The sequence below is a fragment of the Capricornis sumatraensis genome, chromosome 16 (assembly GCF_032405125.1).
Source record: "Capricornis sumatraensis isolate serow.1 chromosome 16, serow.2, whole genome shotgun sequence".
Lineage (NCBI taxonomy): Eukaryota > Metazoa > Chordata > Mammalia > Artiodactyla > Bovidae > Capricornis > Capricornis sumatraensis.
Window position 1 is genome coordinate 63,709,267 of NC_091084.1, and position 71,782 is coordinate 63,781,048.

General features: G+C 45.9%; 1 protein-coding gene across 11 annotated transcripts; it reads right to left on the reverse strand.

The window, feature by feature from the left end:
* Positions 1 to 647: 647 nt before the first annotated feature.
* On the reverse strand, positions 648 to 48,896 carry WT1 (WT1 transcription factor). Of its 11 annotated transcripts, none has more exons than XM_068988436.1 (10): positions 48,437 to 48,881; positions 42,743 to 42,865; positions 42,230 to 42,332; positions 32,344 to 32,421; positions 31,268 to 31,318; positions 10,753 to 10,849; positions 8,568 to 8,718; positions 4,164 to 4,253; positions 3,479 to 3,562; positions 648 to 769 (listed from the first exon to the last, which is right to left on the reverse strand). In XM_068988436.1, the coding sequence occupies exons 1-10, from the start codon at positions 48,879 to 48,881 to the stop codon at positions 648 to 650; spliced, it is 1,344 nt and encodes a 447-aa protein (XP_068844537.1). The 11 variants fall into 11 exon arrangements, with proteins under 11 accessions (XP_068844537.1, XP_068844536.1, XP_068844542.1 ...); XM_068988435.1 differs by having other exon boundaries at positions 3,470 to 3,562; XM_068988441.1 differs by lacking the exon at positions 48,437 to 48,881 and adding an exon at positions 44,650 to 44,659.
* Between the last annotated feature and the right edge of the window lie 22,886 nt (positions 48,897 to 71,782).

Sequence of the window (71,782 nt, forward strand, 5' to 3'; positions counted from 1 at the left end):
GAATTAACTGAATGCTAAGATTCTTTCAGATATCTCTGCAGAGGTACTGGTTAGTTCTGATTCTTTTTTTTTTTCTCCAGCTGCTTGAAATGCTTGAGTTTTAAAAGTTGCCTGGTCCAGGTTAGCAGCCTGCCTAACCTCCGGAATGTCGGACAGGACTCACCCCCAGTGCCTTACTCTCTGATTTATTTCTCGCTGTTGCTGTTAGTAAATGGAAACCATGACAAAGTTTACATTAGCAGACACATCCACATGCCTGGGCCCATAAATATTCTATGATGGAAAATGGTACAATGACTCCACTCCTCGTGAAAATGAGCGTAAAGTGAGAAGGGGCAGGGGAACATCACCAGCAGTGGCTCTGCTTACAGTGGAAAATCCAGACCAAATGGCGACAGGCTTTTAGCTAACTGGACACTGAGAGCCACTTCTCCAGGGCCTCACGAGTCAACTCAAAGTTGGCTAAGCAGAGACCAACTCCTTTGGGCAAACCTGGTAGAATCCAGTAGTACAGGCATCTTGTCTCAGACGCTGGATGAAGAAAGATCAACTCTGACAGGCGAGTGAGGAGGAATCTTACAGTCAGCTTTGAAAGGAGTTCGTGCGCTGTCCTGCCTGGGGTGCAGGACAGGGGCCGCTGTGGACCCTCAGAGCGCCAGCTGAAGTTTGCTCATGTTCCTCTGGTGCATGTTGTGATGGCGGACTAACTCGTCTGACCGGGCAAACTTTTTCTGACAACTGGGCCACCGACAGCTGAAGGGCTTCTCACCTGTTGACACAATGGCCAGTCAGAGACACTTGCCGTGGAGAGACGGAGCTGCAAGTTCAACTACCAAAGGCCCGCGTTAAATCATCGCAAGGCACCCACTCCAGATTCCCTCTAGCTCTTTGCCTAAGCTCACACATCTAGTTCATCTCACAAGGTGGCCCTGACCTGGCAGCACCTCTGGGGCCTCAAGGATTAAAATGCTGTGACAATTACAAAATGTCACTAAGTCAGAAGACTTGGGAAATGGGAGAGACGGAGCGAATCTAGGTAATGGAAATGCCTGGGCACTTCGTATTTAATCAAGGGGGGAAAACACTTGGTAAAACAAAACCGCTGTCATTAGACGGTTTTGTGAATTGTGTAAACGCTTCCCGTTTGCTGTTTAAGGAGGGGACTGAGCTTAACTGGAAGGCAAGGGCCTTAGGATCATCACGTAGGATACTGTTAATGGACTGCCACCCAGTAGCATAGCTGCAACTATAGCTTTAACATCTCTGTATACATATTCTGGATGGGCTGGGCGTTTTAAATAAATCACTGACATCAGTACACATGGTATTTGCTTCTTTTACTTTAAAGGGTTATTTAGAGAGTAATACCCATTATAAAAAAGATTTGAGGTGAGCCATGGTTTCAAGATTTTTTAAAAGCCTGCCGAAAAATCGAGGCTTCTCCATCTAAGGAGGCCTCAGAAGTTTCTTCCAAGTCTCATTTTGGATGGGAAAGATAATTAGTATTTCTGAATGCCTATCTAGGTACTAAGCTCTGTGCTTGGTTATCATATTTCTATATATATATATATACACACATACATAAAATTATATATATTAATTATACATAATATATATAATTTCATGTACTCTTTCCAACAACCTGTAAGGTAAGCATTATTATCCCCATTCTACAGATGAGGCTAGAACCTCAGGTGAATGCAGACACAGGCAGGACTTCTTAAACCTAGGTCTGTCTGATTCCAAATCCAGGTCTGTCTGTAGGACACACTTTGCTGCATCACACTTCCTGGGCCTCGGCATAATGGAAATACATCTATGGCTTTATCCTAAGTAAAAACATCACAGGAGTCACTTCTTCCACCTGAGGAGGTTCTCAGGATATAGCTAGTTCTTCTCTGAGAAATACTGGATGGGACAAGCACTGAGAAATATCCCAGGGGAGGCACTGTCCCCCAGTCAGAACTGGAGGCTAATCAACTATAGCTCCCAGTTAGATATTAAACAGTCTGCTGGTGACATAGGTCATTTTGTACATGTACAGATATGCATGAGGTGGGGCGCAGGGTACCAGGGATGATAACCCTTCCCCACCAAATTATGAGCTCAGGACTAAGGCAAAGAAGCGACATTAAAGGTACTCGAGTCAGGGAATGAGCTGTCCATCCCACTGACTCTGGGGCACAGGTACTCTGACTATCTGCAAGTACAGCCTGCTGGGGCTGAGAATCCAGGACTGCATGGAGGAATCACGGCTCACACTTCCCTTGCCTCCCACTCACTGTCCCTCTGCCCTTCCTGATCTGGCTCCTGTCCCCTGCTCCCACTGCCAACCATGCTGTCAAAGGTCACCTCCTAATGGACAAATCCTAACCTCTTCTCCTGTCGGTCATCATCCTCCTCAAACTCTCAAGGGAACTCAACTCTGCTGACCACGGGGCCTGCTCCTGATTCTCTCTCCTCCCTGGGCCACAAGGTGAACACAGACTCTTTCCCCAGTAAAGAAGCAGTGGGTAGGCGGGCTGGGAAGAGACAGAACTGGGGTTGCTACTTACTAGCTTTGGGACTTTAAACAAAGTTATTTCATCATTATGTGCCTCAGTCTTCTCATCTGTAAAACGGGGATGAAATGTTACCTATCCTACTTTTCTTCCAAGGATGTTGTGAAGATAAAATGAGATAACCTAAGCATTGGTCCTCCCTCTAAAGCTAGGAAATACACATCAAAGATGGTGCTATTTCCATTATGAATCACACCAGCCTTGTGGAGAAGCAAAAACTTTCAGCAGCTGTGAATAAATGTCTTTTCTCTCTCTATTCCTTTTGTTTGTTTAATTTTTACTTTTTGGCCATGCAGCATGTGGGATCTTAGTTCCCTGACCAGGGACTGAACCTGTGCTCCCTGCATTGAAAATGCTGAGTCTTAACCACTGGGCCAGAGGGAAGGAGGGAGTCCCTCCCTCTATTCTACTATGAAGGAAATAAATCCCACACACCAATATGAGTCTGGCAGAAACCATGACTGCTCCTGGGGCATTAACTTTTAGCAGAGCAAAGATTCAGGTCTCTGAAAACAGTGTTATAAAATGCAAACTTTCAGGAGTACAAGTGGTTGGCTTGTAGAATTTCTGCTATTTTCCTCCAAGGTTGATTATCCTATCAAACTGAGCGATAAAGATTTGATGCAACAAACTGGGAACAGCAGGGACTTAGCTTATCTCTTCACTTCATTCTGGACACTGCTGAAAACAGTTCTTTTCACATCTCTTCTGATCCATACCTCCCACCCCCATTCCTTCTTAAACAATGTTATTATTTAAAGACAGCCATGCACTGTTCTCTCTCCTGAATCTAAAGCTGTTTAGAACGTTTCCACTCATCTTTTCCAATCTCTCGCATCACAAGCAACTCCATTCAACAGTAGTTTAAAAAAATAAAGAAAAATAAATGTGAAGAAAAGTTTACGCACTTGTTTTACCTGTATGAGTCCTGGTGTGGGTCTTCAGGTGGTCGGAACGGGAGAACTTTCGCTGACAAGTTTTACACTGGAATGGTTTCACACCTAAACGGACAGAGAAGGTCTAGCCGCGGCCCTAACCATGTGGGGGCATAGCAAGGCCCACAAGGCCTGCTTCCCGGTGGCCTGAGGAGTTGGGCATTTCCAGCCATACCTGCAGTGTCTGGCTCGCCCTCGGATTTCCCCAACACCCCAGGCCCAGCAGGAGCCACCTAATGCCGCACAGTAATCCTTGAAGACCTGTTGTCTTGGGAACAACTATTGCTTAACCACAAGTGTCCAGCTTCTCAAGAGAAGTTTCAGCTGTGTCTGAGACTGAAAAAGTGAATCACACACTACAGATGGGCCTTTGCTCTCCACCCACCCGTGTTCTTTACTGACACTCAGTGTATCATCAGCAAATTGCTAGTGGGAGTATCATGACTCTGTGGTTTTCAGGGGAAATGTGGGGCATTTCCTTTTCTTTTCTTTCTTTCTTTCTTTTTTTTTTTTTTAAGAGAAGGTAAATCCCCAGCAGGGAAAATTATTGGAGAAACTTAAAAAATGGCTGACCCTCTCACACCCATATTGAACAATAAAAAGAATCACAAAATCAACCATGATCCAAGGGAACATACTGCCAGCAATGAGAAGGGAGCCTACAAACCTGTGTGTCTCCTTTGGTGTCTTTTGAGCTGGTCTGAACGAGAAAACCTTCGTTCACAGTCCTTGAAGTCACACTGGTATGGTTTCTCACCTTGGGGAAGACACGTATTCCATTGGAAAATGATTTTGGAAATAAAGATCTCATTAGAGGCAATTTCTCTTACCGGGACTGAAAGGATCCCAAAATGCTGAAAGGCACTTGGGTGGAAGGTTTCAGGGATATGCTGTCAACCTTAGGGGGCTTCCCAGGTTGCTCTAGCAGTAAGGAATGCAGGAGATGTTAAGATATGCAGGTTCAATCCCTGAGTCAGGAAGATGCTCTGGAGAAGGGCATGGCAACCCACTCCAATATCTTGCCTGGAGAATTCCCAAGGACAGAGGAGCCTGACGGGCTATCATCCTTAGGGTCACAGAGTCAGACACAACTAAAGTGATTTAGCATGCAGGCATGCCAAACCACAGGGTTAGGAGGAAGTCCCACCTACATACACACATTCATGGGCAGGAGGCGCAGAATCAGGGGCTGGGTGAATAAGGCTGAGTTGGAAGCGAAGGGAATTCGGGTTCTGGAGTTTGACACAGTGGGGAATATCCAGCTCTTTCAATCTGCTGGGTGAGGTGTCGTTTCCTCAGTGTGAAACGGGGCCAATAACCTGACAGCTTCCAAGGACTTATAAACAGATTACAACAGACCATCCACAGAAAGGGCTTAAGCCTAGAGCCTAGCACAGAGGCAGTGCTCAAAAAATACTGGCAGCTAATATTTAAACAAATAATAAACCAAAGCGGTCTTAAGTCCAAGACTTGAGTTCGTGGCAGAATTCTGGGATGGATGTCCCCTGGAGCTGGCCCCGTGGAATAAGTACTTTATGTTTTACGGCCTAAGGCTCTGGTATTCTCTGCTACTGACTTCCCATCCCTGAGTTAGGTATAAACAACTCCAGGGTTGTAAGATGCTCAAATTAAACCAGGAGCCAGAGCCTTACAGTTCTGGGTATCCCTTTACTCGAGAGAAGACAGGAATGGGATTACACAACCTCCTGCCTCACAATGGAGAAGCCCTGTCCCTGTCTTTGCAGGAAAAAGTTCAGCCAAATCCCAGGAGCTGCGCCCCTTGAGTGCACTGAGCAACCCTGGACCGTCCCATCTTCTTATGAGAATTCTGAGTCACCGGCATTCTGGGATGGAGAGCAAGCCATCCCAGGATCAGCTAGCTCTTTCTGTTGTCGGGCAGTTCCTGGTTACCTTTCCAGCCGTAAGACCGCCTCTGCTTCCCTAATTCATCTATATTCCTGCTCTACAGAGCTCACCATTCCTGAACCCTGCCTTGTACTTCGCTCACACTAAACACCCTCCATCCCTATCTCCAGATCCCTAACCCATCATAAACTCTATGGCACGTCCCTCTCAAATGCTATTTCCTCTGCGATGCCTTCTTGGAAGCCTCCTGTTCACTTAGAAAACCTTTCCTTCCCTCATTACAGAATGGCTGACATGGGGCCTTGTCAGATCCACCGTCTGCCAGACTGGAAAATCCTGAGAGCAGGAAGCTTTCCTCAACTTTCTGTTGATATCCAGCCCAGTGCCTTAACTTCAGCTCTTCAAGCTGGAAAAGCAACACTTCTTTCTGTCCAGTCTCGTCTTTTTTCTGCCTTTCTGCTTCTGCTCATCCTTTACTTTCTCTGCCCGACCCTGCCTACCCTTTATTGGTTAACCCAAGCCCTTCCTTCTCCAAGAAACAAATGATGCTCACTCAAAACAATACCCTCTGAATGAATCTTCTCAGAGCCTCCAGATTCACTCAGTCATCACACATTCTCTCCTCCCTTTTCATTTTTTTTATGTCTTGCCTCCAAAACACACCATCGACTCTTTGAGCAAAGGGCTTGTGACTTGGGAGTTAAAAGGCATGAGTTTGAGTCTTCCCTATATCCTACCCACCGGATAATTGTTTTCTGTGTGAGAATAAAATGAAATAATGAATGTAGAGAATTTGGCCCATGGAAAGTATTTAATAAAAGGTTCTTAACATAATAGTCTGTACTATTATTAGGAATAGATACAAAAAGATGGCACTCTTTCAAGAAGGGGACTTCAGTGATGTTAAATACCCTTCCCTCCTCGTCTTCTGCAAGAAGAGTTTCTTAAAGGTTCCAGCAGGTCTGAGGGTCATGGCTATATTTCTTACTCCCTTCCCTTTCCCCAGACATCTAACCCTTACTGTTTTCTAAGTGCCTCTTTTCCATTATAATTTCTACAACCATACTGCCTTCAATGTATTCTCTTTTATTTGTCTAGGCAGAATTTCAAAGAAGGCAACGGCACCCCACTCCAGTACTTTTGCCTGGAAAATCCCATGGGCAGAGGAGCCTGGTAGGCTGCAGTCCATGGGGCTGCTAGAGTCGGACATGATTGAGCGACTTTACTTTCACTTTTCACTTTCATGCATTGGAGAAGGAAATGGCAACCCACTCCAGTGTTCTTGCCTGGAGAATCCCAGGGATGGGGGAGCCTGGTGGGCTGCTGTCTATGGGGTCGCTCAGAGTCGGACACGACTGAAGCGACTTAGCAGCAGCTGCAGCAGCAGGCAGAATTTTACTTTATCATTTTCCTTATAATCAGATACTTTTCAAATGATTTCATTTGGGGAAATACATAACAACACAACATGCAACTTCTCATCTTCAGCTTAAAGCAGGTGGTCGACTGAGTGTAAACTCAGGTCTATGCCAGAACTATAGCCTTCAGACACAATGGCTTAGCAAAGACCAGTGGTCTAAAGAGATCTGAACCCAGCTCATTTTCTTCTTCAGCTTCCCCAAAGAAAAGTCTGCAGTAACAATAAAACAGTGACAGTGAAAGTCACTCAGTCGTGTCTGACTCTTTTGTTACCCCATGGACTATACAGTCCACAGAATTCTCCAGGCCAGAATACTGGAGTGGGTAGCCATTATTCTTCTCCAGGGGATATTCCCAAGCCAGGGATTGAACCCAGGTCTCCCACATTGCAGGTGGATTCTTTACCAGCTGAGCCACAAGGGAAGCCCAAGAATACTGGAGTGGGTAGCCTATCCCTTCTCCACCGGATCTTCCCAAGCCAGGAATCAAACCGGTGTCTCCTGCATTGCAAGCAATTCTTTACCAACTGATCTATGAGGGAAGCAATAATAAACAATAATGGTACTTAAAACAAAGAAGTTACCTTAAATCGTGGGGAAAAAATGGTACCAGCTCCCCAGTAGGAAAGCCTGTGCTTTGCCCTGATTTCCTGTCGGGAAACTCAGTCACATTCCCATCTAGTGCCCACAAGGCCAACCAAGAACAGACATTTGTGAAACCGATATTCACATTCACTGTGGCCAACAACCAAACGTGGCCAGTGCTCTCCCAGAGGCAGACCCTGTAATCTATGGGAAAATCCAGTTTTCTTTAAAACATCTTCCAAAATCATCTTTTTTGGGGGGGTTGAAAACAAAAATTAAACCTAGAAGCCATTTTCCCATTCTTACCTAGTTGGTTATTACTAGCCCAAGCAGTTAAGCTCTTCTTTGGACCATCTCATCCTAAGTCTCCAGAATGACCTTGCATATCAAGTTCCTAGAATCATCTAACTAACCAAGCCCCCAGGCTAGTTCCTCTCCCTTAAGAGATGCTAATACTATTGTAAACCTAATAAGAGCATTTATTCAGACTTACCGACACAGGGAACTGTAAGAGATGGTTCATCTCTCTAATTCCTTTCATTCCGTTTGATTTTAGAAGTTAATCTAGTCTCAACAATTGTATAAGGGAGGCTATCATCTCCATTTTCCATGTAAGGCAGATGAAGTTTGAAGAGTGGTTAGTAACTTGCTCAAGGTAACACCACCTGGTAGTGAAACCAAGACTTCAAGCCAGGTCTCTAATTCTGTGAAATGCTTTACCTACGCTGCTGCTGCTGCTGCTGCTGCTAAGTCACTTCAGTCATGTCAGACTCTGTGCGACCCCACAGACGGCAGCCCACCAGGCTCCCCCGTCCCTGGGATTCTCCAGGCAAGGACACTGGAGTGGGTTGCCATTTCCTTCTCCAATGCATGAAAGTGAAAAGTGAAAGTGAAGTCACTGAGTCGTGTCCAACTCTCAGCGACCCCATGGACCGCAGCCCACCAGGCTCCTCTGTCCATGGGATTTTCCAGGCAAGAGGACTGGAGTGGGGTGCTATCTACCTACTCTGCTCTTCCCTTTTTTAATAAAGGATAGAACTTCAGGATACAAAATGGCCTGGCAGCCTTTTTCCATCACTTGAAAGTAGTGCCTACTTTGCATTCCAGAAATCACCTGTGTCCTGGCAGTGACAGCTGGAAGCAGGGGCTCCTAAGCCGCCCCTGAGCCACCGGAACCAAGACTGGACGGTGAATGCACTTACCGGTGTGCTTCCGGCTGTGCATCTGTAAGTGGGACAGCTTAAAATATCTCTTATTGCAGCCTGGGTAAGCACACATGAAGGGGCGTTTCTCACTGGTCTCAGATGCCGATCGGACAAGAGTCGGGGCCACTCCAGGCACACGCCGCACATCCTGCAAGCAGAGCGTAAGATAAACAGAGGCTTTAAGCCACATGTGAACATTCGCATTGATCCCAAGGAAAGTGAGCTTTGAAGTATTCCCAAAGGAGGGATAGTGGATGTGATGCCTGAAACCACTCCCCACCACACCTGAGGTGCCCAAAGCAGACATCGCTAGTGGATGACGGAGCAGCACATTCAACAGTGCATTGCCCTAAGATCATCACTGCTGATCAACCCGAACCAGGACCTGAGATGAAGTCAGTCTTAGGGCTGCTGATCCAGAGCATCGGGAAAAGAAATGCTGCACACTGGGAGAGCTCCCAATCTTTCCTGTCTCTCAGCTTCTCATCTTGAAGCAGAGGTCTGGAAGTCAAAGCCCCAGGTTCTATTCTATTCCCTTCCACTCGGACACCAGGCCATATGACCTTGGGCCCTATCTGCAATGGGTTGGGAACTCCTTATTAGAGAAAAATGAGCCCCCAACTGAGCAACCTTCCACGTGTGAGTCAATGACAAGGAAAAAGAATACATCCTGGGAGGTGAGGGCTCTGTCTGTGAAGGGAGCTGAAACCACAGGAAGCTCACAGTGTTGCCAGCATGATCCTTTACTAGAGACACCAGGAAGCACTGTGTGTCTGCCCTCTGCCCACTCTCTGTCCATCGCGGGGCATTCTGTGGATCACCTTTATCCTGGAGGAGTGTGTGTGCATGGTTGGTCCTCCATGAGAAGAAGCTAGAGGGCAACAGTGAGGCAAATGCCCCTTAGGCTCCGGGGACCAATGAGTCATAAACAAAAGCAACGCAAGGGCCTGAGGGACCACTGAAGCCTCCTCGTCCTCACACAGAGGTGCAAGTCAGGGCCCGAGAGCACATCCACAGTTTGTCTTAAGACCCGGGACCACTTCTAAGCTTACCCACACCTGCCCTGGGCACTTCCCATACCACCCGCCAGCATATGTTCAAGTTCTTATTTCACCTCTTGCTGCGCAAATCTTTTTTGAAGTAAGCATACAGTAGTACCATACGGCTCTACTACTGATGGGCCCCAGTGTCTTAAGGCAAAAGATGCGAGACGTTTAAATGAGGAGCCAGCTGTGTCTGATTGGTCCACTCTGGAAGAAAACGAACACAGACCTCGGCAGAAAGTCTGATAAACGGGGCTTGGTGAAAAGGAAGGGCAAAGGAGTTTCGTACAGTTCCTTTAATTCACCCAAGAGGCAGCGCACAGGGCAACAGGGAATAAAACAGAGTTGTCAATGTCAGCCAGTCCTGGTGGAGAAGCCTGACATTACTTGTCTGACTTCCATCAGATGTCCCATATTTCCGTCACCCCCACCTTTATTCTCACCACTGGAAGGCTTCGGATGAGGGGACATGCTGTTCTATCTTCATGATGCCTCTGGAAACATTCTTCAGAACATCTCAGAGCACTTGCTCCACACATCACGTGGGAACTTGGCCCACACACAACTTATTTCTAATGTGCTGGCTACTCTGGAGAAAGTATCTCAGCCGTTACTCATGTTGTTGCAACCACAGAGTCACATGCCAAAGACACAAACACAAACCCTTGGTAACTGTGCGTGGTTCTGAACGCACAAAAGAGGCTCTGGGAGATGGCCTTCCGTCCAGTTTCCATTTTACTTTCCTTTCCTCACTCTCGCTTAGTAAAGACAGAGTCTATCTTTTGGGCACTTGCCCGTGCAGAACAAGTCTTAGAAGTCCAGAGTCCAGGTCATTAATTCAAGCTCATTGAGCCCCAACATAAGATGTGCATAGCCTACCCTAGAGAAGGTGAATTAAGCAGTGAAGGAGGAAAGAAGGGAATTCTGCAGAAAGCACCCTGGTCTGAGTGAGGTGGCTGCATCCACACTGGCCTCTGGAAAGGAGAAGACCCCTCAGCCTGCCCCAGTGGAAGAGGGCGCATCTCTGCTGACACAGCAGCCTATGGTTAGGAACAGACTTGCCAGGGCCAAACGGCCAGCAGCGAGGACGTGAGAGGCTGTTGGGAAGGAAAGAGGCAGCCGGGGCCCCGTGTACTCGCCTGAATGCCCCTGAAGACGCCGTGGGTGTGTATCCTGTACTGGGCGCCACAGAGGATGGGCGTGGTATGGTTGTCACTCTCGTACCCCGTGCCGTGGCTGCAAACACAGAGGAGGGAGAACAGGACTCAGGCTGGTTCACAGGCACACTTCAGGGCAATGCGCCTCTGCAGTGAGACGAATGTCCTTTCAGAGCTCTCGGGACACCTCGGTTGGCTTCTGCCTCCCTCCACTGGGGCTACCCTAGAAGCAGCGCTTTGTGAAAGGCAGAGCTGCTCAATCCTCGGGTGACCCCCACGCAGTCCCGTACCCTCACACTCTCCAGGGCACACCATCTGGGTCCATGTCTCTCTCAGACAAGCCAGGGAAAAGTCACAGTGGCAGGAGTTCATTCCCAGCAAGTTGTTTACCATCAAGACAGCAGGGCTGACAGCTGTGAATATCTCAGGAATGAGCAGATGCCTCAGATTTCACGTTGAATGCAAAGGATTTTTTGTCGGCACCTCATGACTCAGTTTTTACCAGATAGCACCAAGAAAGCGATGACTCTTACAAGAATAGAGGTCGCATCCTTAGAAGCAGGGATTACACATCTGGGGCTCTGCACCACTTCAACTGCAGATCAGGTTTCCAGATCAACTTAACTCTTTGGAGCCAAGCCAGATCCTAGGTGGACACTTCCTCCAGCATTAGACTGACCAGTCCCCGAGCCAGAGCTCAGTTAGCCTTGGACTAACTAGCGAGAGCTGAGGGATGGAGAAGGCTGGAAAGAACACCTTGCAAAGGGTGGATGTTCTGCTCTAAAAATATTGTCTCCTTTGGGTAACAGCTGATCTCTGTTCTTCAGTTGTTTTACTTCCAAATGAGGCCAAGTGGACTTCCCTAGGAGTCCAGTGCTTAAGACGAAGGAGGAGTGGGTTTGATCCCTGGTTGGGGATCTAAGCTCCCGCATGGCCGCAGGGTGCAGTCAAAGATTACAAAAACTACAACCACCACCACCAAATGGGGCTGGGTGAGAACTGCAACTCACAGGGCAGCACGCTATAATCGCAGCTCGACTCACCGTGGGCAGCTTTACGAAGCCTCTGTAAACTGGTGACACTGCTTTGAACCACGTCTGGCAGTTCCTCAAAAGCTTAGATGGAAAGTTACCATGTGACCCAGAAATTCCGCGTCCAGGTGTATTCCCAGGAGAAATGAAAATATATTTCCCCACAGAAATTTGTAGCCATTAGCAGCATTACTCGTAATAGCCAAAAATGAGAATCAGCCCAAACGTCTGTCACCTGATGGTGGATAAACAAAATATGGCATATTCCTAAAGTGGAATATTATTTGAGGATAAAAGGAATGAAATACGTGATAATGAAGTACATGACAAACCTTGAAAACATTATGCTAAGAGAAAGAAGTCACAAAGGACCACCTGCTGTATCATTCCCTTTACAAGAAACGTCCAGAAGAGGCAAATTTATAGAGATAGAAAGTAGATAGGTGGTCGATTGCCAAGGACTGAGGATTTTGAGGGAAAATGGAGAGTGATTGGTAAAGTGAAACTGAAAGTCACTCGGTTGTGTCTGACTCTTATAATCCACAGAATTCTCCAGGCCACAACACTGGAGTGGGTAGCCTTTCCCCTTCTCCAGGGGATCTTCCCAAAGCCAGGGATCAAACCCAGGTCTCCCGCACTGCAGGCAGAGTCTTTACCAATTGAGCCACAAGGGAAGCCCAAGAATACTGGAATGGGTAGCCTATCCCTTTTCCAGTGGATGTCCCCGACCCAGGAATCGAACCAGAGTCTCCTGCATTGCAGGCAGGTTCTTTACCAACTAAGCTATCAGGGAAGCCCGTGATTGTTAAAAATGTCCTCCAATTGTGGTACTGGTCATACAAGTCTGTGAATATACTAAAACCCCTGAATTGTACACTGCAAATGGGTGAATGGTACACTATGGAAATACATAAAGCTCTTAAAAAATTAAGGTGGGGGAAAGGATAAACTGGGAGACAGACTGACATACACACATTACCAAATATAAAATAGACAATAAGACCTGCTAGGAACTCTATATTCCGTAATGGCCTAATGGGAAAAGAATCTAAACAGAGTAGATACATGTGCATGTATAACTGATACACGATGCTATACAGCAGAAAGTAACGTAAGATTGTAAATCAACCATACGCTTAATAAAAAAGTGACTGTGCCAAAAAAAAATTAAATCGCAAGTATTTATTTTTTTAAAAATTACCTCTGGGGACTGGGGTCCATGCATTTTTTTAAGCCTCTGGGTGAAGGTTAACTGTCAGGACTGAGAGCTCCCACCCTCTGCCTCTGTTATTCTAGAGAGTCCCAGGGGCCCGATATAGGAGGCACGTAGCCCACTCCATCCAAGGCTGGCTCAACTCTCACTCACCCAGGGGAGAGACTTCCTAGAAGGGAAGAGTGTCAGGATGACGCACACGTCCACACACTCTGCGGCCACAGCAGCTGTAGCATTTCACCTCTGGTTCTGGCTCCAGGCTTTCTAGAAAGAACTGCCTGTCTCCTTCTTACAAAGTGACGAGAGCAGCTGGGGGCAGTGGGTGGCAGTTCTGCTCCCTCTAACCTCCTACACCTCATCTCCACACCCTTCAGGTGATTTTTGACATATCTGGGGGGGAAACGTCCTAAAGAGCCAGGGTCAGATACACAAAACTAGGAGGAAAGGCCAAACTCAGGTAGTGTCTGCCTTTTGGAACTTTAGAACGTGTCTGCCAAAAGAAAAAGGTCCCGTCTGGCCTCCTTACAATTGCATTCTATCGACAGTGGGGAAGGGAGAGCTGATGAGAATGCTGATACGGCAGCAGAAAGAGGACAGACAGAACAGGAATGGTGCTACCAGAACATTCTGCCTCCCAGGCTGCCTTTGCTTGGTTCGGCCTTCTGCACGGAGCCCAGATGTGACATACATATTTTCTAGGGCTCAGGGACCCAACAATAGAAGTCTGTATTATTCTCAAGTTCCAGTGTCAAAGGGGAAGGCCTTCTCTGGTGGCTCAGTGGTGAAGAACCCACCTGCCAATGCAGAAGACCTGGGTTCGATCCCTGGGTTGGGCAGATCCCCTGGAGGAGGAAACGGCAACCCACTCCAGTGTTCTTGCCTGGGAAATCCCATGGACAGAGGAGCCTGGCAGGCTACAGTCCGAGAGGTCGCAAAAGAGTCGGATACGACTGAGCAGCTAAACAACAATAACAAATCAAATGGGAAGAACCTGGAGTCTCCGGTCTCAGCAGCTCATCTCTGGATGTTACCTGGATTCCTGGAGGTGAGAAATATGGGAAACCGGCTTTTCTCAGCCTACTTGTCCCAGGAAATGAAATGTTGCCCCACTCAAATGGGATGCCATGATCCTCACAACCAGATGCAACCAACCGACAAAGCAGCAAGACTGTACCCGCCAAGTGTGTCACTGGATTCTTCTAGCACGTCCGTGAACAAGAAAAACAGCCAGGTCCGTTCTCATTGGCTCCATAAAACAAACACACCAATGCAGTTCCACCTGGTGGAAACTATGCCACCTCACACTCTTTCTAGCCTGGTCCACCCAGAACACTGAGTTCAACTCGTGGGCATTCAGCTTAGCAATGACTCTCTCCAGGTAAGAAAACCAAAGCCGGTTGAGGGGCCTGAACCATAGATTAATAGAGGCAGAAAAGTCATCTGTTCCGACTTCCTCCAGCTCATCTTTACCAGCAGGACAACATGACTGGTGACTAGTTTTCAAGGCAGCCCACTCCACTGGGTGTTCTTCCTGAACCAGGGATGGAACCTGGGTATCATGCGTTGCGGGCTGATTCTTTACTGTCTGAGCCACCAGGGAAGTCTAACTGTTGGGAAAGGCCTTTCTAAACTGGGCATAAATCTGCCTCTCTCATGTCTCCTAGAGAACCAGAGTATTACTATTTTACAGCCATCTGGGTGTGTCTCCTCCACTGTACCGTAAACACAGCCTTGGAAACAGAGACCAAGCTGCTCCTTTCTGCACCTCTCAACTTTGACTAAAGTAAGGTGCACAGTCTAAAACAGTTCCCTAAGATGGGCCGAATCCAACTCCTCTTCCACATGACAATCCTTCAGATATCTGAAGACAGCTCTCCAGACTACAGACCTGGGGCTCTCTCAACTATAACAACGTGAACTGGCATCTAATTCCCATGCCATCCAGAACATCCTCTTCTTCATCACATTCATTTTGTTAGGTCTCTCTCAAAGAGTAGGCTTAGTCCCGGAGAACTGTTATTTATATAAGGGAGTGAAGGGAGAATCACAGAAGTCTTTAGAATCACAGAAGTAACAAACACCTAACAATGGAGAGAAATGCCTCACCCAAAGAAATTTCATTCCAAAAGTTTTTTAAGTCAATATGCTAGTCAATACGATGCATTATGCCCACCAGCTGCCAGGGCTCAATCCCTGGGTAGAGGGTCTGGGGCTTCCCCTCTCAACCTGGACAAAGCATTGCTGCTAACACACGTAAGAGCACGTTCTCTCTTAGCACTCAAGTCACGACGATCTTCTTCAGTCAAATGAAATCCCCGACTCCCACCCTAGCACGTACCACAGTTAAACCAGGTATTCCAACCTTGAACCTGAAGGCATGATTTTTGTTTTTTATTGCAATTCAGGACCACACATTTATCCTTCAAATTCCATTCTATTTCCTTTAGAGAGTCATCCTCAACTGTTGAAATCTTTCTGCTTTGGCTTCCAAAGCCTTTGCTTTCCATCCCATTTCACATTATTTCAACATTTAAAAAGTACCTTTTCAATGTTTTCATAAAAGGAAAGGCTCTTCCTTGCTGCTGCATATATTTACAGTATGTAAAACTGGTCTCTGATATTCAGGCAGTGAAAAGATTCTAAAAGGCCTCTCCATGAGACGACCTGAGGGAAGCTATCATAAAGAATCTAGTCATTTAGATGGGGTTAAGTCCAAGAGAGCCAAAAGTCATCAGCAGGGATCAATCTGAGAAAGGGCTCAGGAAGACAGCAGCTGCTGCTGCATCAATAGCCACTGTTAAGAACCAGCTGCTAATTTAGATAGTCAAGTGAAACCAAGCTTTATCCCCAAAGAGATCAGCCAGTACAAGTTATAGTAAGTATGTTGTGGATGAACCAAACAGGAGTGAGAGTAGGACTCCTAGAGGTTTGAAACCATTAAGCCGTTCAAGAAGGGCAAGTAGTTACCAGCCTAGAGAAGAGATTTCTGGGGCCAAAGATCCGCCTTTCAAGAAAGGAATCACAGAACCCCAGAGATGGGGTAAAAACTTGTCATGACCCAGAGACAAGGGTGTTATTATTCATGGAGCCAACTGGTATCAGAAGGCAGGTTCTAGAGAGAGCATGAATCCCAAGAGTCCCACGTCTCCCTCGGGGTCAAAATGCACACACAGTGACTTCCTTGCAAACCAAATAATGACAGGAAGGTAAAGGAGCCCTGGCACTATGCACAGCACGGCACGTGACTCAAGCCTGAGAGAGGCTGGACTTTCCTAAGGAAAAAAAAATGGTGCTTTATACAACATTTTCATGCTTTGTTGCCTCGTGAAATACTCTTTGATAGATAAAATACTGGACTCGGCTGAATGGCAGAGCAAAAGGATTTGAAGACTCTTTGGCCAAGATGAGCAGGGAAAGCACAGGGACAGACAGTGAGGTGTAATGAAGGCAGCCATGGGGCCAGCAGGTGAGAAGAGTCAGGGGGTCTGGTGCAGGCAGGGGACCATACGGGAGAGGAAGCTGAGGGTAACACAACTGCCACTTTCTTCCTACCCCGGAGCACTACACGAGAAACCACTCACAGGCTGATAAAGATACTTAACACAGCTCCTTAGGTTTTTTTGTTCAACTAGGCACAAATCGGCTTCCCTGGTAGCTTAGAGGTTAAAGCGTCTGCCTGCAATGCAGGAGACCTGGGTTCGATCCCTGGGTTGGCAAGTTCCCCTGGAGAAGGAAATGGCAACCCACTCCAGGATTCTTGCCTGGGGAATCCCATGGACAGAGGAGCCCGGTGGGCTACAGTCCACGGGGTTGCAAAATCACTCACTTAAGTACTTAGCCTATAACTATCCACAAAGATATCAAAAAATAACTATTGTGTCTTTTTGCAATAAAGATCAACTACATTAGTGACCTTCCACAGAGACTAATAATTCTGTAAACAGACTTGAGCATTGCCTTGCGCATGATTAACACACCTTTGTTCCTAAACTCTTGTTTTTTTCCCTATGTGCTTTCCAAAATCCAGCTTAATAGCTTTACCAACAACTCATGCTAATCTCACTGCTCTATGGTTTCCAGAATCTACTGGGGTTTTTTTTTTTTTCTTCCTATTTAAAAACTAAGATATTTGCCTCACTTAAGCAAAAACTAAGGCAAAGTCTCAACTCTTCTGCCACCTCACTCCATGAATTTCCATGATTATCAGCCAAGGGTCAATGACTTAGCTAAACTGTTCAGAATATGGATTTGGTTTTTTTTCCCTTAAAGCAGAGCCACAAACTCAGGTACCTACAGGGGCCAAGCAAGTGAGAAAAATAAATGATGAAGGTCCGGGAAAGAAAGATGGCATCAAACTGACAGGGACAGCCAGCCCAGCCACCCCACCCCTGCCCAAAGGAGGCAGCGAGGAACTCGATCTACCAGCCAAGTACTACTGATAACATAACCTCAATGTTGCCAGATCTTTCCATCCTCCAGAAAAGTCAGAAATCACAGCTTTTATGTGAGATCAGTTGAGTTTTAAATTCTGGGAAATCACTGAAATTGTAAAGAATCACTGTCAGATCAAACAAAATCTATCTCTGGCCTAAGGGCAATCAATTTGCAACCTCTGCTTTAAAGGTTGAGCAGTGAAGTTTAAACTGCAAGCTGGAAAACTCCCTCTGGATTCTGTTGCCTCCTCCTACCTGGCAACAGAATGGAAGTGGCGATGTGTCTGATTCTTTAAGTACTGAGTCATTCAGTTCAGTTCCGTTCAGTCTCTCAGTCATGTCCAACTCTTTGTGACCCCATGAATCGCAGCACGCCAGGCCTCCCTGTCCATCACCAACTCCTGGACTTCACTCAGACTCACGTCCATCAAGTCAGTGATGCCATCCAGCCATCTCATCCTCTGTCGTCCCCTTCTCCTCCTGCCCCCAATCCCTCCCAGCATCAGAGTCTTTTCCAATGAGTCAACTCTTCGCATGAGGTGGCCAAAGTACTGGAGTTTCAGCATTAGAATCTTCCAAACCCTTGAAAGTTTGAAAGGATGCATACTTGAACAGCAGAAATGGTCAGTGATGCTAGACCAAAATCCAGAAGTTATCATCTATAGGGGTCAGTGGTTTACCTCTAAATATCACTGGCCCATTTCAAAGTAGGCTTAAGCACTGACTTACAGACAGAAAACCACAGTTGTTGTGCAGTAAGTTGAAGTATGGGGCTTCCCTGGTGGCTCAGACAATAAAGAATCTGCCTGCAATGCAGAAGACCCAGGTTCGATCCCTGAGTCAGGAAGATTTCCTGGAGAAAGGAATGGCAACCCACTGCAGTATTCTTGCCTGGAGAATTCCACGGACAGAGGAGACTGGTGGGCTACAGTCCTTAGGGTTACAGATTTGGAACAACAGAGTTGACTAACACACATACACACAAGTTGAAGTGTATCTGTTTTCTACAGATGCTGTAACAAATTACCATAAATTTGGTGGCTTGAAAGGACACAAATTTGTGCTGTTATAATTCTGGAGACCAGAAGTCTAAAATAAGCTTCACTGCACTAAAGTTTATGTGTTGGCAGGGTTATTTTCTTCTGGAGACTTACGGGAGAATCTCTTCCTTGTCTTTTTCAGCTTCCAGAACTCACTGGCGTTCCTTGGCCCCGCCTTCACATCACTACATCACTCTGACCTCCTCCCGCCTTCATCACATCCCCAGTCACTCTTCTGTAGTCCAGTCTCCCTCTGCCTCCCTTTTATGAGGACACTCATTACAGTGAGGGCCCATTCAGGTATTCAGGACAGTCTCCCCATCTCAAGATCCCTAACTTAGTCACATCGGTCAAGTTCCTTTTTGCTACAGAAAGCAACATTCCACCCCAGCCTCCAAGGATGAAGACTTGGATATCCTTGGGGGTCATTATTCAGGCTCCCATACCAAAGGAACTGGATTTGTTTGGTTTCTTGCAGATATATTTAACAGAGCTAAATTAACCTAGATTCTTTATCTCTAGATTAACCCAAAAGATCAGTCTGAAAGAACATGGGTTTTGCATCTGAATGCCTGTGTTCCAGGCCCACGTCTATCATTTATTTACTCTGTGGTCATGGGTGAATCATCTAAACTCTGACTCAGATTCCTCCTCTGTAAAATGAAGCAATAACCAATTTTATACATTTGCTTGAAAACCAAAGAGCTAAGCTATATGAGGAGCAAAAGTAAAACATCACTCAGTAACCTTATCCTAACAAAATGTTCAGGCCTACAGTTATATGCATGAAGTTACTAACAACCACAGAAATTATTTCTCATGTTCTTCTTTTAAGCCTGGTGATTGAGATCTGGACTTCCCTGGTGGCTCAGACAGTAAAGTGCCTGCCTACAATGCGGGAGACCCGGGTTCAATCCCTGGGTCGGGAAGATCATCTATGTGTGTGCTTAGTTGCTCAGTCGTGTCTGACTCTTTGCGACCCCAGGGACTACAGCCCACCAGGCTCCTCTGTCCATGGGGGTCTTCCCAATCCTGGGATTGAACCCAGGTCTTCCACACTGTAGGCAGATCTGAGCCACCAAGGAAGCCCAACTGAGATCAACAAAACATACTTTTTATCCTTAGCACAATGCTAGGAGTCACTAAGGGCATCACTTGAGGCAAATGACTTAGCCTTTCTGGCCTCAGCTTCGTGCACAATGAGAAAAACAGTACTCCCCATCAGACTGTTACAAATGAGATTCGGTAAGTAAAGCACTGCTTTGTACATGGTATGCCCTCAACAAATGGCATTTAACAGTGCTATCCCCATTTTAAAGCACAGAATACTGAGGTTTAAGGAAAGATCGAATTACGTGCCTAAAGTCAGATAGATGGCAAGCAGCAGACAGGGTGTTTGCATCCAGGTCAGTGTAGCTCATCTTCCTGCAAAGCCAGCTGGACAATTCTGGTGGTGCAAGCCCAACCTGGGTTCACTTCTATCATCATGACACCTGAATAATCCCTAGCTCCTTTCTCCTGGAGTATGAATGAAATTACCCATGTCTGAAGGTTTGAAAAATGCAGTGGGAGTGGGATAGGAGAATGCAGGCTGTGAGGGGCAAGTTCAAATATGTACTGTTAGCACAACTGAGCATCTGCTTGGAGGCACAATATTTATTTGGTACAAGAAAGGGCAAAGTACACTGAAGGAAATGGTCTGCTTGTGTGCAATAGAGCAGTTGATGGTGAACAAAATTTTTACAAGAAAATTTCTTTCTACCTAACTGGGAAAATAAACTAAGCAGAAGAAATTATCAGCAGAGCCTACATCTCATGACTCCGCTTTTGGCTGTGACACGGACTGTACATTTTCTTAAACAGCTTTAAAATGCATTAAAATGTATCCTGAGAAAGTTTGCTTTTCCTAGACAGCTTTAAAATACATAATCATGTGATCTTAGAAAGTTTGTAAAAACAGGAAAATGTCCCTCATATAACACAAGTTATGAGCCCTCTTCCTGCTAAAAACTTGTACACTGAGGTTCGACCCAGAAAAAACTTAATGTTTAAAGAGTAGTTTCTTTAGAAATGATTAATTTTGATATTTCACAGGCACAAGAAGATTAATAAAAAGGAATTGAGGTTTTACAGATGAGGAAAACCAGAGCTGCCCTGAAATCCCTTATCAACAGAAGAAGTTTAAAAAAAAAAAAAGAGAGCCTTTTGAGGGCAACTAGCATTTGATATGAATATTCAAAAAGGGGAAACCTCCACCTGTGATTTCTCTCTCCCACCTCTAATCTTTGGCCAGGTGAATAACCGCTCCCCCCCCCCCCTTCTTCACCTCTTTCTTCTTGTCTCTGCAGAATTAATCAGATTTAAAGGGAAACACATGGGAAAACCTCATACTCTGGTGTATCTAGAAAATGAAATTTACTCATCAACCCTTCTTCTTGCTCCATCTTTGCTGCTGCTGCTACTAAGTTGCTTCAGTCGTGTCCGACTCTGTGCGACCCCATGGTCTACAACCTACCAGGCTCCTCCGTCCATGGGATTCTCCAGACAAGAGTACTGGAGTGGGGTGCCATTGCCTTCTCCACCATCTTTGCTACTTAGGCTTATATATGAGATGCTGAGATGCCTGAATTTTTTTTTTTGGTGTTGAAAATACACTGTGCAAAAAGAAAATATACTTTGTTGCAAGCCTTGAGAACCATCACCCCTGTCTAGTGTGCCAGTTTTGCGGGAAAAGAGCAATGGAATCAGGTTTTAAAAGTTCACTTCCTGAAAGTTTAAACACAAGAGATGAAACTGAACATACCACCATTCCTCAATTATTCTTGCCAAAAAAAGAGGAACCCAAATCTAATCAAGCCTCCAGATCTAACTACTTATTTATAGGAAAAACAGGGCATGGACTTCCCAAGTTAAAAGACTTTAAGAGGAAGCAATCTGCCAAACCTGATTGTGAAATATTCTACTGACCAATTGACCTGCTATCTTCAACAAATCAGAGTATGAGAAAAGAGAGGAGGTGGGGGCAGGGAGGGCAGTTACAGCATAAAAGAGACAAGCTGCTGCTGCTGCTGCTGAGTCGTTTCAGTCGTATCCAACTCTGTGCGATCCCATAGACGGCAGCCCACCAGGCTCCCCCGTCCCTGGGATTCTCCAGGCAAGAACTTTGGAGTTGGGTTGCCATTTCCTTCTCCAATGCATGAAAGTGAAAAGTGAAAGTGAAGTTGCTCAGTCGTGTCCGACTCTTTGAGACCCCATGGACTGTAGCCTACCAGGCTCCTCCATCCATGGGATTTTCCAGGCAAGAGTACTGGAGTGGGGTGCCACTGCCTTCTCCAAAAGAGACAAGAGAGGACAATCATTAACAAAAAAAATCAACGAAACAATAACCCTATGCATAAATACTCACCATACACACAGACCAGCCAGAGACAGTCGGACTTGAACTGATGAGTCCTAGAGGCTTAGGGTCAAGAAGTCCCCTGGGAAGCCTCGTGGTCACACCAGAATGCTTGGGTTTAAAGCTTTACTGTATGAAAATATAATTTCCCTATAGTTTGAACAAGCATACTGAAAACAAAGACTGAAAGATGCAGTTTCTTTAACTAATCCAGCATAGACAGCAGAATATAAAGATGAAATGATCAAGTTAAACCTGACCGAGTTTAAAAAAAATAAGTAACTGATAATTTACGAGTATCAGATTTCCTCAGTAGTCTGCAGAAAACAATCAGCCATATTTTTACTTGAAAAATTTATTTTCTTCCTGCCTTCCGGTGTTTCATTTCAGTTCAGACCTCAAGAAAAAGACCTATTATTTTTTATGTATAATTAAAATATCTGTATATAATTTTCCATTAAAAATTATACTATACTAATAATTCTTACTATTATGCTTTTTAATGAACACTTTTTTCATGAGCATTAGAAAGAAGGCTCCCCATCCCTACTCCATCCTTATTTTCTATCCAGGTCTTGTACATCCCTGCAGCATCCAGCTCCACATCATATCTGGAGGGGAAGAGGATTCACTCCACTTTCACTAACTCTGACTTTTCAAATCCCTCGAGTGTCCTTTTATCTTTTTGCCCACCTTCCTCTGGAAAGATAGACCTCTTCTCCATTCAGGGAGCCACCCCTCTCGAACGCACTCTCAGGCTCCAGGAGTGTATACATGCCTAGAGCTTGGCCAATCAGATCACTGTATTCTCTAGCTACGCGACCCAATCCTGGCCAATCAGAGCCTTCCCTGGGTCCTTTGGTGGAGAAGGACCAAAAGGGAAACTGTCTTATGAAACTGTCAAAACAGCTACTTTTGTCACAATAAAGAGAACCTGTCTGAGAAGAGAGCCAACACAAAGGAGAGCAGAGGCAAAGGACAATGAAACAGTATTCTAAAGACACTGTCTCAGCTCCTGAATCCATACAAGGGGCTTTAAAATACAGTAAGCTGCTAAATTTAAATTCCCTCTTGACCTAGGCCAGTTACAACTAAGGTTCTGCCACTTGCTATAGAAAAAGCCCTGCTAATGTATAACAGTTGTCTCAAAGTAATCGGATTTATTTTTCAACAAACATACCAAAACACAATACCTATAAGTGAGTACTGAGAAAGGTCCTTCAAAGTATTACCTTCTGGAGAATGACCACTTGTTCCAACCATGCTAGCTATTACTACTGAAACTTGTTTGGATTCCTGTTCAAGAGCTTCACTACAGTCACGGTTCATGTTCTCACTTCCATGCAGTCTAGTCGTTGGCCACTATTTAATAGGGAATATAGGCTGAGTGGTTAATAGCCTGATAACAACGTTTGTATAAATCAGCCATTATGAACCATCAAGCTTTCCTCACCATTTGAAATGGTATACAAACCTCCTCCAACTGCCTTTTCTCTTACTTTACACTCAGAGCAGAGCTAAAAGCAATTTAAAATCTAGTTTCCCACAATAGTTTGGGGAGAATACAGCTCCCCTTCAAAAGAAATCCCACTCTACTTACTGACTGCTACTGCTGGGAAGAATATTTTTAGGCATGCTTCCTACCTCAACACATAGAAACATAGGAACTCATGTTCTCACAGACGACCTCACCAGATCATACAAGAAAGAGCTGGATCTCCCCTTACATGTGTCCGGTTTTGAAGCGCTAGTTCATCAGAGTCCCAGTTTCATCTAACTCACTGGGTTCTATATTCTCAACGCTTTGGCCAGAGACTGCTCCTAGTTTCACCCTAAGAACAGGTGTCCCAACTTCACATGATAGACAAATTCGATGTGGGGAAAATTAGCAGGATCTTTTGCAGCCTGAGTTCTCAAAGGCTCCCACCCAGCTTGCTCATACACTCTTAAATTCTTAAACCTGAAAAATTTTACTCAAGTATTCTCAATTACCTAAAAAAAAAAAAAAAAATCCTCCCTAAAACCCCAGAATCAAGCTCAGTGGTCTTAAGACTAAGCCCTTTCCTGCTTCTCCAGTTGAAATGGAGATTGGTACATGTGAAGGCCAGTGTACATAACTCTCTCTTTCAAAGGCGCCACATTACAGCTGACATTAGGGCTTCCCTGGTAGCTCAGATGGTAAAGGATCCATCTGCAATGCAGGAGACCCTGGTCTGATTCCTGGGTCAGTAAGATTCACCTGGAGAAGGGATAGGCTACCCATTCCATCGTCCTTGAGCTTCCCTGATGGCTCAGCTGGTAAAGAATCCTCCTGCAATGTGGGAGACTTGGCTTTGATCCCTGGGTTGGGAAGATCCCCTAGAGAAGGGAAAGGCTACCCACTCTAGTATTCTGGCCTAGAGAATTCCATGGACTGTATAGTCCATGGAGTCACAAAGAATTGGACACGACTGAGCGACTTTCACTTTTTCAGCTGACATTAGTAACATAAGGTATTTCAAGGTGAAGAAACAGAAAAAAAAACCTGTAATACGTTAAAAGGAATCACACTCACTCTCAAACAGATGTTTGAAGCCAGAAGCATTAAGATCATGAATCTTTTCAAGATTAAAAAATCTTGAAAAAGAAATTCAAAAGAGGGACATCTGACATACATAGAATGAGACCAGAATTGATAAAGGTAGTAAGGATGGATTATTCAAAGCAGTTTGGGGATAGGACAAGTTAGAAATAAATTTAGAAATAAATTAAGGTGGAATCAGTTGTCTAGTAAGTTGAGAATAAATTAAATGTTTAAATGTTAAGAATTTAATCAAAAAAAATACCAAAAGATAGAAAGTAAATTAAAAAAAAAACAACTTGGAATTGGAAAAATCTTTCTAGGCATAATATAAAAGCCAAAAGTTGAAATTATGAAACATAAGCTGATCATTTTTGCTCTGACAATAAAAATTTCTAACAGAAAAACATTAATATTGTTAAAATGTAATACCAAACAGAGGAAACATTTGCAGCATATATGACAAGCAACGGGTTAATATCCTTAGAAACAAAGAGTTCTTGGTAACCAATACTACCACTAGATGAACTATCTCAGCTCCTAGATGCCCATGAAGCCTCTTCTCTTTCAAGGACCCTGTTCTAGCAATTCTATCCCCTCCCATCATTAATTTCACTCTTCCTGATCATGTCTCAATAGCAAACAGGCAAGTGCTTCCATATAAATATAAATAAATCAAAGCAATTTTTAAAAATCCAACTTTTCCTGACCCTCTCTCCCTACTGAGCTAGAACCCCATTTCTTAGCTTCCTTTTGCTGCAAAACTCCAGGGAAGTGTTATTTTAATACAACGTCTCCAGCACATCTTGTTCACCTCTTTGCGACCCCATGGACAGTAGTCCACCAGGCTCCTCTGTCCATGGGATTTTCCAGGCAAGATTACTGGAGAACATTGCCATTTCCTTCTCCAGGGAATCTTCTGAACCCAGGGATCAAACTCACATCTCCAGCATTTCAGAGGATTCTTCACCTGCTGAGCCACCAGGGATCTCTTAAACTCATCTCTATCAGGCTTCTGCCCTTTCCCTCTAATCTTTTCAGAGGCAACTATAGTTAATAGTTCAGTAAATGTTTCCAGAATATTTTCTTTGCAGATACAAATATACCCCAATATGTTTAAACACTAGTTATCTCTGTGTGGTGAGATAACACACGACTTTTCTTTTTTCCTTTATAATGTTTTGGTACTGTCTGAATTTTTTATTATATAATAAGCCTGTGTTACTTTTATAATCCAGGGGGGGAAAGCTGTTTCCATTTTGATAAAGTTACTATCTTAGCCTTAAGAACACTACATCTGTAGCTTTGCTTTTAAAGTGAAGAGTTAGAAATGAAACTAGAAAAAATGAGCGTGTTCACTTTCAATAGGAAAAAAAACGCTACTAAAATAGGCAGCAGCCCCTCATTCCAGAGGTGCATTTATTTGGATGACATTTTATTTATTTATTTATTTTTCTTGGATGACATTTTATGAGTGCAGCTTCTATACGGATATTTTTCTAGTTAGAGATTATGATGGGGCATGGGGGTTGATGACAAGGAGAAGAATAAATGGTAAAGCAGAGGGTTTCAAAAAGGCCCATGATGGAACCATAGACATGAGAGGTCTAAAAGACTCCTTGAGGTCATGAAAGAGAGCCTCCATTCACCTTATATACCTTGCTGCTGCTGCTCAGTCGCTTCAGTCGTGTCTGACTCTGTGTAACCCCTGAGACGGCAGCCCACCAGGCTCCCCCGTCCCTGGGACTCTCCAGGCAAGAACACTGGAGTGGGTTGCCATTTCCTTCTCCAATGCATCAAAGTGAAAAGTGAAAGTGAAGTCGCTCAGTCGTGTCCGACTCTTAGCAACCCCATGGACTGCAGCCCACCAGGCTCCTCTGTCCATGGGATTTTCCAGGCAAGAGTACTGGCGTGGGGTGCCATTGCCTTCTCCCTTATCTACCTTATATACCTTCTCAAACTCCAACACACGCCTTTATCAACAGACTGGGACCCTCATTAACCCCTTCCTGCACCGAGTCCACCATGCTCGTCATTCCCAGCTGGGCCCCCTTCATCACCACCTTCCTTTTGTATGATTTCCACTCAGTAGTTCTTTCTTCTCCTGACCTGAACAGGTCTGTTATCTATCCTTCTGTTTATGAGATAAAACTCATTCCCTGCTTTAAAACAGAATTGTTAGAAACACAGTATGGAGGCGCTAAGTCTATAAAGCCCAAAATATTTTTTAAAGCAAAGTATTTTTAAGAGGTTGAGAATATTTTCAAAAAAACACAGAACCCTGCAATGGCCTACAGAACTACCTTTGCTGAATCAGATCTAAGTTGAAGCCAATCATTTGTTAATAAAAAAGAAAAGGACACAAATGGGGAAAGGTCTGATGGGTATGGGACATAATATTAACAGTAGTTTCATCGGGGCTGCTGCTGGAAGTGTTAATCTCCTTTCCTATAAAATTGGATTTTCTGTTCTATAAATTTATACATGAATTGAATAAATGCCCAAAGAGAAAAGGGGGAAAAGATGAAAAGCTAGAGGAAGGAAAGCAGCAGCAGGGAAGTGAAGTGAAGACAAAGAAACCACTGCACCAGTCCACGCTGAAAGGAACAGGAACAGGCAGGACTAAGTCAGTCCTCGTCTCTATCCTGCAAAAGCAGAGAGTCCCCTGCTTTGTTCTGGGAAGTCCGGCTAACGGACTCCAGCCAAGCCCAGCACAGTTGAAATGCGTGAGTGTAACTGTATAAAAGAAGAAATTAACAGCTTTATCCTGGGAGTGGAGGTGGAGGAGTGCCCTCAGGAATGCTGATATTCCCAGAGCTGCTTCTTTCCACCTTTGTGTTTGCATCACAAGCTCCAGGAGCCCCTGAAAAGCAAGCTATCCATTTTCGAGAAGTAAATCTCTTGGACGGATACCTTCTGTTCACGGGCTGGAGAGGGAAGGTGCTGGGCTGTGTGTTGGAACTCCCAGCCAGAGAAGACAGCTATCTCTTCTGGCAGAGGTTCTCAGGGATGAGACCATGTCTAGTGGGGATTTTCTCCAGATTCGACAGCCTTGGCCCTACCCAAACACGCAGCTTTGTTTTCACCATACATCACTCATCCTGAGACCTTTCGTTTTTCCTTTCAAGCATCCACAGGTCAAATACTGTGTGTTCCCAACAGTCTGAACTTCTTGGACCAGCAAAGGGGGCCATTCATTTTGCTCAGCACTCCTTTCACATTTCTATTGTGTTCAATTTCCCACTCCCCCTACCCAAGTCCCCAGAGAATAACTTCTTCCTTGTTTTAACAACTTGGACCACGGTCAAGGTTGATGTGTTTCTCCATTTTGCAGGATATTTTCTTCAGAAGAGACAAAACAGAGGCTGACAGAGGAGCTGGGCTTGGGAGCAGCGTTGGGAAATCAGCAGGCATTAGGAACACACAAAAAATCCTTCTAAAGAAACACAAAGCAGACAACAACGCAAGGTGCCACCCACAGAATTATTCAGAAAAGCGGACTAGTGCTGAGAAAGATTTCCCTGCGATTTTTTCTCCCAATGACCCACTTAGAAAATTTAATCTCATTGTTTGTAGGTAAGGAAAGCGGTCAGAGTTAGCAAAGTAGCTTCATAAGGTATCTTCCCTTTGACTTAAACTGAAATACAACATTCTCCCACTTGATGTCATAAAAGCAGCTCTGATTCTTATTATGCAGAGATGAAAATGAGTAAAGGGAGAAGGAGAGAGAGGAGTAAATCAGTGGCAAGATTCTTTCCTCCCCCCGTGTGGGTGCTTAGTTGTTCAGTCGTGCCCGATTCTTCACGACCTCATCAACTGCCAGGCTCCTCTGTCCATGGGATTTTTCAGGCAAGAATACTGGAGTGGTTGCTATTTCCTCCTCCAGGGGAATCTTCCCAACCCAGGGATCCAACTCACATCTCCTGTGTCTCCCACACTGCGGGCAGATTTTTTACTGGCTGAGCGATCAGGGAAGCCCCTCCTTGCCCATGTTTCATGTTTTCTTCTTATCTTGCCCTCACTTTCCCTAAAACTCTATCCCCACCCAGTATAACACTGCTTCCCAACATCTAATGAAAGATGTCTCTGTGGACTTGCCTAGGACACAAGGAAACAAGCTTATTCTTTTTTAAAAAGTATGATTTTCAAAGAAAGAAAATGTGAACAAATATTTAGTGGGTATTAGTCTCAGGTACACGATCTTTTAATAAAAATGTGATAATGCTTCTTTTTTATGAGTGATTTAGAAATTACATCCTTTTCCCCAAAAAAACATGACTCAGACATCCAGTTTCCCTGTTACACATCTACGCTGTTACCATGACGTTTCACACCACTGATTTCAGAGAGTGTCCAGACACTAGTTATGGATTAATGCAAAAATACAGTTAGTTCTCTTTGTCTTTCTTCGCAGAGGATCTTTTCCCAAATTTTCCATGAAAAGCCTTTTCATACCAGGACAAAGGAAAACAAATCTGGTACAGAGAATAAAGACACCTACTCAGATTATGTACCCCCTGGGGAAAACCACTTTCTACTGGGATATTAGTTTCAATTGTATCCAGTTCTCAGCTGTTCATGGGCTTGAAGGAAAGAGCTAAGGAGTTGCTATTTTAAGAGCTAAAAGAGAGGCAAATTGTGGGTCATGATACATTAGCAAGTTGTAAAATCACAACCAGCATTTTTTAAGATGATATGCAATAAAGCAGAAAACGTCAGTAAGTAAAGCATGTAATATTTTTTAGTGAAAATGTGTGTGTATGTGTGTGTTGTGTACATTCGGTCTCAGTGTAAAGGTATTTTTAACTGTGGTCACAGTCTAAAAAGTTTAAGAAACTCTAATCTAGAGCCCAGATCCTGCAGTCAGACAGAAGTGGGTTCCAACACGGCTCTGACACTTACTCGCTAAGTGAACTTGCTTAGGTAGCGTAACCTCTCAAGCCCTCATCTGAAACATGTATGTGACTACAAGATTGTCGTGAAAACAAAAGAGAAGTACATAAAGCCCTTCACACCTGGCCCAATAAGCTTCACATCCATCTTTAGATAAATATTCAATTCCCACACAGAAGCAAACATTTAGCTGACTTACAGTATGTGCCAAAGAGATCAAAAACCCAACGTGAGAGAAGATAAACTAGACAATTGTAACTTTTTGTTCTCCAGAGAGTTACAGTACTCTTATAAGACTATCTATTGGAGTCACTTGATGCTTTTTACACAGCTCTCTGAATAAAGTATTCAAGAAGCACATTTTAATTTCAAGAATCCTTTTCCAAAATGTAAACACCAGATCAATGAAAACTCTTCTCGTTTTTGTTTCTTATACAGGATTGAACAAAACAAATTTATTCTCACTTTGCACTTCATCTTTATAGCTTCTGACTCCCTGCTGCTGCTGCTGCTGCTGCTAAGTCGCTTCAGTCGTGTCTGACTCTGTGCGACCCCATAGACGGCAGCCCACCAGGCTCCCCCGTCCCTGGGATTCTCCAGGCAAGAATACTGGAGTGGGCTGCCATTTCCTTCTCCAATGCATGAAGGTGAAAAGTCAAAGTGAAGTCGCTCAGTCATGCCCGACTCTTAGCGACCCCATGGACTGCAGCCTACCAGGCTCCTCTGTCCATGGATTTTCCAGGCAAGAGTACTGGAGTGGGGTGCCACTGCCTTCTCCTCTGACTCCCTAGCAAGTGACTAATACCACGTGCCTGAAGATTTTAAAAGATACCAAGGTTATCTCACCAATGGAAAGACCCAGATTAAAATACATGCCAAGATTCCTTATACATAATTCTTTTCATTAAGCAAACAAACAAAGCCTATATTCCATCATGAAGAAATTTTAAAAAACTGAAACATACTCCTCACTTCACAATCATGTTCTATCTATTCTTGGCATGTAGTTTGGGGAGAGTTACTGAATTCTGAGAGGAGAGAAGAAAAGTTAGGGATTCAGAAAGAAAGGCTGGCACCAGGAAAGATAACATAAGTTGCAAGTAAGTGGAAAGATACAATGCTGAAATTGTCATCAACCCTTGGATGGAAGTGGGGAGAGAAAAATTCCCAATCAACAGCAGGCTTTTATACTTCTGGTCTAGAGAAAGGAAGTGGAGATTTGGTTAAAATAGTTGACAAATTGCGGGCTGGGTGTGGAAAGAAGGCTCTAATAGTTTTAGAAGATGAAAAACACCTTTGCTGATCACCAAAGGATGATCCAAAAAACAGCACAGAACCAACAAAAGAAAGAAGGGCCAGAAAAGGGAGGCTGGTTCTGGTGTTTAAGCAGAGAAAACAAAATCAAAAGAAACAGTTACAAAAATGTCCCAGGGTGTAGGTTGTAAGGCTGGGGAAAACACAGATGTTTAGAAACTCTAAAAAGTCTTTGCAGAAAGTCTGACCATAGATTTGGGGTAAAAGTTAAGTTCTCCCTGAGAGATTTAAAGGTAAATAGAGAAAAGGCAAATTAAGTATGGCTGAAAGATTTGACAGATGTAACAAGAATATGTGTAATACCACCAATTAAATATATTTTTGAAACATTTGCCAGGAAATGAGCAGGGTTCCTAAGGCATCATTTCTTAAGTTGTTTTCCAGGAGTATGCTGATGAGAAATGTCACCACCTCCATTTTTACTCACATACATATCTACAGTAAATAAGAGGAGGCAGAGAGAGAGAGGGGAAAAAAAAAAGGATCACTTCTTCCCATCCCTGTGCACCAACTGCTGCCCTGATTACCCGTCGTCAGTCCTAACTCCTACATCACCCAGCTGCCAGTCAACAAGGCCTACATCATTTGCTTTGCCATCATCGCATTGTCCACTCACTTGCTCTGCCCTTCTGTCCATTTCACTGAGCTGGAGCTCCCAGCAGCAACTCTAGAAAAGAAGAAGAGGTGGGAATGGGGACTGGAGCATGCACGGCTCTAGCAAGCCCAGATCCCGCAATCCAATGAGAAGCCACTAAATACATAGAGATGAGGCGCCAGCTGTCTAGTCAAGAGTGCTGAACTGTGTCCCTGATCCCACTCGGGCTGATGGTGGGGGTGGGCAGTAGAAGGCCCCACAAGGAGACTGGAAAGAGCCTTTGCTTTGGAATCAGAAGTGGACTTGGAATCTCAGCTCTATCGCACACATAGTATGATGTGAGCTTGGGAAATTACTTAAATCTCTGAGCTTGACGAACTTCTTTGAAAAACAGGATAACAGTGCCTAGGAGGCACCATAATGCCATTGGGAAGATAGGATGAGGGGACCCAGATGAGTATCTGTTACATCACAGGGGCTTTGTGACTGTCATGTCTGACGGCCTATCCACTCAGATTCAAACCTAAAAGTGACTTCTCTTACTGTTTAAAGCAAGTTCCACCTTGCTTTTTTCATTTCCAGGTGCAAAGCATTGCCCCTACCTATGTTTGACTGCTGTGTTCTCTGTATTCTGGTTGTGTATCAAATGTGATAAAAGCCTCTTGAGGCAACAAGGTGTGACCACATCTGACTTTGGATGGTCCAAATCACCTTCAGATACAAGTTTAGATCTTGGACTTTCTAAACTCAAAGCATTTCTAGGGAAGATGATATAATGATTAACTTCGGTGATATCACAGGCAAAACATAAATATTAAACAAGGTTGAATGGACACAACTTTAAGGAACTCTAAAACATTTAATGGAGTTTTCCCAGTATTCTCAACCCCTCATTCTAGACAAAAACATCCCCTAACTATATTCCTAAAAATTTAATACTGAACAAAACTGACCAACTGGGAGGAGGCAAGCATCTTAATTCTATAGAGAGCCACGCCTATCCTACAACTGTGCTCTCTTCCTATGGAATAAGGACCTTGAAAATGGTTCAAACAGGTGTAAGTTACTGTTGAAGGGAAATGGAGTAGAGAACTTACCCCTTCAATGTGGCTCCTAAGTTCATCTGATTCCAGGTCATGCATTCAAGTTGGGAGGTCATCTGGTATAAATTGTCACTGTCAGAAAAACGTCCAGAGTTAGAAATTCATAGTATACAACATATATGTGTGCAATTTTTTTTTCCAAAAAGCAATAGACTTTTAACTTTTCTTTACAGTGAAAGCCTCCACATTTTCCAGAATGGACAGAATACATGAGTCTAAAATGATTTTCATTTCATCCCACTGATCTCCACATGTCATTCAATTCACACACAGCAGAAAGGATGTGAGAACAATTTGGAAGCCTTTAAAAAACCTTAGTAGAGCAAACACTGAAGTTTCTAAAGAGGTATTAAACCTCTGAAGGGAAGAGGCTAAAGGGAGTGAAACTTTGAAAGGCAACACAGGCTGGATAGCTCAACATTAAAGTTAAAAGCCTGGAGCTGAAAGTAGAAAGACAGCAGATTAATTATTCGTGAAAAGGCCATTAACTTGTTTTAATCAAAAGGATAAGTATCATGTGGATTATGAGGGCCTGAAAAGTCAAAGAGTGATGGGTGATGGATGGTCTAATACTCAAGGATGTGACAAGCAGAAGAAAGAGGATGATAAACTCTAGATACAACTCAAGGAATCATTCTCTATAAATTTTATGGTCATGGTATAAGTCAAAGGGAGTTTTTTTCAAAGGCCCCAACCCAAACCTTTATTATATAACGGAAAACAATGGCTGATCACTTACATTAAGATCCCAAAGGAAAACTGTATCACCATATAAACCAACCAAAAACTATTCTTTTATTTTTCACATACAACTTTTAAAACCATGTCTTTGCATATGTCTTAAAATACTTTTTAAATGCATTATAGAAGAGCTGTCACATTTATTTCCTAAAATAACACTCTTCTCAAAAGTATCCTGCATGGTACAACTCAACATCTTTATTACATGCTTTTATTTTTACTAATTCATTAATTTCATATTTATCTCCTTTCTAGAAAACTAACATACCAACCGATCACCAGAAATCTCCTACATAGCCAAGTTCTATTAGGGATACATTTAGTCCTGAAGTAAAATGGTTAATTATGAAATTTGAGGCCCAAGAGATGAATGGTTTTGTCTGGGAACCTTTGGTCTAAACACATTACAGACCATTTCCATTCCACCTTCACGGCAGAAGGGAAAGAAGGTAAGACGCTTTCAGTATGTGATACCAGATCGCAAATTCTGGACAATCTCCACCTTGTCACCACATTCCTTTGGGCTGCTTCATCCATCGGGCAGAGGCATCACCAAAGTTTAATTAAGAGAAGGTTTTGTCAGGCCAGCCAAACTGGGAACCTGTGGAGGGGTGAGGGAAGTAACAGCATGTATCCCTTGGAATAAATGAACCCTGTGCTCTCTCTCAACATCGCTTGATAAATCACGGTAGAGTCCATCTGCCTCTCATAGAATGACTCGGAAAATAATTTGGAACTCCTTAGTGGCGGGCACACAGAATAAGGAGGAAGTCAGATTCCAGGAGGGAATTTTACATATGAAATGTGAAGTGACTTCAAACTCCAAGTATGTGTAGTTTCATTAGTCAGTGCCTATCTGGACCCCATCATTCATCCCCGTGTCCAACTGGCTATTATGCTACTACAATATACTACATATCAATGAAAAAAAAAAAAAAGATTAGTTTCTCCAGCAGCTTCTCTGTCCGCAGCCGCAGTCGGTGCTGGTCTGTGCCACTACATTTAGCAATTCCACGAATTCTTGCTGTAAGGCCAGTGTAATTAATTCCTGAAGGACCCCAATTTTTATTAGAAGTGCCAGCCTGCTGCATTTAACACAGGAGAGTTTCTTGAACTTTCTTTGGGCTGACAGTTCATTAATAAGCAGCCTCCTCCACAGTCTCTACTGGTTTTTGTTCTCCTGTGCCTTTTCATCAAGCAATCCATTTATTAATCTTGCCATTAATCTCAGCCAACAGGCATTGTATTCCCCAGGCAGCTCTCTGTTTTTGTCACTGATTTTTTAAAAATTGTTCACCAACTAAAATCACTCAGCCCCGGTTGACAATTTTCCTAGGTCCTACTGGAATTGGGATCTTTCTGAAATTATTTCATCCTTGCATAAGACTAACAACATTGTAATTTTCAAGAGGTCTGAGAAGCAAGATGAGTGACAGGAGTTTACACATATGGGTCAATGAGTCCCAAACATCTAACTTTATGATGCTGGAATTTTCTCACAGACTTAAAGAATAAGCCCAACAGATTCCTAAAGAGAAAGTAAGTTTTTAAGTACATTTTCTTGGCCCCCAGAAAGCAAACCTTAAATACAGAATCTATGCCTTATATATGTATCTTCCTAGTGGGGGCTTGAAAATCCTCTTTACTGCACTGCTTAATAGGTAGCCACTAGTGAGACATGCTGTTTAGAACCTGAAATATGGAGAGTGCCACATGCTAAAGTAAGAGTTGGGCTTTCGGAGTTAAATAGAATGTTTTTAAATTTTTCTGTTTCTAATTTTTTACATGTGGCTACTGGTAAACTTCAAATTAAGTAGATGACTTGCATTATGTTTCTACTGAACAGGGTTCCTCTGTAAGTTTTAGGACCTTGAGCAAATCAGTTCAAGTCTCTGCACCTCAGTTTTCTCATCTGTTAAATGGGAATTTTAATCTCAATCTGTCTAAATTTACAGGGATGTTGAGAAGCTCTAACAATAACTCTTTTAAGACTACACAGATAACATATTTCACTTTTTCTAATCCATCAGATTTCATACAGTACACTCACACATCACCAATATTCATCACAACAACTCTGTGAGGCAGGCATACTTATGACTGCCTTATGGTTGTCATTTATCAGAGGAGAACTGAGGCTCAGAGACTTGCCTAGTGCTGACCTGCCTGATGCCCCCACCTCCACTCTGCCCCGCCCCTTTAGTGGCTTCTTGGCATTATTTGAACTCTGAGCCTTGTTCTCTCACTGCTATTTAAACAACAGAAAAAACAATATGATAATAGTACAGACAAGAGTCTGGAGGTGAAAGATAATAGTGTGCCAGGGTCCCAAGAGGACCCCCACTTCTGGATTTCAGTAGTCCTGATAGTTCAGCCTGCAAATCCTCTTAAGAGGAGAGAAGGTGAAGAGCCAAAGGAGAAGGGCTTTCAGAATATTCCCAAGCAAAAACCAAAAAAAAAAAAAAAGATTTCCTGAGGCTGGTCATAGAATCAGAGCACGATTTTAACCACATCCTGCCTTCTACTGGCTGGGGCTCCTCAGTGGCTCAGCCAGGCAGCTTGGTTGGCACCATCTTCCAACTGGAAGTCAATGACAGTAATGACAATAGCTGCTGCTGGGAGAGGACAAAATGTGAATCTGAGCTAAAAATACCAGGCCCAAGCTCTGATCTCTTCAGGCGATCGGTCAACACCCAGCTCTCATCATGAAAACCCCCAGAGAAAGAGGCAGCACCAGTTAAGGAATATATGACCCCTGGCAAACAAAGCATCTAATTACTAAATAACCACTGTAGGTGTCGGCCACCTCATTCCCAGAGGAGATCAGATAAGCAGGTGGTTTGGATCACAGCAACCACAGCGGTCACGTAGGCATTTCAGCTCCCCATCTAACTCTGTCTGCTCGGAAAGGAACGCTGAAATTGCCAGCTGCCAAAATATATTCCAAAATATATGGTCATGGTGTCTTTTATATTTTCTTTCAAGTAGATCTTGAAATTTAAAAAAAAAAAGTCACTGGTTTCCTATGTAAGAAATGTTTGAAGTTGGAAGCAAGGGAGAGAGGAAAGAAACTTCTATAACTGGGATTAATGCAAGTTGGAGTAAAATAAAAGGAAGTCAGTCCTAGCAAAAAGGGGAACTTAAAAGGAAGTCAGTAGTAGATCATATAGAGTTTGTTTTGGCCTGGACTGCAGGATTACTGAGTTCTCGACCTCTGCACAAAAAGAAAGGAAGAGAAAAGCTCTCTGTTATTATCTGGACCAGAACTCCCTCACTCTTCAAATGCATGTGTAATTCAAGTACATGTTCATCTTTAAGTGTGTTTAAGTATATTCAGAAGAATGAGGTAGAAACATTCTTTTTGCCGCTGGAATGGGGCTGCCGAAGACTGATCACAACCTGAATTGCCTCTGCCAGAAGGCGGTTGTTGTTTAGTCACTGAGTCGTGTCCGACTCTTGGTGACCCCTCGGGCTGTAGCCCACCAGACTCCTCTGTCCATGGGATTTCCCAGGCAAGAGTACTGGAGGGGGTTGTCATTTCCTTTTCCAGGGGATCTTCCTGATCCAGGGATCAAACTCACGTCTCCTGCACTGCAGGCAGGTTCTTTACCACTGAGCCACCCAGGAAGCCCCCTGCCAGATGGTTATCAGCTGGCAAACCAGCATCTTGGTGGAAGAAAAGTGTTTCCCAGGGTGAAAAAAAAACTCCCAATAAGAAAAAGGCATATGCAAGTGGCATCTGTGCTCAGAATTCATGTTCCCAGAGTTTTCTGTAATAGCTTTGCCCCACACTTCTACCTGATAACCAAGGCCCATGCACAGAGGCTGCAGCCAAATTTCCACACAGACTTTTTCCTGCGTTCTTCCCTCCGAGGCGCCATGGAGGCGGCCTGTTCAATAATTTCTGCCCAGCAGGCCATGGTGAATAATCATTTTACAGTCAATCTCTTGGCATTGTCATTTCTCTCTAGCTCACCAGTGAACCAAAGAAAAACCCACCGGGGCTTTAACTTCTATTCATAAACACTTGATCAGCACAAAAGTTGCAGGAATATTTGAAACTAGGTTTTTCCCGCTCCCTGGAGACAAGTTCAAGTCAAACCTTTCTTTGATAACACTGCCCACCACCCTGGAAACCATTTCAAACTTTCTGCCCTCATGTCTACCTATATGGGACACAAGTATTTTCTTAAGTGAAGCTTGTACAGCGTATCAAGTATTTGTAGACGAACATGTAAAAAGAGACGTTATTATTATTTCTTCAGGTGGGAGCTCTTCTCTGATTTAATTCTACGCTGAAGGCCAACCTAAATGGCAGATCATGTACTTCCCACTGACTAGATCCCCAGAAGCTCTATAAGCTGCTAGAAGCTTCTCTCACATGAAAGATAATCCGTACGGTAACAGACTCCACTGTCAACTTCATCTCTGGTGAATCGTCACCATTCAATCAAAAGTATTCAAATCAGCAACTACTGCTTCTGCATTTGAAGTTTTACCTGACAAGGGGCCAAAGGAAATAAGCATTCTGGTTTAAATCGGTAGGACAGTTACTAAAAATGGATACGCAAACCTAGTAGAACAACAAAATGAAAAGCAAACTATAATGTCTAAAAAGATTAGTGCGTGTGGGAATATTTTGCAGGCCCAGAACTCCTTTTCAAAGTAGCTGTGAGAATCAACCCATGGAATGGGCATGGTCAAGGACTTCTGGCTTTAAGGGGCTCAGCAAGCAGCAGCAGAGAGGGGACTTGTGGAAGAGGATTCAAGGGACATGAGTAGGGAAAGCCCTGCTAGCTGCCTGTTGTAGGTCACCATCAGGAGAAAACTGTGCTTAGTGGGGCTGGACTTCACTACTTCTTCCCCTCAAGAGGAGCATGGAGGTCCCACCTTCCCTGAGACCTTGCTCTGGGCGAGCAAAAATCAGGGAGGCCCTGGAAGCTGTTGCTCCCCCTGGGTCTGGATGGGTGAAGAGAAAGGTCTCTGCCATTTCAGCGTGTTTCTTTAGGAGCCTGAACTGAACTTCACTAGTTCTCACTACTGGTAAAAGCAAAGCTAGAGGAGTCTGGAGTTTGAAAGACGGAGGTTTGTAAGTTAAAGACTTTTTGGAGTGAAAGCTCAAGTTAGCTCTTACAGTACTGACTGATGAAAATACTGCCTCTGATCCACAGAGCGATTTTGATTGAAAACTATGGGTAAAACGAAAGGATAATGGGGTTTCTTTCACAGATGTGAGGAATAATAAGACCTTCCTTGAGCAAGACCTAGGGCAGACAGCACCTTTGGGAAGGAAAGGGCCCTTAAGCATCAGGACAGGCAGCCAGGTGCCGGGAGAGAGGATGGATGCAGAGCCTCACACCTGTTTTGTCCCATACTGTGTCTCACCAAGCAAATTCACCTCCAAGGGCCTCAGTTTACTCCCCTGCAAAATGGGGGTGATAACCTACTGAAACTCTCATGTAAGTCTTACATTTAATTACAGATTAAATGTAAGATTAAGTGCTTAGAATGGTTTCGGAAGGTAGTAAGCTTATGTAAGCAATTATTAGCAAAGGTGCTATATAAGAGGAATATTTCAGGTGGAGGACAGCGAGTGACCTGGAATCCCTGTGGGCTTTAAAGACAAGAGAGACTGAGAATCAAATCCTAGTTCTGATTCTCATTGCTAGGTAACTTGGGCAAGTTACTCTGAGTCTCTGAATCTATCTCTTCTTTAGCAGAGTGGGGATGGGAGTACCAACCTCAAAGGTAATCAGAAGGATTAAAATGAGTCACTTGAGTGAAGCAAGTAGCACAGTATGCCACAGCATAAAATATGCAATAAAGCCTAGCAATGATGTAATCGGGGCTTGCGCTTTCACCCAGCTATGATCGATGGGCTCCAGAAGGGCTGAAATCTGGCTCCAGAATCCTTAGTGACCTTCAGAATAAACTCTGCCCACCCTCAATATGTGGGGTGAGGGGGGCAGAGAAGGACAGAGAAAATGATCTCTTAACACTTTCCATAAGTAGACTGGGGTCATTTTTTATACACTATTCATCACATCTGTATACAGCTATACCTCCTCAGATCTGTTACCTGAAAAAAAGGAGTCACTTTACAGTTCTCTCCAAATAGAGAATTTTGACAATTTCCTCAAAGCAAATTCACATTGTGTAGTGCTTCTTTAATGTCAGTGTATATACCAAATACACTAACCCCAGACTAAATCCAAGACTGGGGAGACAGAAGCAGCTTTGGAAGGGCAGGGCAAAGAGTCCTGGCAGGCTGCCTTAGCAAGTGCAACAAGGCAAACAAAATACAAATTCAAAAAATATAAGCAAGCCTTTCCCAGAAGGTCCCAATGTTAGACAGAAAAGGGAACAGAGCCAGGGACCAGTAGAAGAACCACTGAATATCTAAGTGATTAAAGTTTAGTTGCATTTCCTATGTTTTTCAAAAACTGTATTCACAAAAGCATTTAAATAACCTTTCAAATTTTTTTAGAAGTAGGAAAGAAGGAAATGACACAACAGTAGTAATGTGGATGCACATATCCTAAAACATCCCTACACCTGTACATCCATCATTACTGCAGGGGAAGTATCTGATTTTTGAAAGGTGATTAGAAATATTGTGAATTTAGGGTGGATTGAGCTTCAAAGATTCAGGCAGCACCAACTTCAAGGGAGCAAACTTTTCCTACAGGGTCACAAATTGTTTTTTCAGGAGATGTTATTACTTAGAAATTTTTCTATAACAAGAGAAAATGGTATTTTTATGACATTTATACAAAAGTGAGCAAAGAAGTTCCAATTATGTAGAAAGAAGAAAGGAATAAGCAAATAACTCTGAAAGATGAACCTGACAAAAGTGCTTTATACAGCAGCCAGTTAGAAGATGGATTAGAAAACGTGAAATTTTTTATGTATAAAAGGCAATCCAACTGACTTTCCCTACTTTCATAGCAACCACAAATTCAGTGGAAAGTCAAAATCCACCACAGGGACTCAGTTTGGAGAACTGCTGTTAAGCCAGAGGTTGTGATCACTTTATCCCTGACTCCTTTCTAGGCTGTTCAGTCCCTTCTTAGAGACCCACAGGGTGGACTTAGCCTTGGAAGAGGGGGTAGTAAGAAATGCGTGTAGCTGTGTCACTACTGAATCAGACTCCAAAGCTCCCGAGTCCTCAACCTCCAAGGAGGTATCCCAGCCCATTTAAACAGCACCCATTCCAGCATCAAGGTCTTCCTCTCTGCATGGGGTGAGGCATCAACCAGGAGCCAAGGAGGAAGGACTGGGCCAAGGTCATCCCACCAGGAACCATTTCAAAGCCCGTCCTACCCCAAGGCTAGAGTAAGAGCAATGCCAATCTGGAAACAGGCAGAAGCAGCTCCTTAAAAAAGATGGCAATGATCCCACCGTCTCAGTTTTGGTTGGGGAGGTGCTTTACAACAGAGATTTCAGATTCTGTACCCATTCCAGTGAGTTAAACCACCAAGTGCAAGTGCAGAGATGTCTGCCGGGAGCAGATCCCTGAGCCTACTGTACCAAGAACAGAACTGGGTTCCACCAGCTAGGGAGGGAGACAGGAAGATGAGAAGGTGTGATCATTCAATCTGTGCCTGGGCAAGTGTTAGTAGCTCAGTAGTGTCCTGACTCTTTGCTACCCGATGGACTGTAACCCACAAGAGTCCTCTGTCCACGGGATTCTCCAGGCAAGAACAGTGGAGTGGGTTGCCATGCCCTTCTCCAGGAAATCTTCCTGAACCTGGGCAAACTGCATGCTTTATTTTTTTCTGCTCTCTCTTAAAAAAAAAAAATCTAGTGGAGGTCGGGCGTAAAAAAAGAAAAAATAAATAAATAACAAAACGTGATCTTGAATCCAAGATCAGATTAGATATGCCGGATTTCCCCAGTCAAAAGGAAAGGTTTCCGAAGTCTGTGTACTCCAGGCCTAGAGAAGTAGGTGGGCTGGACCCTGTCCCTCCCCAGGATGGGAGAATCAGACCAGTGTCCTGGGCTCGGTTTCCTAAATACTCCGGGGCGCTGGGGTTGGGATGAGCCGCTGCGAGCTCGGAAACGAAGACCCCCTTCCCCTCCTCCACCTGTGGGACTGGAGGGCCCCCAGGCGCGGCCATTCCTTCCACCAATCTCCCAGGGCAGGCGCTTTTCCTTCCTTCATTACCTCACTACCTCCTTCCCTTGACGTCAGCCCCGGGTCTTCCAAACGAGGGGAGGGAAGATGGAGATGAGTCTGGGGCAGTCGGTATCAGGATCCCCGCAGCACCGGGTCGGGGGTAGGGGGTGGAAAATGAGGTAATGCGCGCCCAATCCCCGGCCTCAAAAGGCCGCGAGCGGCCACTTCCCTCCCGGCTCCGGCGGGTGTAGTTACTAGGCAACCCTATCGGCGACGCGGGAGGCCGGCCAAGTTCACCCAAAGTTGAAGAATAAATTTGGGGGAAGAGAAGGTGGAGGGTGGAGCAAGCGCCGAGCAGGCAGGAGGGACAGGAAAAGAGCTTGGAGGGAGAAGAAGCTGGTTTTCCGCCTCCCGGGATCAGGAAGAAGGGCGGGCGCGGACTGGAGCTGTCTCCCCGGAGACACCGCAGCCTCCGGCCTGCAATCCCGCACCCCGTCCGGGGCTGCGGGGCGCTGCTGCACCCGAGACTCTGGGGGACTGGGGTGGGGAGAAGGTGGTGGCTCGAATGTACGCGCCCTCGAAATGGTCCCAGAGAAGGCTGGCGAGTGTGTCCAGCGCGCGAGGAGGGGGCTGGAAAAGGGAGACAAACTGGCTGAGTGGGTGGGAGTGGACCCCGGGTTTAATCTTTGATCCCGAGGAGGCCGAAGTACTCCTAGCAAAGAGCCCTTACCAAAAAATAAAAATAAAATCCTCAAAGTTCTGCTCTTTAGCTCCAAACGGTAACCGTCCTCATTGATATTCAAAGTAAGACCACCAGGAGACCGGGAAACCTACGTCTTTCAGATAGGAGCCAAGAGATGGGCTTTAATTTGCTTCAGGAAGCCCAGTGGGTTCGAGGCGCCTGTGGCCTCCAGGACTCGCAGGCGGGGCCGCCCGGCGGCGGACACTCCAGGGCCCGCCAGCTCAAGCGCCCCCTGCGGGGTCGCGGGGGCCCAGACCCGGTGCGGAGCGCCTTCCTACCTGCTGTAGGGCGTCCTCAGCAGCAGGGCCTGGCTGCCTGTGCAGCTGTCGGTGGGCGTGTGGCAGCCGTAGACTGGGGGCGGCACGGAGTACTGCGACTCTCCTGCAGAGAGCCAGGAGAGCCGGGTGAGCGCGCGCGCTGAGGGCTGGGGGTGCGGGGCCGCGGGCGGGGGCTGGGCCCCCAGGCTGTGCGGGGCGCACGGGGGCCTGGATGCCGGGGCCGTGCCGAGAGACGGGTGTCCAGATCACAGCGAGCTAAGCTTCCCCCTTTACCTTATTTTAAGCAGTCACCGCACAGAACACGGAAAAGACCCTCTGGACATTCGCAGTCTCGGCGGAGTGGGGCTAACGGAGTGGGGGAAAACAATCTTTTCTTTTGAGACTAGGCTATTTCTAAAATTCTTCTAGCTGTCCTCTTCTCCCTTCCCCAATTTGCTGTGGGTTGGAAATTCCTGGGGAGGCAGGGGTGGCATGGAAGAAGGGGAGAAGGCCCCCACCCCCACCCCGGCTTACCCAGCGAGCCCTGCTGGCCCATGGGGTCCTCGTGCTTGAAAGAGTGGTTAGGGAACTGCGCCGCGTGGTGCGAGGGCGTGTGACCGTAGCTGGGCGTCCCGTCGAAGGTTACCGTGCTGTATCCTGCGGACGAGGCCGAGAGAGAAACAGCGTCAGCGGGGAGTCAGGGACCCTGTGAACCAGAAACCGGGCGAGGAGCACCCAGCCCCGCATTCAGATCCCGCCCCAATCAGCCCCCAGGGAAGCCGGGCCCAGTGTGACTTCGGGACATGCTCCCCGCCCTTTCCCGAGTAAAATCCAGACCTCCCCACAGTTTCCCAATTTATTTACGCCCTTGTCTTTCACGACGTCCACGGCTTCTGCACCAAACCTCGCCAGTATGAAAACTTTCAGCCGCTCGGCGGAGAAAGTCGTTCTCCCCCCAAAACAAAACAGCGCGGTTCTCGCGCAGGGGCAGCGGCGGGCGACCACAATGGATCTGCTCGGCTGACCCGGCGCTGACTCGGAGCCGTAAATCAGAGGCCCGCGCACCAACTTTCATTAATTACTCGGGGCCAGTTAAACGGCCTGGGCTTTAAATGGGGGAGAGTAATTACTGAGTAATGTTATCTGTCTGAGGCTGCGCGACCCGACACCACTGACACCCAAAGCCCTCGGGAAAGCTGGTGAGGGGGAAAAAAAGGGGGCCTTTCAAGTTGGGCCCGCGGGCCTCGACCCTGCGCCTTCCTCCGTACTTCCTCGGACCCAGCTCGCGCCCTGCGGATCGGACTGTGACCATCACTGTAGGGGCCGACTTCCTCGCGTCCCAGGCCGGGAAACCTTTTCGTTTCAGAGTGTGCCTGACAGTGTACCTCCCTTTCCATACATGGTACGCACGGGGTCCAATGCCTCAGTTTCCCTGCCGAGAAACCGAAGGCAATGTCGCGGCATTCTTCCCCAGCTTTCCGAAGGTGAGGGGGAAAAAAAACACGTGTTGGTGGTTGAAAAAACGTAGTCTCCTGTGATTACTGTCACCAAAGTACTTGAAACATTTACCCCACTGGCTTCTGCAAAACTGTAGCTGCCTCTGGGGGAAAAGCATCCTCCAGCTAAGATAAGGATCAGTTCTGAGTCCTGAACCCAATGGTGGGGTCCTTTCCTGGAGACAGGCTCCGTAGTCTCTGAACTGAGGTCCTGGCCAAGTGAGGAATATTAATCCAGAAGCTCACACCGGCTCCCTGCAGGGCCACTGGGCTGAACCCAGTCCCTCCACCCCGCCCTCGCTGGGCCCCGCCTCTTGCACTGAGCTGAGCCTCCAACCACCCCCCCCCTCCTCAATTCTTGGGAGTAGGGTGAGTCAAACAACCCTCATTCTCCAACTCTTGCCCCAGGCATAATCAGGGCTCTACAACAAACGTCCCTGAAGACTTAGACTGAATAGTGAAAGGTAAAACCCACGTCTTTTAAACGCCCCACCCCCACACACAAAAAAACAAAAACAATAACCAAGCTTCTACAGTCCACTTTGGGGAATGTGATGTGTTAAAGAGCCGTAGGGAAGGTTGGAGCAGGTCTTAATAAACGAATTGTACAAGTCTCTCGCACCAGTTGGCGCCACAGGTTGACAACTTAAGAAGCCACCAGCTTTAGCAATTTGCATGACCCCAGAGGCCTCTATTTCTGGCCTGCTAAGTGGGCAACGATAACCCCCGGCCCGCTAGCTGTCAGGAGTGGGTGAGCACGCTGGCGCTTCCAGGCACTTCCTTTTGGGAACGGAGGCCGCGCTGTTTGGGGCCTACCAATCAGCTGACAAGCGAAATTTGGCTCGGAGCGCCCAGTTTTACAGGGGGAAGGCCGAATTTTGAAAGAACTGTTTTTTAAATAAAGAGGAGAAACAGGAGCGACAAATAAGTTGTCTCTAGACGGACCCTTCTCCATTCCTGAGCCAGTGGCCGGAGCACCGTGCTGTCCCCGGAGGCGGCCCCCGCCACCATAGGTGCGCGGCGAGGGCCAAGGGGTTGCGGGAGGCCGCTCCTGCGTGGATTGCCTCAACTCCGCGCCCCGCGAGGCTCCCAAGGCCCCCATCCCCGGAGAGGGGGTGGACATCGGTGAAAGCGCCCTCATAGAGGAGGGGAGAGGGCCCTTTAAATTAGAAGCTTATCGGATGCGGGACTGATTAGAGCGCGTGGTCCCGGGCCTTGCACTGAGCCAAGCGCGGAGAGCGCGGAGGCGGGGGCCGGGGGCCGGAGGAGGGACAGCTGCCGGCCAAAGGGGACAGCGTGTTCAAAGATTCCTTGTATATTGTTACAGGCCTTAGAGGGAGAGGCTCGAGCGGCCAAGGTAGCGCCTTTCCCACGGTTCCTCTCGGCCCGGCAAAGCAGTGCAACCTTGACCGCGTGGAGCAGCGACACACGCTTTTCGCTTCTCTCCCCCGCCCGCCGCAGCGGAGGAGTCCGGGAACAGTATGGCCCGCGGAAGCTGACGGGTGGAGGGACAGCAGGCTCAATCAGGAAGGTGGTCCCAAGGGTTGAAAATGATGACTCCGCAGCTGCGGCAGCGGCAGCATACGGGAAGGTTATCTAGCAACGAAATACCCTCTCCAAAGCGACCCGAGGGGGGCGCCCTTGGCCCTAGGGCTGTGCTGGTGTCCCCCTGTGACACTAGGTGGCCCAATGATAACCAAGTATCCTCCAGGGATAGGGTTCTGAGCGTCAGAGGGTCTGGGGAAATCGCTCAAGACTCTCAAGCAGTCTTCCTCTTCCCTTCCCAAACTTCGCACTTGTTTGGGAATGCAAGTCCTCACCCTCCTGACAAATTCCCCAAGGGTCACACCCAGGCTACAGTGGGTTCCATGCCTGTCCAGCAGGGAAGAAGAAATCCATCTCAACATGGAGGCCAAGACCCCTAGAAACGGAGGTTGAAATAGCCTAGAATGGTCTGGGTTTGGGTCCAGGTTCGGCCAGAGAGAGATCTCCTGGACACCGTATCTCTTAGAGTCTAGATTTACTCCAGTGTCAGGCTGTGAGCTTCTTACAAAGGATAAGATATTCTCTCTTAACATTCAGTCTCCAGTGCCTGGCACAGAATAAGTGCTCAATAAATGTTTCCTGAATGAGTATTTATAAGCAAGATTAGAATACAGGTATAATTAAGAAACTAAAAAAAAACTCAACTGAGGTATGATACCTTGGAGTGGGGAGATAGGCAAGAGTGCCAGCAATTGTCTCCTCCCCTGAGCCATCGAAGGTTGCCCTGCCTAGAGACTGGGATCCAGAATCTTTACTCCTCTCCCCTGGAACTGACTTTGGCCAGCTGATGGGCTATGGGGAAGGAACTCTTGCCCTTGCTTTCCCCAACTCAAGCCTCCCACCAAGACTCTACATTCCTGGGGGAGCTGCAGGAAGCCCAGAAATCAAGAGAATAAATCTGAAATCTCAGGGCCCAATCTGGTTGCCAACACCAGGGCTGAGCCACAAGTGGCTTCTGACATCCCACCCCAACTCCCAGCTGCCAAGTGACTTACAGACTGGGCAAGCATGACCCCTTATATTTTTATCACAAGAGAAAACCCAAGCCTAAAGACAGGAACCAGCTTACAGGCTGTGGCCTGGGTCTGTGGCCTCTCTACTGAGCAATTTCCCAGAATGTTGGGGCGGGGGAGGCTCCTTTACCTATTAGTCGTGGTCCCCAGTTCCCAAGCCCCTTTTCTGTTTGACATCTCAGGCCTATCCTCTAGAGAGGAATTAAGATTTTTTCCCCTTACGTGTAGTGCTGGCTGGCTAGGAAGCCCACAGTCTCAACCCTGAGACTTGAGTTGATGGAAATCTGGGCATCAGATGACCCTGTAGAAGTTTGGACACAAGGACCCAAGCAAAGCCACAGAGTCCTGGTTCCAAAAACCCTACAGAACCTAGATGGACTCAAAATGATAATGGTATTTTGCACACGGGGTACTTAAATGGTTTCTAAGTTGTCTTCAAATAGTGCACTACCAAACAGAGACTCACTCACCTCATACACCTGCCTGCCAGTCTTGCTCTTTTAGGTCCAACCAAGTTTAGGTGGCTGCTGCCTTCTGTGTTTAGAACCCGGGTTGGGGGGCGGGGGCGGAGTCGGACTTATGTAGCATAGAACTTCAAACCAGAGTCAGACATCAGGTTGGGCGTCTTGGCTCTCTTACAAGAAAGAGAAACTGAGACCTGGAGATTTACCAAAGGTTACACCAACGTGCTAATTAGATGTGGTACGATCAGAGAACAAGAGTCTGCAATCCTCACTGAGATGTTCCAATACTCCATGAGTTCCAAACACTAGTTTTCCTTCGCGAAAGACTTAAGAGTGGAGGGACCTCATGGGTGGGTTTGAGGTTTTCCACAGGACATGAATCCTAGATTCCCCGAACGAAGAGAAGAGGGTGGTTTCGGTTTCGCCAGAGCTTCTGGCGGGCCAGGTGCTCTCGGCTGGGTGTGAATGGGGTCGCGCGAAAGAAGATACGCGTTTAGAACTTGCGCGGGAAAGCGGGAAGAACACCGCCCTTCTTCCGCGCTCCTTGGGCGCCCCAGCACCTCCTGCAAACAGTATGCACTCTTCTGCTCCCAACCCACGCATTCCAAAAACAGACTAGTCCTAGGCCCGAGCGAATTTTTGCTCTAGGAAAAGCATCCGCTCCTGCGTTTTTAAAGCATCTCCTAAAACATCGAATCAACCAGAATTGGTTTAGGTTCATAACAGCGCATATGTCTAATAAACAAAATAAAATGCAGAAGTTCGGCGTAATTGATTCTGCTTTGGTCCCTGAGAAAAAGCGGGCGACGGCTCAAGATGAGAAACCTACAGCTGTGTCCCTTGCTGTACGAGGACTGAAAACGGAAAATAAACCTCTCTTTGTTTTAACTTTCAAGTCTTGCAAAAATCTTTCTCCAGCTACAACCCGGGTTCAACGACTAGGAGGCGCCTGAGGCGGGCTGGAAGGAAGCCGGCGCTCTGGCCTCATTTCACCGCCTGTGGTAGGACCCCGTCGCGCAGGGTTTGGAATCGGATAAACGGGGTTCTCCTCCAGCCCTGGAGCCCGCGTGGCCGCACCTGACCTGGCACCCAGGAGCTATCCACCTGTATACTACTATACACTGGAGCCAAACGCAGACAGGGACATGGATCTAGGAAAGCCACTATTTTGTCTCCAGCTCATTCATTTACTCCAAGGTACTTATGGTGCCTCCATTCGGGCCAGAGGGCTCCTGGCATTTTTGGCGGGCAGACGCAGCAAGGGCTGCTCACCACGCGCTGGTCCCACTCCGAATCCAGGGTCCTAAAACGCCAATGCCTGCCGACAGTTTGGTGGTGCCTTAGGCGACAAAACCTCTTCCCGAGGCAGAGTGAGGCATTGCACCGGTTCCCGCTTCCCATCCCCACGGGGAATAGTCTGGGAATTTCCTGGGGTCCAAGGGCCCCCAGATGACCTCCCGGCTCATGCGAAGGGTCCGGTTCCCCGGTTCCCCGCCCTGGAGGATGTCGGGAACCCACGCCGTGGACTTCCTCCTCTCCCCGGGCCTCCTGTCTCCCCCAGCTGCGGCTTCCTCTACCCTCACAGTCCTTGGGGAGGCGACCGGGTAAGAACTGTGGTCAGGGAAGGGGTAGGACAGGGGAGTGCCCGCGCGCGGTCACAGCCCAGCGGCCACCGCCCCGCGTGCAGGGGGCGCTCCCCTGCCCGCTTACCCTGGTTGCGAATAGCGGGCTGGCTCTCGAGGCAGCTGGGCAGGTAGGGCGCGTTGGGGAACATCCTGGCCTGGCCGGACGACGCCTGGCTGGGCGGAGGAGGACCGAAGGGTCCGTAGCGACAGGCTCCAGCGGTGCCGGTAAACTGGCCAGAGAAGTGGACGGTGAAGGCGCTCAAGCACTGCTCCTCGTGCGGCTCCGCGCCTCCCCAGCTCGGCTCCTGTTTGATGAAGGAGTGAGGCGGCGGCGGCGGCGGCGGTGGTGGCGGAGCCGGCGGCGGCGCGGGACCGCCCAAGGACCCGTAAGCCGAGGCGCCCGGGGGCGCGAAGTCCAGCACCGGCGCCCACTGCGCCGCGCCGCTCACGGGCAGGGCGCAACCGCCGCCGCCGCCCAGCGAGGGTACGGCCGGCAGCAGCGCGTTCAGGTCCCGCACGTCGGAGCCCATCTGCTGTGACTCAAACCCGGACGTTCCGCGGGCCCTCCGGCTTTGCAGACGCTCGGCGCTCGACTCCGCCTCGCCTAACTTGGCCCAGATGCCTTCCGGACCCCGGATCCCCGGCAGCTGGGGCTGCTGAAGGCACCCAGGCGCGGGCCGGAGCGTGTGCGAAGACGCCGGCTCCGGGGCACACGTGGACGCCGGCTCTTGCCGCAGGAGGAAGTCCAGGATCGCGGCGAGGAGGCGGCGGGGCCCCGGCTCCTGGGCTGCCGTCCGGGCTCTGGGTTGGGTGGGTGAGTGAATGAGTGGGAGGAAGGGAGGGACGGGGGGAGCGGATAGGCGGTCGAGTTGCAAGAGCCCCCGGGTGTGGGCGCTGCCTTGAACTCCTTACCCCGGCTGCCTGGCTGCCCCCAGCTTCTCAAAGCTCAAATAAGAGGGGCCGGCGGCGGGGGAGGAGGAGGAGTCAGGAGTCTCGGCGGCTCCATTCACACAGCAGCCCTAGCGGATCCAGGCAGGGCGCGCGACTCCTTGGGGGCGTCCTCGCAGTGGGGGTGGGGGGCGGGCCAGAGGGAGCGTCCCTCTCCGAGACACCCTCCTCTCCTACCCGCCACGCGTTCTCCGCTGGCCTGTGGGACACAGGCCTTCCCCCCACCTCCCCTTCTCGGCCTTCGCGAGTGTGGGCGCCTCGCGGCACTGGCGAGCCGCTCCAGGTGAGCAGGGAATGTCCCCCCTGCATCCCTGTGTGGTGAGGGTGGGGATGGGGTTGTTAATCGGGGAGGGCGGGTTGGAGGGAGGGGCAGGGGGCTCCACGAGGGCGGGAACTTCGGAATAGCTGCAGAGAACTTTCCTGGACTTCAAAAAGGCGGATTCCTTGCTTTGCGCCCGCGAGTCCGGCTCTGGCTTCAGGAGCCGTCAGACTGGACTGGTGGTCATAATCTCAGAGTCACTGGGGAGTGGGGTGGCTTTTTGTGGATTCCAGAGGCCAGACTCAGGCGTAGGTGGGTGACCTGGAGGTTGCATCAATTTAATAAACGGAGCGTAATTCTATTGACTGGCGATATGGTGAGGTTTGCGCCCAGAGAAAGGCGGTTTCCGCGTACCTGAAATCGGTGCCAGCGACACCTCATCTCCCTTTCTAGTGAGGAGTATCTAACTCTTCGACGGTGACGCCGGGAAAACAGAAGGGCGACTAGTTTGGGAGGAAAGAAAACCCTTAGGGAAATGCCCAGATTCCGGTCGGAGAATCCTGGCGCCGAGTGTGGAGGGTAGGGAGTGAGGAAGGTTTGGACACGAAGTCCTTGGAGGTGAGATTGGCTCCCGGAGCGGCTCCTGCTGAGCTCTGCCTCCGCTCATTCCAGTCGGGAGTACCACTCTGGATGCGTGGTGACTGCCCAAGAGGCACAAGCCAGGTTAAGGGGACGGAGGAGAACCTCAAGCGGCCCAAGGCAGGGTTCTTACCGTTGGGAGCTCCCAGAGCCCCGCGCAGCCAAGTCAGGTTCCTGGCTCCACCTAGTCATTCTTTGGGAGTCCCGCGCCCCAGAACAGGTGTTTGAGGTTTTGTTTAGTTTTGTTGGTTTTTCTAAAATAGTCGGCTTCTATCGGAAAACAGACCCTAGGCTAGAAGCCTAGGGAACCGGGCTTGGAGTGCGGGAATTCTAGAATCTGGGAACCTGGATTGGAGTGCGCTTCAGGGGCGCGTGGAAACACCCAGGAGGCTGCGGCGACGGCGCAGCCTGGGACTGCCAGGAGCGCCGGGCGCGAAGCGGCCGGGTGCCGCTTGGCCTCTGACACGAGGCTGGCCGCGGATGGGGCCCGAAGATGTTCAGCCCAGCCCATGTGAAGCAACAATCAAGGTGGTTGCAGTTTTATAAAGAAGCTGGGCGTTTTTAAAGCCTTGCTTTACTCACAAGGAGCTTTGGTTTTAATTAATTTGCGCTAAGTAAAAGCCAGGAGTTCTGGGTGCGGCCCCGCAGCGTGTGTGGCACCTACACGCTAAGTACAGGTCCCTCCTCTGGAGGTCGCTTGTCCTGGAAGCGCAGGAAGCCTTGAGGGCAAAGGTCGGGAACAGGCGCTACCCATTTGATACCCGGACCACGTTCGCAGTGATGGACACCTTTCTGCACGACTTTGGTGCCTGACTTTTCGAAGTTTGCGCTCAGAAGCTTTTTCTTTCTCTTTTTAAAAAAGTGAAAAGGCTCTCGAGGCCAGCTCCTTCTCGCCCACACTCGTCGTGGGCCGCCCATTCCTCTCCCGCACGCCGCGTCTGTAAACCTGAGCAGGGCTCCAGCGCTGGGCAGAGGACATGGGCTTTATGTCTTTTTGATGGAGAAAGGCCTCTCGAGATAAGGCTTCTCAGGCCAAGTTGCCCCCTAGGACGCCCCAAACCCCTGTCTCACACCCTTCGTTCTTACTTATACTTCGAAGTCGTTTTTTCTTCAGGAGGACTCGCTCAAGCGCTGTGAGGGAAAGCGAGCCATTTATGAAAAGCCAGGGATTTCCACTTCTAAACGGGAAAGCTTGAGATGATTTCTTTTTTATCCTTCTTTGCAGTTTGTTGGGGGTATTTGGAAAAGAGTGGCTTGATTGTGACCTTTTGTGGTTTTGAATCCTAGAGAGAGCAAGAGCGCTTAACTCTCTGACTTTAAGGGGGGGAAAAAAGGTTTCGCCTGGGGGTGGGGTGAAAGGAAGGGGAGGGGGGCTAGGAAATTTAGGACTCTACTTGCCTGAAAATTCTTGAGGGAGGGAAAAGCAGTGATGCGATCCCCATTTCGACTCTGGGGTACCCCCTCGCCCAGACCTTGTAGTCCGAAGCGGTGGGAGGAGTCCCTTGCAACCCACAGCGCAGAGAAATAAGTGCTGTGCATCCGAAGCCGAAGCCTCCCCCCGAGATGAGGTCTTCGAAGGTCCCTCGGCCTCGCCCGCGTCCGTGCCCTGAGCCCAGGCGCCCCGGAGCCAACCCTGGAAAGCCGGCAAACTACTGCGCTCACCCGGCGCCTTACGCTCTCCACTTTTCCCTCCGCTAGACAACGTTCTCAGCGGGCGCTCTGCGGTTGCCCAGGGGACGGGCGCGCTCGGCTAGCCTCCGCGCCCTGAGCTGGGCAGGCAGTCTGGTCGGAAAGAAGATCCAACCTCTGCCCTCCCCCAGCAGGTAGGGCGATCGGCGGCATCCCAAGGTCCCAGGGGTCTGAGGGCTGCGGAGACCTGGCCACTCCTTTCTCTCACTCACCTTCCCAACCCCCAGATAGCGAGGACACCTCTGGCAGAGGATGTGGTCTGAACCACCAATTGGCAGAGCTAGAAATTCAACTCCTCGTTCTACAGAAAAGGAAACTGAGGCCCAGGCAGAGGGAGGAGAGGCAGCTGTGGCGTGCAGTGGTTAAGAGCAAGGGATTGGTGGACAGAGAAAGGGATCGCAGCTCCCCACCAGGTAACCAGCAGCTGGAGGATCATAGACGCAGTCTGTAGCTGCCGGGAGCCTCAGTTTCCTTTGTGGTCACATGGAATAATGAGCTATTAGTACCCAGCCTCAAGGGGTCTTCAGGAGTAGACAGAAGATAGTGTTGGCCTACGTCCTCGATGAACGTTACAGTTTCTTATTATTATTGTCCAAGGACATTGAACAAATTAGTGGCAAAACCGAGCTGGAACCCAGGTTCCTCTCAGAACTTAACCCACTACCCTCTGCCTCTTTAGAGCTAATGGAATGGAGAGGAAAGGAAGGAGGAGGAAGAGAGATGCTGGAAAGCTACGTGGCTTTGGTGTCATTGGTAAAGTTCATCCTGGCCTGGAAGGGACTTAATTATTCCAAGATTTTTAAATCGAGGCTGAGTGGGACGGGGAGGGAGGTCTTCTGACCCCCACCCCTACCCCCACACCACTCTGACCCCGGCACCGTCAACTGGATCTGACTAAGCGCCCAGCCTGGCCCTGTAGCCGCGGCCCCAGGGACCAGACCGTACTCCGGAGCCGCGCTCCGGGCGTCACCCCCGCGGCCGCCGACAACTGAATAAACACACCGAGTCGCTGCGATCTGTCAAGGGCTGGGGCCGCCTGCCCGCGCCCGGGGCCGCAAACAGCAGAAAGGAGTGGTGGGCTGCGCGGGAGGAACCGGCGCTCGATTTAGCGCCTCGCGCAGAGGCCAGTGCCCGAGCTCCACGCGTCTGACCGCTGCTCTCTCCTCCCCGCCGACTGCAGCTCTTAGCAGTCTGCCTACCCCGGGCCGCGGCAGGCGCTTAGGCTGGTTTCCATCCCAGCGCAGACGGTGGAAATCCCAGCTTCATTTATCTAAACTGAAAAAAAGTAAGAGAAGGGCTTTTGTTATTGTCTACCCCCCGGCTTCCTCCGTTCATTTGAAAATTAACTGGACTTTTTGGCCAATCCACCATCTACGGTTCAGACTCAGTTGGTTTGGGGTCCCAGGACCGGTGCTCGCTACCAGGTACGCAAAGCAAAACTCCCCTTTCCTCCACCCCCGGCTCGCAGTGTCTAAAGCGGTCAGGGTTACCCGTCTGTTCTGATGCCACCGCGAGAGTCCCCAATGAAAGGATTCCGCAGCGCTGCCTCTATTATTATACCGTAAATCTTTTTAAATTCTGGAACTAATTATATAGAGGATATGTCTCAATTTGTTCTGCATTAATGCCACAGTGGGGATGGAGGCCGGGCCGTGGCCAGAGCAGATACGCAGGCCTATGAAATTGATGAGCTGAGAGTTGCTTCTAGTCCTGAGCGCACCATCTGGAATTCCAGTCTGAGGTTACAATTAGAACTCCTGACCCCAGATTCAACTTTGCAAACAACAGGAGAAAAAAAAAAAAAAAATGGGGAAAAGAAAAAAAAAAAACGAGGAAAAAAAAACCCCCGAACTTACTCTGCACCTGTAAAGAAATAAATATCCTCACAATCTTAAAATCTTCTCATCTTAGAAGATTCTTTCCAAGAATTTCTTTTAACCTATAAAAGATAATGGAATATATTTTATAGATTGGATTTTATCTTATCCCCTTTCCCTCTTCAGGCTGCACTCGATTTAATAGTTGTCAGTTTTCCTTCAGTGTTGGATTTAATTATATAGGAACAAAACTTTCCTCAGTAAATTAGCTTGCTAAATATTCTGTCACTTTTGTGATTCTGCCTTTGAGAAATAGCGTTTCTATCTAAATCTAGGATTTTTTTTTTAACTTGCCCCACCTTAACTGTAATCAGAGATGTTATTTGTGTTGTAATTTTATTTGTGTTCTAAATCAGTTGTGCCAATTTCTTCCTTCTTTCTTTAGTAACACGCTGCTTTATTTTCCTCTCATTTTGACCCCCTGAAGAAAACGAAGGACCAGGCAGTAAGGGGGAATCTGTTAAATTTATTAGCATAAATACTTAGACAAAACGAGATATAAATCATTCAGATGAATTAAGCCATAAAATATCCCAATGAACTCAGTCCCTTGCCAGGGTCCTGGTGTATAAATGTTCATATAAAACAAGGTATCAGTATTATCTTTCAAACTGAATATGTTGTAAAAATATCGAAATGTTAAGGAATATGGGGGCCATGGCAGGGCACGAAAGGAATATTCTTTAGAAAAGCCTGTTAGCACTGTGGTGCTCAAAATGTGTGAAAGAAAGGAAAAATCTGAACAGTTTGGATTTGGAATATTCAGTAAAGAGGTTTTTTTTTTTTTTTTTAAGGATATATTTGATCAGAAGCACAGGAATAAGGAAAGAAGAGATAAAGAACAAAAGACATTGCTTTCTATAGAATGTTTAGCTTCAAAAAAAAAAAAACTGCTCAGAAAGGCACTGGCTCTTCATACAGATAACGGATGAGCCATTAGTGTAGAGCCACCTGGGCCTTCGTCTGCGAACCCGGATATGCAGCTGGTCAGCAGGAGAAGGATGGGTGTTCACTAGAGGTCGACCGGGAGAAGAGGTGTGGGGGAGCGAGGGAAGGGAATTGCCAGAATTCCTAGCAGAGGTATACCGAAGGCAAAAATCGATAAAAGGAGCAGTGGCTTGAAAAACCCATAACCAAGGCTCTCCGTAAATCTTGGCAAAGCAGAGCATTTTGTTGTTGTTTTGTTTTCAGAATGATTGCTCTGAAGCTTTTTTTTTAAATCATGGAGTCAACCAGAAAAAGGGAATAGTCTCCCCTTTATCTCCAGCAGGGGCATCCTTATCCTTCCATTTCTATTCATTTATTCACCATGCAGCAACTATTCACTGGCACATCTTATGTGACAGGCGTTGTAGTAGGGACTGAGACTAAAGCAATGTGGGGACAAGGTCTGCCTTCCTTGCATGGATCTTACATTCCAGTAGGAATGACAGACAAGCTACAAGTCACGTGCTTTCATATGGTGATAACTGCGCTATAAGGAACCAGGAGGCCTGGGGATGGCAGCACCAAATCGCTCTCCCTTCATTCTGCTCTCTACCCACACTGCCATATTTTAATGTCTTAGTAAGTATCCCATCCTACTGGCAAGACGCAGGGAGATTCTGAAGGATTTGGAATACTTGGTCTAGGTAAGTCTCTGCCCACCAGGTGGCTGGACTTTACGGAATCAGTCGGATAGCTGTTTAGGTGGAGCTGCGTTAAAATTGTCAGCACTAGCTGAGGGACTGAAAGGTACTGAAACTGAAAAACTTGACTTTCTCCTTTCAAAGGTAAAAATAACAACACCTATTCAAGTTGTGAGAACTAGATGAGATAAGGCACGTAAACTTTTTAGCCCATAGGAAGCACTCCATAAATGGTGGCTGTTATCTATATTAACATACAGTCTGGTTTTCTTTTGCTTTGCCTTTTGCTTCCAACTATGAAGAACTAATGAGTTGGTGATGGACAGGAAGGCCTGGCGTGCTGCGATTCATGGGGTCGCAAAGAGTCGGACACGACTGAGGAACTGAACTGAACTGAACTGAATGAGTTCTAGACTTAGAGCTGGTATTGGTGTGAGATTGGTAGCAATCTTTGTTCTTGTTGGATCAGGGAGAAGGCCAGGAAAGGAAGCCCTTTGCTTAAGAGTCTGATCTCAAGATAGGATGTTGCCACCTTAAAGTAAATTGAGGTGGATGAAACTGGAACCTATTATACAGAGTGAAGTAAGCCAGAAAGAAAAACACCAATACAGTATACTAACACATATATATGGAATTTAGAAAGATGGTAATGATAACCCTGTATGTGAGACAGCAAAAGAGACACAGATATATAGAACAGTCTTTTGGACTCTGAGGGGGAGGGAGAGGGTGGGATGATTTGGGAGAATGGCACTGAAACATGTATAATATCATATATGAAACGAGTCGTCAGCCCAGGTTCAATGCATGATACTGGATGCTTGGGGCTGGTGCACTGGGATGACCCAGAGGGATGGTATGGGGAAGGAGGAGGGAGGGGGATTCAGGATGGGGAACACATGTATACCTGTGGTGGATACATGTTGATGTATGGCAAAACCAATACAATATTGTAAAGTAATTAACCTCCAATTAAAATAAATTTATATTTTTAAAAAATAATAAAAATTTTAAAAAGGTATGTACTTGAAAAAATAAAATAAAAGGCAACATTCTGATCATAAAATAAAGTAAATTGAAATAATTGTGCCCTACACCTGGGCCCTGAAACGGGAAATATGTAACTTTGCTTCAAAATCAACTTCTTGCCATTCAGTACAGAAGGCTCAAGACTAAAGTCAGCTTGAAAAGTTTAGGATTGCCTACTTGTAGTCATATTTCAGGTACGCAGCCAGGTCGAAAATAAAGAATCCCAGGCTAGCTACAAGAAAACCTGGACTCAAATCCTGTCTCTGCCAATGACCATGGCCTTGGAGAAATAGCTTAGGCTCTTGGTTTTTCAGTACCCTTATCTGGGAAAGGAGGATGGTGAAAACAATGAAATAAAGTATACAGAGTGATCTGAAAACCATAAAGTGCCAGGCAGTGCACAGAACTATCAGGGTGATCTGTAACATGAGAACTAACAGGAGTACTCTTGGAAGCACTGGGGCCCATCCCTTGTTCCCATGTTCTCCTTCATTTGTAAAGTGGGCCTTTCTCTTGTGTTTGTTGTGAGAATTAAATGAGATACATGTACACAGTACTTGGCAGAGAGTGTGTGCTATGTGGATGTTGCTGGTACTATTATTGTTACCCTTCTCTGGTCATTTTCCTAGGCTCAGAGGAGGGCCTTATGCTTTCACACCAGTAGCTTCTTTCTCTGGAAGCACAGACTAGTATGAAGAATCTGGCTTATGGATAAGATGGCTGGGGCTTAAATCCTCCTCTGCTGCTTGTTTTCTGTAGACTTTCAGTGACTTTTGTATTCTCTATGAGCCTTAATTTTTGTAACTGTAAAATGGGGCTAATAATACCTTTGCCTCATAGAGTTGTTTTGAGAACAGATTAACACAATACATGTAAAGTGCCTACATGGTGCCTGGCATGTGGTCAGAAATCTAAATGGTAGTAATTAAATTTTAATTTGTCTAATCAGAGAATATTAGCTGATCAGCCCTCAGAACTTGAATTATAGCATGATTCTGAGCATTCACACAGAAACAAATTCCTATCTTCTTTTAAACTACCTGGGGCTGCATAGATATCTCACTCTCATTTGTGAAAGACCTTGCAGTCAAGGCATTGACAGTGTTTCCTTTTTGACTATAAGCTCTTTAGGATAAAAATTAGAATTTTATTTAGTTCCACTGGAATCTTTGCAGAATATCTAACATATATCAAAGATGTTGGTCATTACATGCTTTTTCAAATAAGCAGGAAACTGTTTTCAGCCAGCAGAGAGAAAAAGCAGTTTGACTGTCTTCCTGGAGTTATCACACAGCATTTATTAATAGTTCTATAAACAGGCTAAAACATAGTATTAGCTGAGCTGCTCAAGATATTATAGAAGTTTATGAGAAGTCGCTTAGGAAAAACAAGATAGAGTCATTAGAAATCTGATACTGGTCAACAGTGCATTTAATTCCAAGTCTCCATAAATCACAAACAGATGAAACTTCTATTGTGATCACTGTTCCAGATCTGAAGGATCCCCTTCTTCCCTTTTTAGACATTAAATAGATTAAGAATGCCTAAATTTTTTTTCCCTCTACTAATATAGAGGCTAATTACAACACTTCCCAAGGGATAATAAATGTTAAACTCTAATCAACAGATTGACACATGATTAAATAAGAAAGAAGCACATAACTTTGACTTTCTATTTAGGGCACATGTTTATCTTTAATTATCCCCAACCTGGGAATGGAGTAATTGCTGTTATCTATTTATTATGTGTTTCTAGAGTGACATCACATTTTTTTTTTTTTGCCCAGGGCAGCTTCAGTTTAAGCTGTTGTCCCAGCTTAGTTATTATTTTCCCTTTACTTCCAAAAGCATTCTGGTTTTAATGGTAAGTGATAAGGATTCCACTTGCTTAAAATTTTATTTTATGAAAAAGATGGATTTAAGAAAGCTGTTAGAGAAAAGGTGAAAGATAAGAGTTAAGTGGAGCTAGTGAGAAGGAAAGATTGGATTGATGTTAGAAAGAATGAGAATAGCTACTGTAATTGAACATAAATCTTAGCTCTGAGCTTCCTGACAGCCAACTCAAAAAGGGAAAATAAAACTAGTTGCATATCTCTCTTAATGCAATAGAGGGAAGAAACCCAGTTTTTCAGAAGAGACCAACTTTTCTAGCAACAAAAGGAGCTTATTATTTAAGAGGAACTTATATCACTGAATTTTCTATAAGAGTCATCAGCAATGGTTAGTAATTTCAACAATAATGTTTCTAAAGTTGCAGAGACAGTCTCTAACTTGTGGCTTCTCATTTCAACTCAATAGTGTAATGTTAAAATTATAGTTCTATAAAGCTTTTTTAAGAGGGACAAGGCAATAATATACACTCCTATTAAAATTTTCTGAGGATCTAACTTGATTCAATTAACCTGGTATTAATTTTTAGAAACTCCCAACTGATAATTTTTAAAAACATCTTTTATTCGTTAATCATCAAATAACTTAGAACATGAACCAAAGTCCTATGATCATTGTTCTCCAGAATCAGTGATTTGATTTGGGAACAACTGTAGGGCAGTGGTTAACTGAGGTGATTTGCCCCCCGCCAGGGGTTGGGGTGAGGGGAAAGGACAGCTGGCAATGTCTAGAGATACCTGTGATTGTCACAACTCTGTGGGAGTAGGAAGGTAGATGCCACTGGCATCTAGTGGGTAGCTGCCAGGGATGCTGCTGAACATTCTTAAATGCACAGGGCATTCCCCCCACAACAAAAAATTATTTAGTCTAAGACAGTAAGTGCTGAGGTTGAGAAATCCTGCTCTAGAATATTATCCGTATAAGAGATTATTATTTCTAGCTGGGATAGAAAGGAAAATTCTTCTTAGAGGAGCGGGCCTTGAACTAGCGTACCCTACCCCACCCCAGAGGAGCTGGAGGATCCCTGTCCCCAGATTCAAGAAACGGTGGCAATAGAAATAGGCAGGTAAGAATGTTGTGAGGTGAGGCATGTTGTAGAGATGCCATCTACAAAGGGAATTGTGGGTATACTAATTTGGCTAGAAAAGAGGGAGAATCCATGTGGAGTAAGTAAGAGAGAAAGCCAGAGAGTACACGCAAATTTAGGGCAAAGAGTTTCTATTCTGATGTTATGCTCCAAGATCCCTAAATATTGCGAGTGCATTTTAAAAGCCACACAAATCAGAGGCAGCATAAACTTTTATGTTCACAAAGATCATCTTTTGGACACTGGTGTATGGTGTATATATAGATAGGCACATGTCTGCTTCTCCCCCGCATCATTTTTCATCACTTACATATTAGAGATTCCTTGGAACTCAGTTTTATATCACATTAAATTTTTAAAAATGGGTGCCTGTTTATTAAAAATACAACCCATCAAGGCACAGAAAATTCTGAACCGCTGCTGTAATTAATAGAACATTGCAGGAATCGCCATTAAGAAATATTATTCTGACCTAGTTTGCTGTGTCACGCTGCAGATTGTCCTTTTCTTAAATCGTGGAACAATTTGTAAGAAAAGACCACAAAGCTGGGTCCCTCGATATTAGCCATCTCAGCCCTCAAAAGTTCAGCCAGGAGTGGGACAAAACCCTCCTTACTGTGTTGACATGTTTATTTCTGGCGTAAGAAAATATAGATGTTGCCCAAATTTGGTTTTCCAGTCCATTCATTTGCCTGAAGTCATATATTTTATTCTTTCCTTTGATGACTTGCAAATAAATTAGCATGATCTGCTAAGGTTTGCCAACATATATGCATTATTGGAGAAATCTAAGATGTTGAAAAATGATTGCAATTTATCCTATCCCAATGCTTTCTTCTTAAGGACCAAATAAATAGTATCAGCTAGTTTATACACCTGACATGTTTATTGCAGTATTCCCACTGAGTACTTCCCATTGTCATGTGTTCTCACACATTGTTTTCACAAATTGTATTTTGAAAGAAGTCAAGGGAAATTCAGGCCAGAGAAACAAGATGTTATCTTTTGGAAAGGATGAGCCCACTCTAATGGAAGAGGATAATCCATTCAGAGGTTTAGAGAGCCAGTGTCCTCCAGTGGGTGTGATAAATCCACAGGATCTGAATCCAGGATTTTGCACTGGGACCTTGAAGTCAGCAGGAACAGTTTAATCGTCGTCCAGATAAACACAGTGTATCATTATTATTATTGGAGAAGCATGGACATCTGTTAGGTCAATTTAGCCCCATCTCCTCAAGGCAGTTGTATTTGCTAAACACAGTTCTAATTATGTCTATCACAGATAGATCTAAAGTGGATCTATTAATGCCGTAGCTGCTCCTTGATCATCTCTCTCTTTGAGGCTGGGTTTAAAAAAGAAAAATTCACCTGCTCCTCTCAGATAGGCTACATGCATGGAGAACTCCGCAGAGACTTCAGTTACCTTGTGGAGTCTATCAACAGAACCGTTTTCAAAAGATGAGAATATTTGAGACAGCTGGACTTTTTCATGTTGCACGTGCTTTAAGTAATCGTTTGGGGCAAGAGGAATCTAAATATCACCTACTAAGGAGTTTTTCACCATGTCCTTTTCCTAACTCAATATGGTGCCTTACCAGGTACCACTCATTGCATACAGGATATGGAAGATAAATTCTCTCTGTGGTAAAGCAGCAGTTTGCGGCAGGTTCCAGCTGTGAGGAACTTTAAAAAGCTTCTAGCCCTACCCCTTATTTTTCAGATAAGACATTACATAATTAACCCAAGATTACACAGCTAGGTCGTGATAGAGCTGTCCCCAAGGCCAAGCTGGTGGTGGATGAGAACCATCTTTGTATAATAGCATTCACTCATCCAGGGCTTCCCAGGTGTTGCAATGGTAAAGAATCTGTCTGCCAATGCAGGAGACGCAAGAGACGGGTTCAATCCCTAGGTCGGGAAGATCCCTCACAGTAGGAAATGACAATCCACTCCAGCATGCTTGCCTGGAAAATTCCATGGACAGATGGGACTGGCAGGCTACAGTCCATAGGGTCACAAGGAGTTGGCTGCAAGTGAGCAACTAACATGTATTATTTATTATTCACTCATCCACACTTACTGTGTCCCTCTTATGGGCCCAGCAGCTGGACTGGTGAGACAGTTCTTGCTCTCAACTTGCTCAGTCTGGCTATGCTGTAGGACTCAATCACAGTGGAAGCAGGATGTGGAATCGGTGCTATAAGAAGTCTCCTTGTAACAGGTCTCACTTAGATCAAGTCCAAGAATTCTCTTAAACTCCTCAGTATGGTGATCAGGGAGACTAAAGGGCACTTCGTTAGGTTTTAGAGAGAGGGCCTCTAGTAGCCTGTGACATAATTAGCTAACCACAATATTATTAAAATTAGGAAAGCATCATTGTACTTTAAGGAGGACTTGACAAGATATCTAATATGTTGACAGCATCTTTTCACTTAAGTAGTCAATGATGCCTCATACAGGTTTAGCAACAAAGATACCCCAAGGGGGAGCTCTTCTGGTTTGGAACTGAATTGAAGTGAGTGGCTGATCAAACGCCTAAGCACAACAAGCCTGTTTCAGACAGAGTTGCATTTGGTAGCATAGTCAAAGGAAGATAACCAGGAAGCCACAAAGAAACCATTAATTCTCTCCACCGTGTATTTTGATATTGTTGCCTATTCAAAACTGATGAAATCCTGATAGCATTTGGAAGCAAGGAGTGGCAGTGGGAAGGTTGATTGTTACACAATATGCAAACATCACAGACATTTACTGACGATCAAGTTCCAAGATACACAACAAAATAAAAGATTTTCTTCTAATTTGATTCCCAAAGGACCTGAAAAGCATTGCAAACGTGTTTAGTAAGGCATTAAAAATAATTATCCTGAAGAGTAATCACTCCCTTGGTTGTTTTAATGTATTTTTGTCCACAAGCAAGAGTTTTCTAAATTGTTGCATTGGCTTACTTTGCAAGGTCTCTGGAACAAAAGTACTTTGGGTGACCCCAGGATACCTGGCAACAGTCACTAAGGATGTGGATGAGGCTGAGAAAGATAAAAACAGATGATGCACTTTTTGATGTCAGACCTGAAATATTGTATAATTACGACAGAATAAAATGCTGAAGCTTAGAAACAAAGAAATAGCCCCATCAGGGAAATTAGCAAGCTTATTTAAGAGAATGTGGAACACGATTTCTTTAAAGGGTACTATAAAATGACTCTTATGCTCCCCAGATGGCCCTCTGGGTGATTTTTTTATTTAATTAGTTCCCCCTTCCTTCCCCTCTCCATCCCTCCTCCTTCCCTCCTCCTTCCCTCCTCCTCTCCTTTGCGTAATAGTTATTATCTGCCATCATTTATGAAGTGCATAGGCTCTCATGCATTCTCTGTATTTTCTCATAACAACGATTTTAATTAGCAGTTATTATCACCATGCCCAAGATGAGGAAATAGACACCAGGAGGTTTGGGTTGTCCACTGTTGCCCGTCTAGAAGGTTGTATAACCAGAGCAACGGTCATCATTCTGTACAGTCTAATTTCTGAATACTGGAAGGAAGTAAAGTGGTTAAACCTCAGGGATCCACTTCAGCACCAGCCCTTGGCACAGAGTTTATCCTCAGAATCAGACTTAATGTCCTAACCAATCATGACAAGCAAGATCCATGGGCCAATGTAAAAATAAATATTTTTGCCACAGAATCTGTTTCCACTACGCAGTGTCAACTAATGTCTGACCCACCCACTTCCTGTTTATGTCGGATTCTGGCATACCCTGCTTCATACAATGGCTGTGTCCCTGAAATTAATTTTTTTGTTAAATACATGAATTAGTGTCCGTGTACTGTGAGGGATGTGCTATTTCAAGGAGCCTCAAGCTGATTTTTTTTCTCTCCTGAATCACTCCTCTCTTCCTCTTTGTCTCTCCTCCCTCTCTCCAGACTTGACTTTTCGTATGCCAGGATGGATGGGGAGCAGAGGCGAAATGTGGGCGCACACCAATACTGTGTCTAAATAAGGCAGGCGACAGCTCTACTGAAGAATCTACCTAGGTTTTTAGCAAGAAGACTCTCAACAGATCTCAGAGTGAGGCTATTTCTGGTGATCACAGGAAGAAGAAAATGCACCTATATAAACCCAGAAGCTCATATGTACATTTAGCTATTCACACGAGCATGCATACACACAGGCACACAAACGTATGCACGTTTCTGACATTTACAGACCTGGGCTTTCTCATTTTTACCTCCCCTGAAAAAGCAACTTCTGTTTATACCTCATCTCCGTTCCATGCTCCCCTTCACACAAACAATCCTCAAGTCTTGAACTAAAGGAATATTGCAAATTTAAAAACGGAAGATGGCTTCATAGGGGCAAATTGGGAACTTTCAGTTACACTAAAAGATAGAACTCCATCAAAGCTGACTTTCTGGAGGTTATCATACGTTGGTAGAAGAGAGGGGTTAAGTATCCCAAGGAGGGAGTCAAGCCCTCAAAAGGAAGATAACAAGAACCCTCATCCAGGTATTCGGGATCACAATTCTGCTGAGAAATACATCGTGATTTCAGTTTCCCCTTTCCCTCTGGCAAAGAACACTGTGATCATGAACTGGGGACAGTGGGCAGAACTTGGAGCCGGTTGCCAGAGGATGCCCCACCCTGCCCGTCAGAGTTCACCCCCCCACCAAAAGCAAGAGCAGCCCCCTCAACCCAAACCACACTTGAGGGTTGGGTATGTGGGTCCCTGTGTGGTTCCATTTTCTTGGGCATCCCTTCAGGATTCACAAGGGAAGTTTTGAGGCTTATGAGGGTGGCATCTCTGCCCTTTGGGTCACTTGCCCCTTCAAAGTATGGGCAACTCTTGGCAGGCTAGACATGGCACATGGCTAAAAATAATAATAACTACCTTCTACTGTGCCTGCATGCGTGCCAAGTTGCTTCCGTTGTCTCTGACTCTGCTACCCCATGGGCTGTAGCCCACTAGGCTCCTCTGTCCACAGCATTCTCCAGGCAAGCATTCTGGAGTGGGGGGCCATACCCTCCTCTGGACAATCTTCCCATCCCAGGGATCAAACCCACTTCTCTTATGTCTCCTGCATTGGCAGGTGGGTTCCTTACACTAGTGCCACCTGGGAAATCCTCACTAAATGACTGGCACTTCAGTGCATTTTTTCCTAGGTTGTTTCATTCAATCCTCATAGAAACTGGGAGGAAAGTCACATAAACATCCCCATTTTATCTAGGAGGTGTGGAGAGATTGTCACTTGTCCAAAGTCCCACAGGTACAAGATGGCAGAGCTGGAATACATATCCAGGTTGACATAATGCTGAAGCCTTTCATTGTAAATATACTGCCTTCAAGCAGTGAGGGAAACCATCTACTGTCATCCAGGCAACTGCATAGGTTGGGGTCCTTCAGGAAACAGGGCACACACTCATGGGGTAATTGAGGAATGTCTAATGAAGAGTCTGTTTAAGAAGGTATGGGCAGGGTTAAAGGCAAACCAACAGGGGCAGTGAAATATCCTAACCATAGTCACTGCAGGGATCCTGTCCCCACCCCCCCACCCCCGGGGCTGAGGATGGGGGCAAGCAAAGAGAGTGGTTCCTGGAACTCAGAGAAACTGAAGTTGTTGGAAAGAGTGGAGAGGCCCACCTTTCATGAACCCTGGCCTTGGGTAAGGAGCCAACCTGAGCTGACTTGGCAGGGAAGGAGCTGGGGACAAATAACCTGATCTCATCTTTCTCCCTCCAAGTTCTGCCAGGACTTTCCATTGACCAAATCCTATGAGAAATGGAAGGTAAGAGAGCCTGTTCAGTTCAGTAGCTCAGTCGTGTCTGACTCTTTGCGACCCCATGAATCAGAGCACGCCAGGCCTCCCCGTCCATCACCAACTCCTGGAGTTCACTCAAACTCATGTCCATCGAGTCAGTGATGCCATCCAACCATCTCATCCTCTGTCGTCCCCTTCTCCTCCTGCCCTCAATCCCTCCCAGCATCAGGGTCTTTTTCAGTGAGTCAACTCTTCACATGAGGTAGCCAAACTATTGGAGTTTCAGCTTTAGCATCATTCCTTCCAAAGAACACCCAGGACTGCTCTCCTTTAGGATGGACTGGTTGGATCTCCTTGCAGTCCAAGGGACTCTCAAGAGTTTTATCCAACACCACAGTTCAAAAGCATCAATTCTTCAGCGCTCAGCTTTCTTCACAGTCCAACTCTCACATCCATACATGACCACTGGAAAAACCATAGCCTTGACTAGACGGACCTTTGTTGACAAAGTAATGTCTCTGCTTTTGAATATGCTATCTAGGTTGGTCATAATTTGCCTTCCAAGGAGTAAGCATCTTTTAATTTCATGGCTGCAATCAACATCTGCAGTGATTTTGGAGCCCAGAAAAATAGTCTGACACTGTTTCCACTGTCTCCCCATCTATTTCCCATGAAGTGATGGGACCAGATGCCATAATCTTCGTTTTCTGAATGTTGAGCTTTAAGCCAACTTTGTCACTCTCCTCTTTCACTTTCGTCAAGAGGCTTTTTAGTTCCTCTTCACTTTCTGCCATAAGGGTGGTGTCATCTGCATATCTGAGGTTATTGATATTTCTCCCGTCAATCTTGATTCCAGCTTGTTCTTCTTCTAGTCCAGCGTTTCTCATGATGTACTCTGCATATAAGTTAAATAAGCAGGGTGAGAATATACAGCCTTGACGTACTCCTTTTCCTATTTGGAACCAGTCTGTTGTTCCATGTTCAGTTCTAACTGTTGCTTCCTGACCTGCATACAGGTTTCTCAAGAGTCAGGTGAGGTGGTCTGGTATTCCCATCTCTTTCAGAATTTTCCACCCGTGGATGCAGTCAATTCAGGTTAGCCTCCAAGGGCCCAGGGTAGGGGGAAGAAAGGTGGAGATGGACTGAAGGGGGCTTGAATTTCTGCAAATAATTTTAATCTTGCTTTTTCTTGACTTATATTTGGCTAGGTAAATAATGATAGGTTGGAAATCATTTTCCCTTGGGATTTTGAAGGCATTGCTCTTTGCTTTTTAGCTTCTAGAAGTTGTCTTTGGAGAATGCGAAGTCATCTGATTCTTGAGCCCATGCATGAAATACTCTTTTTCTCTCTGGTGGTTGGTAGGATCTTCTCTTCAGAAATCCCCCAAACTGCCTGGTTCAATTCCTAATAATCTTTGTTTAAAAGAATCTCTTAAATAAATTGTCCCAACAATTATTTTAGAATGACAATTTACAGAGAATTTATAAAGACAGAAGAACTGTCTTACCCATTTTCATAGAAGTCCCTTTCCCCTTAAGTAGCATCTAAAACCCAATCTAACATAGATGATGAATTATAAATTCTGTTTTAAAATACACATTCTGGGCAAATAATGATCAGAGAGGAGGAGAAAAAAATGGTGGTGGGAACATCCAAAATCATGGTATTTCTATTCAGCATCTAAAAAGGTCTCAGTCTCCCTAGCTTCACATGAGAACTGCTGTTGAATAAGACAGGCTGAGGCTAGCACTGAATTGTGTGTGTTTCTTCAGTAATAACCTGAGGCCACCTACTCTCCAAAATGCAGATTTATCAGGCATTTCTCTTAGAAAAATGATCTGTTTTATTCTTAAGGATCTTATTGCTTCACACGAGGATATTATAGCTGGAAAAAGAGATTGCCCTGTTGTAGAAAGCACCACCTAATAAATCGTGACCCCCCCCCCCCCCAGCACAGAACAATTGGTGGCAGAAATTCTTTTGTGGGTTGTAGTCTCCTGATGGAGCCAGAGTTGGTTAGCCTGAGACGGTTTCCACGGTCAGTTGAGCACCAAAGATGAGACTGGCTCCTGGCCACGAATCAGACGGCACAGCCAACAAGACCTGTGTCTGTCAACCCAAGGCTGCTCTGACTTCTGATATTTTCTTAACAATAGAAATGAAACTGCCACAGGGAGGAGAAAGAACAATGGTGTTTTGACAAATGGAACAAAGATAGGGCTTGGCTGACCATTCAGGTCAGAAGGAAAATGAAGGCACAGGAAGACTGATGTTGGTTGGCCTCCTTGCCAAGAAGCAAACATGCTGGGGGAGGTTTCCACCAACTTGACGAACAGGATCAGCGGTGGCCATTTGGATTTGGCGATTTTGTTGGCTATTTTCTGGCAAAAGAGCATTTTTTTAGGACTTCAAACAGAATGAGAGTAAGAAGTGCACAGTTAACACAATAGATGTAGCATCCTTGAGACTTAAGGAAGAGGGATATGGCGAGAGCTTAGAATCACTGGAAAATGTTGTCCTGTTTCCTTAGAGAGCCTCTAGAATGGTTTGGATGGAATTCTGGCCTGTGGAAGGGTGAAGCTAAGAAACCTCTAGTTGTCCTTGAAAGATTTGTAGTCCTCAAAAAAATGGAAATTAGGAAGCATTCATTCATGACCTTGAAAACTTGTTTATAAAAGCATATTATAATGTATCAGTAAAATGAGCTGAGAAGAGGGTTTATGAGAAAGTTCACGTGAGAAATGCAGCTATTAGCACGCATGCCATTCCCCACCTTGACCCCAGCAGGAATGTGTAAATGGTGACATATGGAATGTAAGCGTCGGTTGAGATGTTTCATAAATCTGCCCAGCAATGGGCATCACAAGGCCCTGGGTGAGAGCAGGCCCCAGAAAGGGAGAGACGGTAAGTGTTGCATCTAACTTTAGGCTACTAATCAGCCTGGAATCTGACAATCAAAAATTTCCAGATAATGCTCTTTAATTATATTGATTACTTTCTGACAAAGTGATACTTTTTCATGGGACCTACTCCAGGAATAGGTAATATGTTCATCCATCCATCTATCTACCCATCCATCCATCTATCCATCCATCCATCTACCCATTCATCCAGGAAATACCTGTTGAGAGCCTTCAGCATGGAAGACAGCATGCTAGATACTGCCAGGACAGTGGAGGACAAGAAAGATGCTACCTTGCCACTGCAGAACCTGCTACATGTTGGAAAGTAGATATAAAACAAATAATAACAAGAAATTTTAAAATTACAATTTGGATAACTGCTATAAAGGAAGACAATAGCTTATAGTACACTCTTCCAAACTTTCTACATGGATTATCTCATTTAATCCTCATGGTGATATGCTGCAGTAGAAGCTGTCAGAGGTATGGAGGTCTGCATATGCTGCCCAAGCTAATGAGAGATGGGCCTAGGATAGCAGGTCAAGCAGTTAAGTCCAGGCCCCGAGTTTCTGACACTACCCCATGTTTTATGACCTGAGTGGGGAAGGGGTGCTGATTTATATTTGTGGGTTAAAGAAAGTTTCTTCCAGGATATAATTTTAGGCTGAGCCTAAGGATATGTAGGAATTAATTGGACACGTGGAGGTAACAAGAGTATTCCAGAATTGGGGAATGGCACGTCAAAAGGCCTTGAAGCAGAAGGAGTTGGACTTGGAGGCTGGATTGCTGGTAGGGGAAGTGGGAAAGAGGCAAGACTGGAGAAGAGGGCAAGGCTTAGAGCACAGGACACCTTTGCTGAGAATCTAGAGCTATATCCCGAGCAGAGTGAGAGCTCCTGAAAGACCTGACTTTATCTGGGACTCAGACTGGTATTGTTCTAATCCCAGCTGCTACAGCTGGGAAAGGAGAGGTATTCTCCCCGTGGAAGAAAGAAGCTGTTGCAAGGCTAGCAACTCACCCCTCCTTCCCACTGTCTTCTGTAGGAGTAAACGGATGCAACACACTTGTGCTCTTATCAGACCTCTGTCCCCTGGTGCAGTTAAAAGATAGCGATGTCAAGAAAAGACTCACGCTATGGACTTAATGTTTGTGCTTCCACCCCGACTCCCAAACTTCCTTTGTTGAAATCTTAATCCCCAACGTGATGGTATTCAGAGGTGGACCCTTTGGGAGGTAAGTAGGTCATGAGGGCAGAGCCCTCACAGATGTGATTAGTGAGAGGCCAGAGAGCTAGCTTGCTGTCTTTTCATTATGTGAGGACACAATGAGAAGTCAGCATCCTGGAAGAAGGCTCTCACCAGAACCAGGCCCTGATCTCAGTCTTCCAGCCTCCAACACTGTGAGCCATGCGTTTCTGTTGTTTGTAAGCCGCAGTCCATGGTAACTTGTTACAGCAGCCCAAACTGGAGAAGACTCTTGCGAGTCCCTTGGACTGCAAGGAGGTCAAACCAGTCAATCCTAAAGGAAATCAGCCCTGAGTATTCTTTGGAAGGACTGATGCTGAAGTTGAAGCTCTAATACTTTGGCCACCTAATGCGTAGAGCTGACTCATTGGAATAGACTCTGGTGCTGGGAAAGACTGAAGGCAAAAGAAGAAGGGGGAGGCAGAGGATGAGATGATTGGATGTTATCATCGACTCAATGGACATGAGTTTGAGCAAACTCTGGGAGAAAAGTGAAGGACAGGGATGCATGGTATGCTGCAGTCCATGGAGTCTCAAAGAGTCGGGGGACATGATTTAGTGACTGAACAACAACAAGCCCAACTAGTTAAGACAACTGGTAAATCCAAAAATTCATTCAGCACTGAGGTCTGCTTCATATTAACCTCAGCTTACCACCATTAATTTTGGCATTGCCCAAAGTGTGGGACCCCACTAAAAGTTTTTTAAAGGTTCCCTCCAAATTTCCATGTTAACAACAGAATTTCCTTACACACTTAAGACAGATACTCTATTATTCTATGTATTTTTTTAATCAGCTCATTCTTTTATTCATCAAAGATTTGCATATTTGTGACAGAAGTGAAAGATATAAAAGCAAATAAGACTGAAGTTCCTGTGCCCACTCTGCTAGAGTCTGGTTTCAGGGGAGCATTCACACCACAAGATGCCATCATTCCCCATGGCAGGCAAAATAATGGCATCCCAAAGAGGGCCACTGCTTAATGCCTGGCACCTGTGACTATTACCTTATATGGCAAGAGAGACTTGGAGAATGATGAAATTAAAGATCTTGATATGAGGAGATTATCTTGGATCATCCAGATCGGCCCTATGTAATCACGGTTCAGTTCAGTCGCTCAGTCGTGTCCGACTCTCTGCGACCCCATGAATCGCAGCACGCCAGGCCTCCCTGTTCATCACCAACTCCCGGACTTCACTCAGACTCATGTCCATCGAGTCCGTGATGCCATCCAGCCATCTCATCCTCTGTTGTCCCCTTCTCCTCCTGCCTCCAATCCCTCCCAGCATCAGAGTCTTTTCCAATGAGTCAACTCTTTGCATGAGGTGGCCAAAGTACTGGAGTTTCAGCTTTAGCATCAGTCCTTCCAAAGAAATCCCAGGGCTGATCTCCTTTAGAATGGACTGGTTGGATCTCCTTGCAGTCCAAGGGACTCTCAAGAGTCTTCTCCAACACCACAGTTCAAAAGCATCAATTCTTCGGCACTCAGCCTTCTTCACAGTCCAACTCTCACATCCATACATGATCACTGGAAAAACCATAGCCTTGACTAGACAGACCTTTGTCGGCAAAGTAATGTCTCTGCTTTTGAATATGCTATCTAGGTTGGTCATAACTTTTCTTCCAAGGATTAAGCATCTTTTAATTTCATGGCTGCAGTCACCATCTGCAGTGATTTTGGAGCCCCCAAAAATAAAGTCTGACACTGTTTCCACTGTTTCCCCATCTATTTCCCATGAAGTGATGGGACAAGGGTAATCACAAGGGTCCTTTTAAAAGGGAAAGAAGGGGACTTCCCTAGTGGTCCAGTGGCTAAGAATCCATGCTCTCAATTCAGGGGGTCTGGGTTTGATCCCAGGTCAGGGAACTAGATCCTTTATGCCACAAGGAAGATTGAACATCCTTATGTGTTAGAACCAAGACTTCACGCAGCCAAATAAATTAATTAAAAAAAATTTTTTAAGCAACAGAGGCAGGCGAGAGGAGCAGAGTCACAGAGAAGTAAGGATAGAAGCAGAGTGAGAATGATGCAATTCTTGGATTTGGACCACAAACCAGGAAATGTAGGCAGCCTCTGGAAGCTGAAAAAGGCAAGGAACAGATTCTCGATTAGGAAGAACCCCCAGAAGGGAGTGCAGCCCAGCCCATGCCTTGAGTTTAGCCTAAGGAAACACACTTGGGATTTCTGATCTCTGTGACTATTAGATAATAAATTTGTGTTGTTTTAGGGCACTAAATTTGTGGTAATTTCTTGCACAAGGAAACAAACGCACTCCCCACTCCAGCCACGACTTGGCCCAGGACAGACATCTCTAATCCCTCATAGTTTCCCACTGGGTCCAGATGTAGCCCTGTGATTTTTCTCAACCCAGCGGCCCAGGCAGTTCCTCCCAATCAATCAGTGAGATGCAACTCACTTGCTATCCTGTGGGGTCTGTATGAAAATTTACACCTGTCTGTGACCCTTCTGTCATTGACAC

Excerpts from the sequence above, each read along its gene's own strand:
- WT1 (XM_068988435.1), bottom strand. The coding sequence starts at position 48,881 with ATGGGCTCCGACGTGCGGGACCTGAACGCGCTGCTGCCGGCCGTACCC. Across the intron at positions 42,333-42,742 it reads GGGCCAGCAGGGCTCGCTGG|GAGAGTCGCAGTACTCCGTG; the intron begins GTAAGCCGGGGT and ends GGCTCTCTGCAG. Across the intron at positions 770-3,469 it reads GACTCATACAGGTAAAACAA|GTGAGAAGCCCTTCAGCTGT; the intron begins GTGCGTAAACTT and ends TTGTGTCAACAG.